At 34.7% G+C, this 67,853-nt stretch overlaps 11 protein-coding genes and 1 pseudogene across 15 annotated transcripts in view; 8 read left to right on the top strand and 4 right to left on the bottom strand.

The window, feature by feature from the left end:
* Positions 1 to 2,470, top strand: part of LOC106434959 (digalactosyldiacylglycerol synthase 2, chloroplastic) — a 2,968-nt gene extending 498 nt beyond the window's left edge. The window contains exons 2-5 of the mRNA XM_048769494.1: positions 95 to 466; positions 889 to 1,155; positions 1,319 to 1,668; positions 1,800 to 2,470. Of these exons, the coding sequence (XP_048625451.1) occupies positions 164 to 466; positions 889 to 1,155; positions 1,319 to 1,668; positions 1,800 to 2,316 (1,437 nt within the window). The 5' untranslated portion in view covers positions 95 to 163 and the 3' untranslated portion in view covers positions 2,317 to 2,470. The remainder of the gene's footprint in view (positions 1 to 94; positions 467 to 888; positions 1,156 to 1,318; positions 1,669 to 1,799) is intronic.
* Positions 2,471 to 6,218: 3,748 nt separating this feature from the next.
* On the top strand, positions 6,219 to 8,356 carry LOC125592980 (annotated as a pseudogene).
* A 4,966-nt stretch (positions 8,357 to 13,322) lies between these two features.
* Positions 13,323 to 14,046, top strand: LOC106362483 (BON1-associated protein 2-like). Its single transcript, XM_048769861.1, has 2 exons — positions 13,323 to 13,831; positions 13,962 to 14,046. Exons 1-2 carry the CDS (start codon positions 13,323 to 13,325, stop codon positions 14,044 to 14,046), a joined length of 594 nt encoding a protein of 197 aa, XP_048625818.1.
* Positions 14,047 to 14,228: 182 nt separating this feature from the next.
* LOC125593355 lies at positions 14,229 to 14,941 on the bottom strand. Its single transcript, XM_048769860.1, has 2 exons — positions 14,714 to 14,941; positions 14,229 to 14,408 (listed from the first exon to the last, which is right to left on the bottom strand). The coding sequence occupies exons 1-2, from the start codon at positions 14,939 to 14,941 to the stop codon at positions 14,229 to 14,231; spliced, it is 408 nt and encodes a 135-aa protein (XP_048625817.1).
* A 129-nt stretch (positions 14,942 to 15,070) lies between these two features.
* LOC106434958 (beta-amylase 2, chloroplastic-like) lies at positions 15,071 to 17,571 on the bottom strand. Its single transcript, XM_013875816.3, has 8 exons — positions 17,211 to 17,571; positions 17,061 to 17,141; positions 16,772 to 16,975; positions 16,501 to 16,695; positions 16,264 to 16,428; positions 15,925 to 16,185; positions 15,415 to 15,853; positions 15,071 to 15,337 (listed from the first exon to the last, which is right to left on the bottom strand). The coding sequence occupies exons 1-8, from the start codon at positions 17,424 to 17,426 to the stop codon at positions 15,276 to 15,278; spliced, it is 1,623 nt and encodes a 540-aa protein (XP_013731270.2). The 5' UTR covers positions 17,427 to 17,571; the 3' UTR covers positions 15,071 to 15,275.
* Positions 17,572 to 20,579: 3,008 nt separating this feature from the next.
* Positions 20,580 to 26,236, top strand: LOC125593194 (transcription factor MYC1-like). Its single transcript, XM_048769459.1, has 12 exons — positions 20,580 to 20,855; positions 21,037 to 21,339; positions 21,994 to 22,090; positions 22,221 to 22,235; positions 22,376 to 22,432; positions 22,548 to 23,090; positions 23,170 to 23,571; positions 23,668 to 23,728; positions 24,498 to 24,563; positions 24,646 to 24,784; positions 24,876 to 25,011; positions 25,091 to 26,236. Exons 1-12 carry the CDS (start codon positions 20,587 to 20,589, stop codon positions 25,250 to 25,252), a joined length of 2,250 nt encoding a protein of 749 aa, XP_048625416.1. The 5' UTR covers positions 20,580 to 20,586; the 3' UTR covers positions 25,253 to 26,236.
* Positions 26,237 to 28,240: 2,004 nt separating this feature from the next.
* On the top strand, positions 28,241 to 31,243 carry LOC125575178 (rop guanine nucleotide exchange factor 3-like). Of its 2 annotated transcripts, XM_048767123.1 has the most exons (7): positions 28,253 to 29,169; positions 29,252 to 29,368; positions 29,462 to 29,616; positions 29,681 to 29,755; positions 29,852 to 30,151; positions 30,242 to 30,586; positions 30,685 to 31,243. In XM_048767123.1, the coding sequence occupies exons 1-7, from the start codon at positions 28,854 to 28,856 to the stop codon at positions 30,802 to 30,804; spliced, it is 1,428 nt and encodes a 475-aa protein (XP_048623080.1). In that variant the 5' UTR covers positions 28,253 to 28,853; the 3' UTR covers positions 30,805 to 31,243. The 2 variants fall into 2 exon arrangements, with proteins under 2 accessions (XP_048623079.1, XP_048623080.1); XM_048767122.1 differs by having other exon boundaries at positions 28,241 to 29,169; positions 29,681 to 30,151.
* On the bottom strand, positions 31,025 to 40,316 carry LOC125592312 (mediator of RNA polymerase II transcription subunit 12-like). 2 transcript variants are annotated; one of them, XM_048767121.1, is made up of 13 exons: positions 40,003 to 40,316; positions 39,376 to 39,632; positions 39,238 to 39,297; positions 38,952 to 39,057; positions 38,676 to 38,744; positions 38,524 to 38,577; positions 38,309 to 38,413; positions 37,923 to 38,069; positions 37,495 to 37,839; positions 35,117 to 37,410; positions 32,424 to 35,012; positions 31,978 to 32,281; positions 31,025 to 31,899 (listed from the first exon to the last, which is right to left on the bottom strand). In XM_048767121.1, the coding sequence occupies exons 2-13, from the start codon at positions 39,489 to 39,491 to the stop codon at positions 31,453 to 31,455; spliced, it is 6,636 nt and encodes a 2,211-aa protein (XP_048623078.1). In that variant the 5' UTR covers positions 39,492 to 39,632; positions 40,003 to 40,316; the 3' UTR covers positions 31,025 to 31,452. The 2 variants fall into 2 exon arrangements, with proteins under 2 accessions (XP_048623078.1, XP_048623077.1); XM_048767120.1 differs by having other exon boundaries at positions 39,974 to 40,302.
* A 1,929-nt stretch (positions 40,317 to 42,245) lies between these two features.
* On the bottom strand, positions 42,246 to 46,703 carry LOC125592900. 3 transcript variants are annotated; one of them, XM_048768536.1, is made up of 6 exons: positions 46,005 to 46,703; positions 45,457 to 45,644; positions 43,915 to 45,384; positions 43,741 to 43,859; positions 43,462 to 43,639; positions 42,246 to 43,358 (listed from the first exon to the last, which is right to left on the bottom strand). In XM_048768536.1, the coding sequence occupies exons 2-6, from the start codon at positions 45,581 to 45,583 to the stop codon at positions 42,730 to 42,732; spliced, it is 2,523 nt and encodes an 840-aa protein (XP_048624493.1). In that variant the 5' UTR covers positions 45,584 to 45,644; positions 46,005 to 46,703; the 3' UTR covers positions 42,246 to 42,729. The 3 variants fall into 3 exon arrangements, with proteins under 3 accessions (XP_048624493.1, XP_048624495.1, XP_048624494.1); XM_048768538.1 differs by having other exon boundaries at positions 43,741 to 43,847; XM_048768537.1 differs by having other exon boundaries at positions 45,457 to 45,631; positions 46,005 to 46,627.
* A 3,725-nt stretch (positions 46,704 to 50,428) lies between these two features.
* On the top strand, positions 50,429 to 51,813 carry LOC125593198 (BTB/POZ domain-containing protein At1g01640-like). Its single transcript, XM_048769463.1, has 2 exons — positions 50,429 to 51,044; positions 51,129 to 51,813. Exons 1-2 carry the CDS (start codon positions 50,901 to 50,903, stop codon positions 51,591 to 51,593), a joined length of 609 nt encoding a protein of 202 aa, XP_048625420.1. The 5' UTR covers positions 50,429 to 50,900; the 3' UTR covers positions 51,594 to 51,813.
* A 1,279-nt stretch (positions 51,814 to 53,092) lies between these two features.
* LOC125593197 (probable aquaporin PIP1-4) lies at positions 53,093 to 54,708 on the top strand. The gene is made up of 4 exons (XM_048769462.1): positions 53,093 to 53,642; positions 53,810 to 54,105; positions 54,229 to 54,369; positions 54,469 to 54,708. The coding sequence occupies exons 1-4, from the start codon at positions 53,315 to 53,317 to the stop codon at positions 54,562 to 54,564; spliced, it is 861 nt and encodes a 286-aa protein (XP_048625419.1). The 5' UTR covers positions 53,093 to 53,314; the 3' UTR covers positions 54,565 to 54,708.
* Positions 54,709 to 58,226: 3,518 nt separating this feature from the next.
* On the top strand, positions 58,227 to 61,065 carry LOC106434955 (probable glycerol-3-phosphate acyltransferase 8). The gene is made up of 4 exons (XM_013875813.3): positions 58,227 to 58,792; positions 58,867 to 59,179; positions 59,802 to 60,276; positions 60,497 to 61,065. The coding sequence occupies exons 1-4, from the start codon at positions 58,476 to 58,478 to the stop codon at positions 60,892 to 60,894; spliced, it is 1,503 nt and encodes a 500-aa protein (XP_013731267.2). The 5' UTR covers positions 58,227 to 58,475; the 3' UTR covers positions 60,895 to 61,065.
* The last annotated feature ends 6,788 nt before the right edge of the window (positions 61,066 to 67,853 follow it).

Genomic DNA, 67,853 nt, shown 5'->3' with positions numbered 1-67,853 from the left:
ATCACACATGTAGTTCGTAGCTCTGTGTATCTTGTTTGATTTTGAGAATTAGGATATATCTTAAGTAATAGTTTATGTTAATTTCCGGTTACAGGAGGACATTGGTAGAGAGGGTTTAGTTGAGGATATATATATATATATATATATATATATATATATATATATGATGATGAAACAGCAACAGCAGCAGCAGAAACAGCACATTGCAATCTTTACGACAGCTAGTCTTCCGTGGCTTACGGGAACTGCTGTTAATCCTCTCTTCCGTGCTGCCTACCTTGCTAAAGACGGTCAAAGACGTGTCACTTTGGTCATTCCTTGGCTTACTCTCAACCACCAGCTGCTTGTCTATCCAAATAACATCACTTTTGCTTCCCCTTCCCACCAAGAAGCTTATGTCCGTCGCTGGCTTGAAGACAGAGTCTCGTTTCCTTTAGGTTTTGAGTTACGTTTCTATCCAGGAAAGGTATTATTCACTTTTGCCCTTCCGTCCTCAACTAGAATTAATCTCTCTAGTTCCTTCCTTTCAAATACTTTTATTATCTAAAAGTTTACTTCTTTCCAGTTTTATTTAGCCATCATATATACGTGTTAGCCATTTTTTTTTTGGCTATGAGGCTAGGACCTTTCATGGAGATTAGATAGTTTCTTCCACCCTCTGTGCTTTCTAGAGTTGTCATGTCTTTCCATCATTTACATGAACCTGCATATACTTTTACTTGCATCTTGAGGCACGTTGTTAATCATAACGACAAAGTCTCTCTTTTTGCTAGCATGTTGTGAATGTAAATCTCTATGTTGTTCTTACATATTCTGACGTGAATTTGAATTTTGTGTACTGCTCTTAACTGTACCTTCCTTAACAGTTCAAATGGTGTCTTATTGCAGTTTGCTACAGACAAAAGAAGTATTCTTCCTGTTGGGGACATATCAGATGCCATTCCTGACGAAGAGGCAGACATTGCTGTCCTTGAGGAGCCTGAGCATCTAACATGGTTTCATCATGGCAAAAAATGGAAAACCAAATTCAACTACGTCATAGGGATAGTGCACACAAACTACTTGGAATACGTTAAGAGAGAGAAACAAGGCCGCCTCAAAGCATTTCTCCTCAAGTACTTAAACAGCTGGGTTGTTGGCATTTACTGCCACAAGGTAAACTTTCTTTACAGCTACCAATAGAAATGATGGAGTGGTTGCTCTATATGTTGGTATCTATCTGTGTATCATTATTCAATAGTTTGCTGGCCTTATGTTAACAGACCATTTTGATGATGCGAATCAGGACTTGTGCTAATTATGTTTACTACTCCTACAGGTGATTAGATTATCGGATGCGACTCAAGAATACCCTAAATCTATTGTCTGCAACGTTCACGGTGTCAACCCCAAATTTCTAGAGATTGGTTTGAAAAAACTAGAACAGCAGAAGCTCCAGGAGCAGCCCTTCACAAAAGGGGCATACTACATTGGCAAGATGGTCTGGAGCAAAGGGTACAAGGAGCTTCTTAAACTACTTAAGAAACACCAAAAGGAACTTGCTGGTTTAGAGGTTGATTTATACGGCAGTGGAGAGGACTCTGAAGAGATCAAAGAAGCTGCCCGAAAACTCGACTTGACGGTTAATGTTTACCCAGGACGCGATCACGCCGACCCTTTATTTCACAAGTACGTCTCTAGTTTAATAACCTCGGCTATGCATCATACTTGTAACATAGATTCTTATCTTTATCTAAGCATTATTTTCCTTGCAGTCTATTGGGTTCTGTTTATAGTTATTATTATGTCTTCTGTTTCAGCTATAAAGTATTTCTCAACCCCAGCACAACAGACGTGGTCTGCACAACAACTGCAGAAGCCTTGGCGATGGGGAAAATAGTAGTATGCGCAGATCACACATCAAACGAGTTCTTCAAACAGTTTCCCAACTGCAGAGTCTACGACGATGGGAAGGGTTTTGTTAGAGCCACACTCAAGGCACTTGGGGAACAACCATCACAACTAACAGAGCAGCAGAGGCATGAACTATCATGGGAAGCTGCTACACAACGGTTTATAAGTGCCTCGGATCTTAACAGGTTAGCAAGAGCTGATTCGAACTTGTCAAAGAGAAGTCTGTTTGCTTCATCTTCTATAAGTGTGGGGAAAAACTTGGAGGACATGTCTGCGTATATTCATTTCTTGGCCTCTGGGTTTGAAACTTCAAGAACAGCGTTTGGTGCAATCCCTGGAAGCTTGCAGCCAGATGAAGAGTTGTGCAAAGATCTTGGCTTGACTCTCAAGACTCCTTCCCGGAATAGTCTCAAGGAAGATTGACCCTTGTTATATAAAAAATGTGTTGTATTTTGCTAGAAAATTCCTATGTGATTTTTTATATACTCAACGAATCATTCTATAGCTTGGTGGAATGTTTTGATGGTTTATAGTAACAAGACAATTAGGTTAAACATATCATATTGGTTTGCTCTGACTTTGTTTTTTTTTGTTTTTTAATCAAGGTTTATGCATAACTGGTGTGTGATTTTGTATTGGTAAATAATTTTGTTATATCAATTAATAAATATAGGTAAATAATTCAATATAAATTTCATTTTACAAATTATCCAATTAATTAATACTGGCATATAAATAAATTTTTGTTCTCTAATATCATTTATTTCATTTCTTGAATAGTAAAAATTTCATTAAGATCTAAGAAATCACAAATCTAATATTTCAATTTATTTTATGTAATATTTAAAAGTATCTAAAAATTTTCATCAAAAATTTTAGAAATATTATCATTTTTTTTCTAGATCTTTTACCGGGTCAAACGGTGTCGGGTCACGAGTTAATGACGGTTTTTAGATTTTTGTCGGGTCACGGGTTTACCGATTCAACGGCATGTCTACATCGGGTATAAAATACTAAATAAAACTCAGGCCACAAATATAATTATTATATAACAAAATATGTAGATCAAAATACAAAAAAGATACTTAACAATACAAGTTAATATTTTTTTATCCAAAAATCAAACCCGTGCTTTCAAAACGCGGATCAAAATCTAGTATACCTATTAAAATCAATGATTTAGTACCAAATACCCAAAAATATATGTATTACCAAAACTGAAATACCTGAAAATATTCGAAACGAATAATTTTTTTTCGTAGTTCCCAAGTCTTCCTTTAACTACCCAAACTAGAACTGAACTCAAATAGGTCCGTTACTATATGGTTCTTAAATTTCTATATTCGAACTATCTGATATCTAAAATACATGAACCGACCTGAATATCCAAACGCATTATAAACATTAAGAAAATTCTGTTTTTATGTGTTTAGAATAGACAGGGGCATCCAGATTCTCGGGTTTGGTTTGGTTGGATCCTTTCAATTTCAAGTCCTAAACATTTGGACCCAATTGGATATTTAGAAAAATTCGGGTTTTCAGGTCCGGGTCGATTCTGGTAGACAATTTCCATACATGAAAAAGAACTGCAATATTTGGATACAAGCGGTTTTGGTTTGTGGGCCTTATGAGTAATTTCAGGTTTTTATATGTTTTTAGATTGATTTCTTTGTAATTTTTGGATCACTTGAATATTTTAGGTGTTTTTTATATTTTGAGGTCGGTTTCTTTGAAATTTTTAGGTCTTTTTTATGTTTTTGGCTTGGTTAATTTGAAAATTTTGGATATAATTCGTCGGATCTATTTTATCATATATCAGAAATTTTGCCCGAAATTTATCATATACCTGACTTTTACTCATCAGGCCTAGGGTTTGATTTGTGTCATGTCCATAATAAAATTTTAGTGGAGTGAAATTAGATTCTGACCCACCTTTTAGAAATTTAAAGGGTGGATATATTTTTCATTTTACATTTTTTTTAGAAATTTAATTTCATATTTGTAGTTATATTTGTGTTTTTCTTTGTAATCATATTTGTGTAAATTTTATTTTTAAATTATTAGTAAGAGTTTTTGATAATTGTATTGAATTTGTGATATTGCATAACTATACACTTGTGCCGTATTATTAGGTAACAAATAAGAGTAACAAAATAAATACAAAAATATATTTGAATTCCAGATTTGTTGTCATATATGTATCCTTTAAAATAGAGATAATTGCTCATGTGAATTGATCTGCACAGGAAGAAAGATAACTGAGTATATTATTAGAATATATTTGGTTATTTACTTATTTTTTAAGTAGGTCACATGGAGAAAAAAATGTTCAACTAATCATTTATCAATTGGTCATCATCCTGATTTAATAGAATAGATCCGTTAATTAGATAAAACCAGAGAAAAAATCTTAAAAACTCGCTACCAACCCGCGATCCGATACCGGTTGATCTGACAAAACTCTGAAAATCTATATTAAATTAATAGTAAATAACAGTATTTATTTATTTTGTTATTAATAGTCTATTATAAATTATATTTTTATTTATTTTAGTTTTAAAATTTAATTTTATAATAATATTTTAAATGTTTTTGAACACTCAAAATCTTTATACATTTACGTTGAACCGGTAAACTCTTATATATTGATAAAAATAATGAACTGATTAGTTTTTCTGAACCATGAACTTATTTGTTTTTACACCAAGGAGCCGAAAAATATTCACAAATTTATTGAAAATTCTAATGGACCGATTTCTATTTTTCTGGTTTAGTATATTGAAACTGTTATCCTTTAAAACCCAGCGTGTGAATTGGATTTAAATATTTTTTCGCTTAGTATATATATAAAGAATATGAATAAGAGTGTATCAATCATTAATATGAATGAAACTGGCATATTATCGCATCAAACATTAAGAATATGATTAATTAGCGTTTGTTATGTAAATAATAGTTGACCATATAGTAGTATTTTATTATCACATTCACATGCTCAAATGTATTATGTAATCGCCGAGTATTATTATATGTATTCGATAGAAGTGGCATTTGGAACTAAAGAGAAGGGATGTAACAAAATTCAATATTATTAATTGTTAGTTATAAAAATGGTAGTTTGTGTAATAAGTGATTTCTTAAATAAATAGAATAAATAGTTGGACATAACATTTATCAATAGGTTATGATTCTGTTTTAATTGAATAGATGACAACATGAATTTTGAGTCGGTTGGATTGGATAAAACATTGAGACCTATCTATCTACTTAAAAAGGTGAACCTGAACTTAATTGTTTTTGAAACGAAAATATTAATTGTTTGGCCCATTTACCAATTAGCATAAGAATATTAATTGTTTTTGAAACGAAAATGAAAAAGAAGAAAAAGTTGAGCTTCTTTTAGATATTTTTGGTGTCTTCATTTATATAGAGAAACCGCAGAAGACGGAGGAGGGAGATTTCAAACCCTAATCTGCAATAATACCGCCGATTCTTAGGGTGATTGGGCAGGTAAAATCGAAGTTTGCTTTCCTTATTTTCCGTCTGTGGGTTGGTTTCCATCTCTGATTCGAAGTTTTCTTTTCTACAGCGATTGATTGGCGGCAGATTTTTTCCATCAACGAATGGGCGAATGATTGGCGGCAGATTCTTTCCATCAACGAATGGTGATGGTAAGTTGTTTCTGATAGAAGGATATGCTAAACCACATCTCCTCCTATATTTCTTGGTTGGATATGTACCTAGTAGCTAGATTAGAGGAACTAAGAATCGAAAATGTTGTTGTATTTAAAGAAGATGATTACGGGTTTGGGTGATTTTGCTCTATATTCATAAGAGACAAAAGAATTAAGAATATAGCCATGCTACAGTTAAAAGCATCGGATTGGACAATTTGTGCACAAACGTGACCAAACTCTCCTTTAAGGCGCGTGCGCGTGATATTGACACTCCAAAACCAAAGATGCATACTATACTACATACAGTATAGTATAGTCATACAAAAGATTAATTTAGTTACGAGGTTGAGTTTCATCCATTACATGACTATATATACATGATTATGATATAGTACGGAATATTTGACACAAACACATAAACTTTTCATTTCTGTGTAAGCCCATAATGCCTATCTATTGAATATATATTAATAAACAATACATTTACACCAATAGTTGAGGAAGGAGAATAAGAAAAAGAGAAAGAGAAGAGAGATAAAAAAAAAAAGATGAAGAGAAGAAAAGAGATGAAAACAAAGAGAGAGAAAGTTATAGTTATATATATATATATATATGGAAGTTTGCGAGCATTTTTCTTAAACTCAAAAAAGAGAGATCATAAAACAACAGTTCAATGAAAAAAATAGAATAAACCACAAAGTACTAAATTTAAATGTGAAAAGTGAATGTTAAGAATCATGAAGCTTATGAAAAATACAATTTGCAAAAAAATTAAGGAGTGTCGCCATGATTGATGGAGGAGAAGAACCATCACGAAAATTGGAAGAGAAGAAGAGGGTATGGTGGGAAGAGGTGAGGAGACAACGGATGGCGATCTGTTACTTGTTTACTTTTTTAGATTGTGTTTCATTCTCTCGATGATTCATTGATTGATTGATTGCTTTTCTTCAGGGGCGGCTAAAAATGGTTCAGGGTTTAGGTTTCTGTGGAAGAAGTACTTGACTGATACTGGCCAGAAGTTACATAGCTCGTTTAGTACGGCCACTTCTGGTGTCATAACTCTCTCGGTTGGGTCGTTGTTCTCTTGGGGCCTATACAAGTTAAACAACAAGGTCTATGACGTGACCAGCATCTTCAAGAAAAACGAGTTTTGGAATGACAAACTTGCCATCCTATCCAAGTTGCCAACAACCCTATCGGAGCTTCAGTCTGATGTTTTATCCCTCAAAAGAGATGTCCTTCTTCTCCAAGCGCTGGCTGGACTTCAGTCCTCCAAGCAAGTGAAATCTCATTCTGATGTCGAAAGCTGCAAAAGGAGCCTTCGTGCTCTTATAGCGGAGAGACAGTGCGCTCCCATCGTCCTCCTTCTCGCGTAAGTTCCTTTACTTTATCTTTTCTTATTACTGTTTGTGAGCTGCTAGAAATGATATATATATATATATTTTTTTATTTTTTTTTGGCAGATGGCACTCAGCTGGAATGTTTGATGTTGATGTGAAGAAGACGGACAGCCTTGATAACGCTTCTTGAGCCCGTCAAAGAGCGTTTTCCCAGTATGTCTTATGCTGATATATATCAGGTTTGTAGTTGTTTGGTAGAAACTTTACCTTGTGTGTATTTCAAGGGATTGACTCATATGTGTGATTCTTTGGTTAATGTAGCTTGCAGGAGTTGTTGCTGTTGAGATCACCGGAGGACCTGAGATTTCCTTCCATCCTGGTAGAAAGGTTAGTTAGTATTCGTCTTCTCATTAGTTTAAGCTACCAATCAAATTATTTGGTTCATCCTTTTCCACTTCCAGGTCAAGGACAAGCCACCACCACCCAAAGTTTGTTTGCCTCAGGCGAGCCAAGGTAAAGCAATGACTGATAGTCTAAATCATGTCATCGGATACATTATTGATCATCTGTAAATTTCAGGTGTGACTCATCTTAGAGATGTGTTTGGTCGGCTGGGATTTAGTGACAAGGATATCGTTGCATTGTCTGGTGCCCACAACTTGGTATGGTCTTCTTCATTTGAAAATCAAATACTTGTATCATTTGGTGGTGGTTGGTCACTTATTAATATTGTAATTTCAGGTTTCGATGACTCAAAACTCTCTACTCTTTGACAATTCTTATTTCAAGTAAGTTACTGCACTTTCTAATCTTTTGTCCTAGGTTTCGGTTTCTCTATAAGTTGTGGCTGAATCACAAATTTGATGTTTACTGAAACAGGGAGTTACTAAGCAAAAAGACAAAAGCACCGACGGATAAGGCACTTCTAGAAGATCCTCAGTTTCGCCTTTTCATTGAGAAATATGCTGGAGTAAGCTATACAAAATACATACATATATTTGAAGAGCTTCAGTATTGATTCTATCTTTATCTCAGGATAACGACCTCTTCCTTCAAGACTATGCTGAAGCTCACCTGAAGTTGTCTGAACTCGGGTAAGTAACACATAACCATCTCTCTTTTTCTTCTTAATGTGTGAACATATTTTGATCTTTGGTTATTTTGCTCTAATTGTCAGGTTTGCCAAGGAGTGAACCTGAAAGCTATAGCTTTGGTTTATTATTTGACTTGGTGGTTAGTTTGATGTACTTGAGCTGAAGAGGTTTACTATTTTGACTTGGTTAGTTCGATGTGTTTAAGCTGAAGAGGTTTACTATTTTGACTTGGTTAGTTCGATGTATTGAAGCTGAAGAGGTTTACTATTTTGACTTGGTTAGTTCGATGTATTTACTTTTAATGAATCAAAAGTAGGCTGATGTTTATTATTATTATAACTTAATTGCAAAATTCCATACTTTAAGCATCACCAGTTCACTTATTAAACTAATTTATTCCACAATTGAACTGAAAACTAGGGGTGGGCAAAAAACCCAAACCGAACCGATCCAAACCAAACCAACCGAAGTTAAATCGATCCAAACCTGCTTTTTATATAACCCAATTGGTTCATGTTTTACTCAACCCGAATGGTTTGATTTGGTTTGGGGTTCAAACCGAACCAAACAAGCCAAACCAAACCAAACCAAATCAATAATCCAATATATATATTGTAAATTTTAGTTAAAGTTTCGTTTTCCACTTTTTCTTAACTTCCATATATTTTTTAAAAAATCCAAATATGATTCAAATAATCCTAATACCTAAATATTGTATTGAAAACAAAACCTAAAAACTATAAGCACCTAAATCGTAGTCATTTCGCTTCGTTCATCTTCTCCAATTTTCATTCTTTAAATTATGTAACAAAGTTATTATAGGATCAATAAAAACAAACAGGTAGATGCAAATAGTCTTTTAGTTAATAGGTTTTGGAATGCTTACAAGTCTTTGTTACGCTAATTAGATTACAAATAGTCTGCTCTTTGCTTATTATGTATTTCTTCCTTTGGGTTAAGAGTTTTGTCATCGAGTTTTAAATTGTTTTTTGTTTCATAGATTTTTAAAGAACCAAACTAAATCTAAACTAAACCCAAACCAAAGCTAATTTGGTTTTAATTGGGTTGAGTTTTATAAAACCCAAATTAACCAAACCAAACCGAATCCAAACCGAACCCGAAACTAAACCGATATGCCTACCCCTACTGAAAACTCATAAGAGGTGGCTTACAAGTCGGCCTGACTTTCATTTACCAAACCGGTTAACAGTTGTACACATTTCATCACAAAATGAACCGGTTAACAGTTGTACACAATTATAATTTCATCACAAAATGGAGAGGCAAGAAGCTCTACATTTTTTTTCTCCAACGATCCTTTTTCTTGCAAATTTCCATAAAATACATTACGAACCCGATATGAGTAAAACCGAATGAAAAAAGACTAATATTATATAAGCTTGATTTGAGAAGGTGAAGTCTGTGGAGTTAGCAATCTCATCAAATTGTGCACCCAGCACAAATGGACTTAGAGATGATTCCAAGAGTAAGGAAATTTGAAGAACCAAATAGTGACCATGAAGAAGGTTCAAAACCATCATTGTCACATGTAGTACATGCGTTGTCTCTGTGAAGTGCTTATTATGCTCAAGGAACAAGTCCCTGCAATTGTTGAGCGGCCATCACCATTTGGATGATTTGTTTTGGGTGGATTATATACACTCTGCTTTTAACAGTGATGCTCCTCGGTATAATGTTCATCATCAGCAGAAAGATACGGTATGGTGCACAACTAGAAACTGCAGTTTTTTTCAGATGGAACATGATGGTTCAGTTTCAACGTTGTAGTTGATGCACCCATTCCGACTTTGTCTCTGTGATCTCAGATTCCAATAGTATGAAGTATATATCTTCAGCAGCTTGGTGGTGATGGGAATGGAGATCTAAGCTCATCCAATCTTTTTGTTTGGACAAGACACAAATGGAGATTTAAGCTCAAAATAAACTTTTGTTGACATTTTGTTTCATCTAAAGGAAGGAGTGCAACAGATTCATGGATTCAAGACTATTATTTTTATTGATGCTGTTACAAGACAGTGTTACTTTAGACTCGGAAGGAGGTCATATTCTTAAGGCCTGGACGATCAGCTATCTTCTTCACCTGGTTCGAGAAATGTGTACAGTTCATTTGGCAGTGGGTGTGTTTCAGGTGGTGAGTCGTCTTGTTACGGCAAGTAGAGTGACAAACAAGATTAGCTAAGCTAGCTCTAACGATTTCTCCTCGAACATTAACTTTAATTCACTTCCATAGTAAGATTAAGCAAACCGAGCCACAACTTAAATTCAAGAGATACAAACTAACTAGTGGGACTTAGGGCATCATCATTGGTGTCTCCTAGGTTGAGACCCTTAAGCGTAGGGTTCCTTAACTTTTAACTAAAAATGCTAAGGGACTTCTCTCAAATCCCTTATTTAAGGACCGTTCTTTAGTTTTTTTTAGTTAAAAGCTAAGAGACCCTACGATTAAGGACCCAGTTTAAGGGACACCAATAATGATGCCCTAATATGGAGATAAAAGTTAAGGCAATAATTTACAATAATAGCAGTCAGTATTTATTACGGCCATACTTGAAATGAGACCTCAAAATTTCCACATCTCCTGCCTCTGATCGACGATTTTCGAAGAGTCCCCATGAACATCCCTCAGAAACTGAAAAACCAACGAGATGAAATTGATAAGCAAATGATGCGGAAAAAAAAAAAAAAAAAAAGTGATTCAATTTTGGTTGGACACCTTTTGACGATGCTCCTCAAGTTCTGCTACCTTATCTCCAAGTACAAAAATACCTGATACCAAAAAAAATATAAAAAAATAAATGACAAAGCCGAGCCGAGGAGAAACTTGAAATTTGTGTGTTCTCCATCATACCTAAGCCATAACCCACACCGAATGCTATAAGTCGACGTATGGTCCACGCATTCCATCCTGCTCCATTCGAGCCTAAAATCACAGACAAATAAAATCGACAAGATTTTTAAAGATTAAACAATCAGAGAAAGTACATACCAGCAGCACTATTACTTGATGAAGAGAATCTGCGGTTAGAGCCCATCATCCCTCCACGATACTGTGAAAGAAAATTTCACAATCAAAGATCAAAGAGAAAGGAAAACCAAAAGAGGGAAAGATTCAGAATCGGATCATGGATTAGAGAGATTTACATGAAATTATTATTCTTAGTTTTTGGTGTTGGAAGACCAAGCAGCCATGACTTCCTCGGCCATAGTTCTCCACAGCGTGCGGCAATATTCTTTCAGGCCTAATACTCAACCATCATAATGTGAATATATAACTGAAACGCAGCTTTTGCGGTTAACTTAGGGTGTGACTGGTTTTTCCGCTACCACCCGCAAACGGAGCTTTTACGGTTGATAGTGGTTGTTGACGTTTTGCAACAATCACTCAAACCGTTTTAAACCGCTTCAAACCGCTCTAAACCTCGTAAATTCAAAAGCTGGTTCCAACTAGCGTTTGCAGTTGCGGGCGGTTGCGGGAGGATAAAATTTTTTCCTTTTTTTTAAAACAATATAAATAAAAAAATAAAAATATTCAATCAAAATTTTAAATTAGAATTATAAAAATACTAAAATATATCTATTATATTTTAATTAATATTATAAAATAAAAATCAAAAATATATTCTATAATTTTAAAACTATACTTTCTAAATATAGTTTTTTATAGTTATTATAATATTATGATTTTTGATATTTTTATAATTATATAAAATGTAAATATTGTTAATTTATTATTTAACTGATGCTGCATTTGGTAGTTAACTAGTCGTAAATATTCCGCAAACGCAAAAAATTCTAACTACAGAACCAGTCATACAAATCTCTTAAAACCGCTAGAAACTGCAACTACTCGCATCCGCAACCGCAACCGCAATCGCTGCGTTTGAACCAGTCGTGCCGTTAGTGTATGGTTTGCAATTGATTACGCTGGTTTGGAAAAAAACTGTAGTAATGTACTCTTACGACCAAAGAAAGAGCTGTTTAGTTACCTTTGTATACTTTGACATAGGTCTTAATTAATCACCTCACCTGAGACTTATTATCCGAGATCCGGATTCGATCCGAGATCAGCTCCGAAAATAGGATATTCGGAGTGTCCGGATCCGAATCCGGATAGTAAAATCTTGGATCCGTGTTATCTTAATTTTTAGATCCGGATATCCGGATACATATTTTTAAAATACATTAAATTTCATTAATATTAGTATTTGATATATTAATAGGACAAATCTCCAAAATAGCACATTCCTAAGTTTATATCACAAAAATAGCACTCAAAAACTAAAATGACCAAAATAGCACATTTCTAAGTTTATCCTTTGAAAATTTTAATTTTTTTTATTTTTTAAAATTTGAAATCTTATCCCCAAAACCTCATTTCTCAATTCTAAACCCTAAACCCTAAACTCTAAACTCTAAACCCTAAACTCTAAACCCTAAACCCTAAACCCTAAACCCTAAACTCTAAACCCTAAACCCTAAACTCTAAACCCTAAACCCTAAAATCTAAACCCTAAACCCTAAAATCTAAACCCTAAACCCTAAACCCTAAATCCTAAACCCCACCCTTTAACTCTAAACCCTAAGTTTGTGACTTTTGATAAAACATTAAGTGCTATTTTTGTGACTTTTGACCTTGAGTGCTAGTTTGGAAACATAAACTTGATTTAGTGCTATTTTTGTCTTTTTCTCATATTAATATTTATACATGAATTAATCTTATAATATTATATTTTAGTTTTTACAATATTATAGACATAAATAAATATATTTATAAATATTTAATTTATGTATTATATCAAAAAAAATTAGTATTTTTTTTAAAAAAAAGTTAGTTTTGATTATTTTTACGAATCCGGATCCGGATACCCGCAGGTAATAGAATATCGAAACGGATATCCGAAATCCGAATATCAAAAAATCATGGATCCGAATATCCTAAATTTCCCGGATATCCGGATCCGTAATACTCAACCTATCATAATGTGAATATATAACTCAAACCCGAGAGTCAGGGTAAAAGAGTCACCAAACAATGTAGATAGGAAAACCCATAAGTATCATTATGATAACTTTGACCAAAAAAATATATCCGATAATAATAGCGTAAAAATTAGGAGGAAGGGTCGAAGCAACTAGGTACGTAATTTCTCAACAGTTTCCTAATTTCCTAATCCTGGCTAACTTACATAGTTAAAAAAGTAAAAAAACTTTTTCTCTATATTGTAAATATATACACACACACTACATACTCCTTCCTTGTTATTTTTTTAAATTTGTGCACCAAAAAATTAACAAATATGTCTCGTGAAAGCCTTCTCTCTTCCGCTGCTGAGAAACCAAAGCCTTGCCTAGTCTCAAAGGGAATGCCGACTCGTAAACTCGAAATCACGGCCATATCGGCGGAGGGTCTACTCGACGGTAGAAAACCGGTGAAGAAGAACGCCTTCGTAGCCTTCGACATCGCCGGGAACCACTGCAGCGGGGCGATAAGAACGAGGGTCGGCGGGGATTATCCGGCGTGGGAAGATAAGCTAGAGACGGAGTTTTCGTTACCATCATCGGAGAAGAAGGATAAAGAGAGTTTCATGTACGTTGGTGTTTATTGCCAGGTCTCAGGGAAGGATAAGCACGTGGGAACGGCACGTGTGCCGATAAAGGATTTTACGGGAGGATATGCGCCGGAGGGTTTCTTGCATTGTTTGAGTTACAGATTGTGGGACGAGTACGGGAAAAGGAACGGTATTGTCAATTTCTCGGCGAGGATCTTGCCTGATAATAAGGCCGGTTTGAGTTCGTTTTGGTTAAGGTAGTTAATTTTTTAAGGGTTTAGGATAATCAATCTACTATTGGTTTGTTTTTGGTTCCATCTGGTTTGTAATGTTCGATCGGTCTTACTGAAACAAATTTGATTGAGACTATTTGGAATTGGTTTGCAGTCCTTATAACCAACCAAACGTTCTTGAACAACATCTGTGTCTTCTCTCAGCTACTAATGATACTTACCTAATTGTTGTTGTGTAATTGCGAATCAAAAAAAAAAAAAAAACGAGGAAGATGATTAACATACCAAAATTTTCATGTTTAGAGGAAAAAAGCTGAAGTAATATGCACTCTTGCGATCAAAGAAAGAGGTGTTTAGTTACCTTTGTATACTTTGACGTAGGTCTCTTAAATCACCATACTACTCAAGAGATGGCAGTTAGTTAGGGAGTGATTCTGGGCTTTCTGAAAGCAGGGTGAATGGTTCTTCTTGTGTTGAGAGAATCGAGTTTGTGAATCCCCTCTGCACACTCTCCCACTCTCTTTACAAGTAGAGGTATATTACCAGCGTTGTTCCTCGACACTGTTTCCTTGAGCTGAATCAGTCTCTGCCCACAGTCTTGCTCTTCAGTTCCCAACAACACAAGAAAAGGAAACAGAAAAGGAAAGCAGTGGGATCAGTGCATGCTCTTGTGTTAAAGAGTGTTTCTCAGAACACTTATCATGAACTACAAAAAAAAGGGGCAGATGTTTCAATCATCCAAACAAAGTTGTTCTTGTGAGTAAATTGATGGCTTAATGGTCAAATTTTTTTTATAAAAACAAACAATCACACTCTCACTCATACAAGCCTCTGCCAAAAGGACTTAAATCAAATTATCTTGTGCACAAAAAAAGAGAGAGAGAGAGAGAGAGAGAGAGACGGAACCTGCTGAGATAGTGAGGCGTTTTGAAGATCCGACCTGGAGTCGATGTTGGGTGTATGAGAGGAGGAGGAAAGGGCGGTGTTCCTGAGATGATGATCCGGTAGCGTTGTTTGCCTGTACTCTGTTATCTTCTTGCACATCTCCCTCACATCTGATTCCAACTTCTCCGCTTCTCCCCCGTTGAGATTTGTCTTGTCTTTTCTTTTCAAAATGAGGAGGAGCGTTAGCATAAACCTTCCACTGTGATGAGTGGTTAATGGTATAACGGTAGAGAATAATAATAGTATTTTTCACCATAATACGGCACCGTTTTCAGTGTTTTTGCTTTTGTTTTTTTTTGTTAATGTTTTGCAAGCAAATGACAAGAAACTGGATATCATCAATTCAATAATTCATACATAATTAGCCTCTTCTTTTGCTTTCTAGTCATTGTCTTAATCGACATAACATTTATATTGTTGTCTACACTATTCATCATTTTACAACAAGCTCCCTTATTTTTGGATACAAGTACAAACTTGATTTTTGACTCCATCCAACTCCTCCACTCTCTCTCTCAATAATTCACTCGAGTTTGTTCTCTTGGGTGGTCCTTGGAAGCAAACCAAGATCCGAAACAGCTTCCCCTGCAAAGTCACATTAACCCAACGTTAAAAAGCAACCTTGAGGACGTGAGAATATAATAAAGCCAAAGCAGCTATACCATGCATTCGTTTGACGAATCTCTCGAACTCTACAAAGTTTTGAGACTCCAGCAGAGTTGTGTTTAGCCTTAGGTAAGTGAAACACGATAGGTGGCGACCGTCAGGGTCGTTGAGTGGCTTCGCGTTCTCAAGAATCTTGTTGTAGCCTTCTCTGTCGTAACAAGGAAGAGCATTCTCACTAGCTACAGGTATATTCGCATCCCAAGCTGCATTCAGCACCTGCCAAACTAGACCTTCTGGGTCAGCCAGCGCCTCTGGAAAATCCTCGTGTTGGTCAAGTGTTCGTAACTCCACGCATGTGAAGTTGAGAGCAGCGTCATGTTTCTTCAGCATCGCTGCTATTGGACCGTACCCATCACGGTTTGATGGGTTGTAGAAGCCAGCAGTGAGCTCAGCAGCGTGACTAGCTGTCTTATACCACCAGTGTATACCTGAGAGCTAAATGCAAAAAAAGACGATTTTATTCAGACAAGCCGGAGGAAACATATGGTGACATGTTTTTGTTTCACCTTAGCAGCGATGGAGTTTCCTTCGAAGGCCAAGTTAGCCATAGAAAGAACACGATCACCATGGTCAATGAGAACTCTGGAGTACCAATTAAGAAAGAATCTGCCGTAGTAGCTGTCATAGTCACCTCCATCGCGGAAGAAACCAGTCCCGTGTGGGGTTGAGTTATAAGACTCGGTGTTGTCAGGTCCTCTGCCCCAAAAGCTGTGCCCTCTTACCTCTGCTGCCTCCTTTAAGCTCTTCATCAAATACTTATCATAACACTGCTCACACCAGTAGAGAAGATATAAGTGATCTGACAGGATGTAGATTTTTTGAATTAAAAAAAAAAGAGAGAGTACCTGGAATTCACCAATACCAGGATACTTCCAGCCATGTTGAGCAGGGTAAGAAGGATACCTGAGCTCCCCACATGGACCTAGTCCTACTTCAATCTCAGTTATGATTTTATCCTCAAAGAACTCATCAAACTCCACACGGAAGCTTCTCATGTAATCAAAGTAAACCTACACAATATTAACAATGAATCATGACATAGTGGTGCTTGCATGTTAGGCGATAGAGTAGAAACCCCGTACCTCGAGAGCAGTTCTTCCTCTTAAAACACGTTGCTTGTCAATCCCCCAAGTGAGACACTCAGAGTTACGCAAGCCTGTCCTGTCAGTGAAGTAAATGTCAGGATTGGTTTGACCAATCTCTCTTACCCATTCGGGGAGTTGTATATGCACATCATCTCCAACATTGCCTCCACATTCGTGGAACGACAAAACAACCTGAACAAGTCAAGAAGAACATATGGAATCTACTTTATCATCTCACTAAAATACTTATATGAGAAGATGAGATCACCTGAAGCTTAAGTCCAAGGTGGCGTATCATGTCAAAGAGTTTCTTGTAGCCGCTCCAGTTATAGACCTGAGGGGTATGAGACTCGACAATGCCCCACCAGCAGTCAACCATAACACCATCAACGTTAACGGACTTGAGGGTTCTTAACTGGTCCAAAAGCACTTCCGGTTCAACCACTTCCGAGTTCATATCAATCACTCCCAACTACATCATATCATTCACTCAACACTTGACTCAACCAAACCATCTCTAGAAAGCAAAAATTAAAAAAAAAAAAAAAAAAACTTACTGGGAGCATAACATAGACGGGAACAGACGCTGTGCCGGCAAAATCACGCTCGTCAAAATGCACAAATGGTTCATCATCAGCCTAGCAATTGAAAATGTAAAGTCAAGCTACGAGCACAAAAACGAGTGAACTCTATAATGAGACACTTACGAGCTGATCTTCGATAGGAGAAGCTCGATCCTCAACACTCTCTCCTTTCTGCTTCGCCTTGGCGAAAGCGAAAACCAAAGGCCTAGCACCAGAAAGTGTAGAGGCGCCACGCCATTCTCCAACGCGCGATCTCCGAGCAGATAGTCTCGCCGGAGCTCCGAGCTTCTTCACGCTCACTGGACGACATACAACAGTATGAATCGAACTAATCGACATAGCTACAAAATCTCCTCACTTCACTTGTTGTGTATCCTAAATTGAGATTTTATGGGAAGACATAGGGACAATCAAAACCCACGTGAAAGTGTCAATTTTTTGAAAATGAAAAAACGAAACAAAAGAGTTGTAGTCCGGATTCACTCAGACCCGTCCGTTTGAGAGAGTTTTTGTCTTTAATCACAGACACACGTGGCGCTATGTCGGTCAAATTTCCTACGTCGGACAACTCGCGCGGGTCAAGTTTATCAATGGGCTTTTAAGAATGAAACTTCTATTGAGCCCATTTATCTATTGGGCCTATTAAGTCAATCTCTCCTCTCAGAAAAAGGCCCTAATAATCTCTTTTGTTTTTTTGAGTTTTTATTTTACTCCATGTAATATCATGGACAAATGTGTACTGTTTTTAAAATTGTTCGACTGTACTTGCACGAGTGTATATGAATTTTCAAACTTATTTTTCGAAGAAGAAGAATACGGTTTATTTATACAAAGGATGTCAAAAAAAAAATTATCTTATCTCTGAACTCTGAAGGATAGTAGTGCATTGTCGTGGAAAAAAATAGTGCAAAAACAAATACTGTGTGTCAGCTGTGTCGCCCGTCATCAATGCTCCCTATGTCGCTTGCATTTTAACTAATCAGTGACCCTTTTAAACTTTTGAATTTCACTGTTTTCACCGCGGCAGCAGCACTCCTTCCTATGCTTTCGTTTATTACTTTATTTTACCTTTCTCCTTTTTGTCGCTTTCGTTGATTACATTTTCAGAGTATGATTTTTATCAGTCAAATAAAACAATATACACACTCTCAGACCATGTTCTTTTAAAATCTATAAGCACATATTCAAATATTTCACACACAAGAATATATGTGGTTGTGTTATGTTGGAAAGAGATAATTTAATAGAATTAAACACAAAGTTCTGTCGTTACGTAAATAAATATGCATGCAACCACAAAGTGGTGCGTTACTGCTGATTAATGTGGGATTCGTGGACGGAGATGGCTCAATAGTACTACTATTATTTTCACGAGTTTCTTGCCTTCATTTCAGCTTTCTCTTTCATTGCCTTTATTTTTCTATTGCTACTTTTACTTTCTTCCAAAATAGTACCTTGAAGGTATAAATAAATAACACTAGATGTATAAATAAAGGATTATTATTTGAGGTTTCATAAACTTGTATAGTTCTGTGTATTCGTTTCTCTCTTTTTTTTTAATTCGACGTCTTAGTACCTAGGAGTATCTAACTATGGAATTATTCGGATAAAATGCGCATTTATATTTATCATAGAAATTGGAATCTTAATTATCCAAATAGTATATTCCGTGTTTCTTGCAACTACGTGTAAGCACATTCTGTTTGTCATATAGTAGTACTTCAGAACGAGTAATTAAAAAAAAAGATGATTTACATTGATGAGAAACAAACAAAGAGGTTAATTAACGTATGTTCCATTTCCACATAACAAGATTATAAAACCCTTTAGTTCTCAAAAAGAAAAAGATTATAAAATTCTTTGTAGTATTAATTTAACACAGTACACAAAAACCCCGAGATTGCATGCGTATTAGCTAGAGTTACCTTATACATTTAATAGTTTTAGGCGAAAATCCATACATTCCCGTCCCTGGACTAAAAATGAAATGATGAACAATAGCATAATACAACGTAAAGCATCATTTCAAACAAAAATAAAAAAATAAATCTAGAAAATATATTACGCTATTATGTTGGTAGTGATTGAATGTTTATACGAAAATACCTCTGTAGAATGTTTATTTTGGTCACTGAATATTCTAAATATGCAAATTCCTCTACATGTTTAAAAGACTTATGAAGATCAGTCTCCTGGCTATCGATCTGCATGAAACTACTAAGAGGTGACGAGATTTATTCTGGTGGGATCTTTTGCTCCAGTGATTTATTTTCAAGGACCATCTGGTCCTGTTGACTTGGTACTGTCATTTATAAATGAGTGTTTCTCGTTTAATTTGGATTGGTGCTTGCATTAACTCCAGCTTCTTATCCTCATTTCATCAATCCAGCTAGCTGATGGAAACGACACTCTCATCTGGTCAATTGGTGAAGGTATACCCCCCGGTTTAGTCCAAGAGCAACCTGGTATTTTACACGTGTGTTAAAACCTCTAAGCCTCTTGGCATTGTTTTGGTGTGGAACCAATGGCGGACCCATGATCTAATTTTATCTGGGTCAAACTTATTATTCAAAAGGAAAAAATGAATAAAAAGTGTCATAGGTAGGATTCAAACCGCGAGTTAGGGGTGTCAGAACAAAGACTTTACCTCTAGAACTACTGATTCTTCTTTGTTTTATGGAACAAATTAAATTTTATTGAAATTTAAGGGGTGTCAGGTGCAACTCCATCTTCCTCTGTAGTTCCGCCACTGTGTGGAACAGCTATCTCGGCTCCTACATGGCTGTTCATACTGAATCACAAAACAATTGCTACCATAATGGTCTCTCTTATTCTCACTTCATTGCCTTTCAAATTGTTTTGAGTGGTGCAAAATAAATCTAACGTCCTTAAGAATAGTGGACCCAAATTTGGTGAAGATGTGGTAAGTTTTACCCAAAATTTAATATATTTACACCGATCTGATTCAAAACTGACAAATCATTATTTTATAACATTTATTATTATTTAACTGAATTTTTTTATATATGTTTTATTGTATTCATAATATTCGTAATAAGAAAAGTACATCATAGTAGTAATAACCAAGTTTTTTTTTTGAGAAAGAATAACAAAGTTTCTTAACGAATAACTAGCACTGATAAAGATGAAGAAAAATCATTATATATTTACTGAATATTTTATTTTGCATTTTCTCAGCATCACTTTATTTAGAGAATATTACCTTGGTTTCACCAAATAGAATCTACAACACGATTACCATATGTATTGTATAAAGATGAGTCGCTCCAAAAACCAAGATCATGACCTAAGTCAACCTTTCTCGCTCTCTATTCAGATTTCAGACACATTACTCAACTTTAAAGACAGTACTCTCTTGAGTCTCTTTCCTTCACGACCAAGCTGTTAAAGAGAAAGCAATAAAGAAGAAAGAAGAAAGAAGAAAGAAGAAAGAAGAAAGCTTCAGTACCTAACCTTTCTTTGTGGGTAAAATGTTAAAATGTTAATTTCTTCAATATTAAACTTCTTCAATAACTTTGGCCTTTTGGTTGTCTCCTTTTATTTACCTATATTCTTAGGTTCTGGAGTTTTAAACTCAGTTCTCATAGACATTTACAATACGTCTTTGACAATGGCTGGTGGTGTGGAAGCAGCAAGTGGAAGAAATAAAAGAAAAAATAACTTACTAAGAAAGCAACTTGCTGTAGCTCTAAGAAGTGTTCAATGGAGCTACGCAATCTTCTGGTCCTCTTCACTTACTCAACCTGGGTAAGTATAATCTAATAAAATAAAATCTGTTGGTCTTGATATTTTCACTATAACATATACGGAAAAATAGATATTGATCTCATCTTTGCATAGGCCTTTTCTTGTTATAGATAATGTGTTAAAAGGTGTGTATATATATATATATATATATTTATATTTGAGTACTATATTATATATTTAGGGTTTTGGAGTGGGAAGAAGGGTGTTACAACGGGGATATAAAGAAGAGGAAGAAGAGTTACGAAGCTGCCCATTATAAATATGCGTTGCAGAGAAGCAACCAACTTAGGAAACTTTATCTGTGTATGCTGGAAGGGGATAGTAATACTACTATTAGTACTACTCATGATGTTGATGATTATGGTGATGATGAGGAACATAATTGTAACAGTGCAACAAGTATGATGTTGTCACCAGATGATCTCTCGGATGAAGAGTGGTACTATATAGTCTCCATGTCCTATGTCTTCTCTCCTTCTCAATGGTTTGTTCTCTCTCTCATCTACTACTCCCTCCGTTTCGAATTAGATGTTGTTTTAAAATAAAATTTTCGTTTCAAAATTAGTGTGGTTTTATGATTTCAATGCAAAATTTATTGACTTTTTATTCTAATCTACTTTTCTATTGGTTGAAATCTGGTTAGATGTATTGGTAATGATGTTTTTATCTAGTAAATAGATAAACTTAAATTTTTTATTAATCTGTGTGTTGAAGTATAGAACTACAAGTAAAATGAAACGGAGGGAATATTAAATATTAAATTAATATATAAAAATATCTCTTTTTCGAACTATTCCTATAGGAAAAGTACTGATTTGGGAATGAAAGTGAATTGAACTAGGTCCCTTCATTGTCGCCTTAAGACCATGGATCTCAAAAGATTCCACGCTTATGGTCAAATCTCACCTATAGATTTCATGTACTTGTTTGGTCAAGGGGGTTGATTAATTACCTGACGGTTCACGGATTTCCATGTTCATTACAAGAGTGACTCTTACGTACTGTTTATGTACTTGGGATTCCTTTTGTTACTATTTCAATTTATTTGCATTTGAAGTAATATACTCAATTAGTACGTTTAATTTTTTTTCTTTCTTTAGGATCCAAAACTAAAATGATTTTATTTTTGGTTGTTTAGTTTGCCAGGAAGAGCTTTGGTGACGGGTGAGACCATATGGCTTTGCAACGCTCAGTACGCAGATAACAAACTCTTCTCTCGCTCTTTGTTAGCAAGAGTAAGTCTTCTTCTACAACCTTTTCATGAATATATATTGAATTGATCTCTTAAAGAATAGATATCTGACTATAGTTCTCTTTCCACCTGCTTTGCTCTTCATGACTGTTCATATGGCTTCTTTTCTTTAGAGCGCATCAATTCAGGTATGTTCTCTTTAGTGAGTCTTTAATGGGTGTTAATTGTCAGCAAATAAAATTTAGTGCTTAATTGTTAAATTAAGATTTGTACTTCAGTTAGAACTAATGTAGAATGTATGTCTTATGTCTTTATGGGACTTCTCCAGACTGTTGTGTGTTTCCCTTACTTGGGCGGTGTGATTGAGCTGGGCGTCACAGAACTGGTAACTCTCTCTCTCTCTCTCTCTATCTTAATATCAAAGGATTTAACTTTAGTTTCTTGCTTCACAAGGAAGTCATACTTAAACTCGTTTTACTTTCCTTCATGAAAAATAAAAGATTTCAGAAGATCATAGCCTGCTTCAACACATCAAGTCTTGCTTGTTGGAGACTTCAAAACCCGATTGCGCTTCATACAACTTCTCTGCTCGCCAAGCCAGCGATGATGAGAAGAATCAAACTAAAATCAAGACCAGTGATGGAAACTCAAACTCAGTGCTCCAAGAGAACCATCAGATTCAGTCTGATGAAGACGTGCATTACAAAAGAACTGTCTCAACACTAGTCAAATACTCTGCTGATAAGGATATTCATCATCTCCAACCGGATCTTGTTTCTTCTAACGTTGGGTCAAGTTTCTTGCGTTGGAAGCAACGTGAGCAGCCAAACTCAATTCTGTTTCAGGAACATAGCAATTTGCAGACCTTGTCACAGAACGTGCTGAGGAAGATATTGCAAGAGGTACCTTTGATGCACTCTTTAGACACAAAGAGAACGCTCCCAAGTAAGACGCTTGGTCTGAATCAAGATGATCCTTGGGATACAAGAAAAGAGAATGAAAAGTTCAGTGTCCTTAAAGCTATGGTTCCCACTGTCAACCAGGTAATAATAATAAACCTATACTATGTTATATTTTGCTCTGTATTAGAAAACCAAGACTCTGTTTGGAATATCTCTGCAGGTTGATAAAGAAGAGATACTGAACAACACAATCAAGTACTTGCAAGAACTAGAGGAAAGAGTTGAAGAGCTAGAATCTTGTATGGGGTCAGTTAACTTCGTAGAGAGACAAAGAAAGAGCGTTAACGACTCTGTGTTAATCGAGGAGACATCAGGGAACTATGATGACAGCACGAAGATCGATGGAAACTCAGGAGAAACCGAACAAGTCACTATAGCGAGAGATGAGACACATTTGAGAGTTAAACTGAAAGAAACAGAAGTTGTGATGGAAGTAAGATGTTCTTACAGAGACTACATAGTTGCAGACATCATGGAAGCTCTGAGCAAACTTCACATGGATGCTTTCTCTGTTAGATCTTACACACTTAATGGGTTCCTCACACTTAATCTCAAGGCAAAGGTAAGTTCTAGAAAAAAACAATCTTCTCCATGTTTGGAAGAGATACATTTCTGTTATCTTGACCTATATATACGTAATATTTTTGATGTTATGCAGTTTCGTGGGGCTGCAGTTGCTTCGGTAGGGATGATTAAGAGAGAGCTGAGGAGAGCCATTGGTGAGATCATATGAAAATTCACTTGAGGGATCTTTTAATGATCTTGGTAAAAGTAGTATTGTATTTCCTAAACTTTTGAATAAATGTTATATTGTTTTTTTTTTTTTGGACTTTGGTGAATTAGTTACATCGAGTTTTGCGAGTTTGTATTTATGTAATCTTTGCCAAGACTGGTTGCATGGAATTTTAGACATTGTCATCTTCTCTCCTATATATTGTTCTTGATTGGTTATATTTGTCGGACTAATCATCTTTCATATCAATGATTTGGATTCACCTTTACTCTAAAGATTCTCAGATTATTTGGGTGTTCTTTTTAATTATGTAACGCTTCAGTTTCTTGCTGAGAGTCCTAAATAAACGGATTGAAATGTTACTAGCTGAAGAATGTAACTTAAAATGTTAATTTATTCAGAACTGTTTATTATTTAATTTCTTAACTAAATGCATTATTTGTGGTGCTCATATAGAGCCTGTAAAGAAGAAGTAAATGTTATGGAGCAATATAAAAGTCACTGTTTTCACTTGCATTCTCCCCAGTTCCTTAATTTAAGCCTTTAGAATTTTTTTAGTTTCTTGGTTAAATTTGAAACTTAATTAATGGCACCTAAGAAGAGAGGAAAACTGGAAGTACTTCTCGTTGATGCTCATGGAATCACACACACAAATTTTATTGGTGACTAAAAAAGATAAAAACGTTTTTCATATGTTTGTATATCTAATCAGTTATCAAACTTAAGTAGCTCTCATTTCGAGTATTTGGTTGCAGGAAGTCCTGTGTATTATGTGTTGTTACAATGTGGGACAAAGGAATACCGAAGCAAAATGTCAAAAGGTTTTATGTTTTGTTAGTGAAATTTTTTTGTTTCTCTTTTGAACCAAGCTTATTACAAGAGATATGTGTGTTGTGAAAGCAGGTGATAATGACAACGCATTGTGGAACCAAAAGTTTGTGTTCGATTTCCCAATGTATCAATGGAAGAAGCTGACCCACATCAAGGTTAGAATCATGGACAAAGAGCTCTTCAAAGATGGTGGATTTGTCGGTGAAACCATGTAAGTTTTTGTTTTAGAAATGAGTGTAGTTAATTAGCATAGCAATATTAAGACATAATAATACCATCCATATGTGACTGATTTGGTACAGAATTCATCTTGGAGGGATAATAACCGAAGGACGTGACAGAGGATACATAGAAGTCAAACCAGCTCCATACAATGTTGTTCTTGACGATGACACATTTAAAGGCGAACTAAAACTTGGCTTCAGATTTACTGCAGCGGTAACTCAGTAATTACTCTAGACAATTGGAGTTCTTTTGAACATAAATAACATAGATCTTTTGTATTTTATTTTTGTAGGATAAATTGCATATCAACAAGGCATGGGAAGTGAAGATAGAGGGTAAAAACCGTGAAGAGCCAATGATTTCTCCAGTTCTGAATCTGATGAAGCTCCCTTTGTTAAGGTTTCTCATCTATTGTTTCCGGAAAACAACCAAATATCAACTAAAAGATAACTAAAATGATCAAAGGTTTAGCCTCAAAACTATTTACTTCAGCTGTCTTTTTTTCATTATTTTGATGGCTCACATAACGTTTAATTAGTAGTATTACATAACCCTATTCGGATTAGTTGTCAGTTACTAGGATGAGAAATTTGTTTGATTTCTGAGTTTGTGCAAACATTATAGGTTCACAGCTGCATGGACAAGAATGCAAGGTCTCATCGTTGCAGAATTTCTTTATTGTTTGGTCGTCTACAAAATATTTCCTATTAATAAAATACTAGATTCTGGCCCGCCCTCGGGTATATTTTTGTTTTATTTTATTTTTAATTTTAATTTTATGTTTGTGTTGTTTTAATCATATTTGTGTTAAATGTTACTTTAATATAATTTTTGATAACTATATTACTTATGTCAAATTGCATAACTGTGCATTTGTGAGATATATACATCAGATGTTTTACACATGTATATATAATATAATTAATAAATTTAATAATTAAAAGATATACACATTATAAAATAGTTTTGAATCTATCAATACGTAAGGAAAAACAACTTTTTTTGTTATTTCTGCTTATTTGGTAGTAGAAAATCGTGGAAATATAGTGGGTAAGAAACCAACCACGTTCTTTTTATAAAAATGAAAAAGGCAATTAGAAAAAAAAAACTGTTTTTTAAACGGACATCACGTAACTGTGTGATATATTTGAATTGTATAATACGATACAATTATGTAAAAGTTGGTTTTTTAAAAAAGGAAGGTCCAGTGGCAAAAAAAGTAATATTCCAGGTATGGGTAGGGGTAAAAGATATGAATGATCCTGAATTAATAATATTGATATTAAATTTTGATTATAAATGCATTATTTTTTGTGTTTAACTACTTTTCATATCTTTTAACCAATCAATATTCAATAAACATATTTTTTTTAAAAAAGTTTACAATTCATCATTATTATCTGATAAAAATGCATTGAAAATGTAAAAGTTATTTTTTATTGAAACAATTGTTTTCTAAAATACATTTTTATGAAACGGAGTATTCCCTATGTTTAAAAATGATCCATTTTAGAAGAAAAAAAATTTCAAGAAAAATTATATTTTACATTGTCAATGCACTTTTATGAGGTAATAATGATGAATTGTAAACTTCGAAAAAATTAACTATGTTTATTGAATTTTGATTGGTTAAAAGTTATGAAAAATAGTTAAACACAAAAATAATGCATTTATAATCAAAATTTAAGATGATTTTTAATATTTGTGAAAATTCTCCAAAACATATATTTTTGAAACGGATGGGTATTTTTTAAAGAATTTAAAATTTATTTCAGACTGAAAACATTTTTTTTTTTTAAAAAGGGCATCAGACAGAAAACATTGTTACAATAAATGTGACATTGTTGTCAATAGCTAGTAGAAAAAAGCAGAGTTACTGTCCTAGATCTCTTGCTGCAAACCAGGTCGTCATTAGCCCTTGATACTTGCCACGCAAAAAAAAAATATTTGGATTAGTTGTCAGTTACTAGCGATGACACGTTTGTTTGATTTCTAAGTTTGTACAAACATTATAGGTTCACAGCTGCATGGGCAAGAACGCAAGGTCTCATCAATGCAGAACTTCTTTATTGTTCGGTCGTCTATAAAAGCAATTTTCTATTCGTAGCTAGGGATTTCAGTTTTTTAATCAACCATTTCACGGTATCGTGATGGGCAAGAATAAGAAACTATTGATGACTTTTATTTTTTCACCTTCAATCTCTAATATAATAAATGGCATGCATTTATATCTTTTTGTAACTTCATGCATTTATATCTTTCAATGAAACATTTTTCTTAGTTTCAATTAATTTCTCAACCATAGCTAACAACCTAGCTTACACATATTTTGGGGATTAATTAAATTATAAGATATTTTTATTTGCTATTTCTTTTCTACATATTTTTGTTTTTAGATACGTTGTTTGATGTTACAAAAAAAAGTTACGTTGTTTGATAAATAATTTTGTTACTGAATATCCTTAATTTTATATAACAAAACAGAGATTTCTATTAATAATCTAAAGTTTTGTGTTACTTATATTATATGTTAGCATTCACGTCATTAGGTTTAGCCTTTAGTGTATAAACTGATTTTTCCTGAATATATTAGATATGTTAAATAAATGACAACAAATAAACTATAGCAGGTAGATATTGGAAGTAGTTAATATAATAAAATGCCCATTAGTATATTAAAATAGTAACCCAGGAATAAAATATATGCATAAGATAGGTGGACTCTGTTACAACGAGAAAATGGTACGCACGTCTCTGTCTTACGCACGAACCATGCAATATATATTGTCTCCTCCATTACATTAGGTTATCATGTGCTAATCTTAACATTCGTACCAAAAAAGGTTATCATGTGCTAAATTATAAGAACATAATTCAAATTGATAAAACTAGTCACCTATTATGAGTTGCAGACTTGCAGTTGCTCGTGTGGCCTACATGCAAAGTCCAGCCATGTGGATAGTTGATCTAATTTTAATAAACGATAGACACATAAAGATAAAATGAAAATTCCAGTAGAGGCGTTGCAAGACCGACCAGAGATTAGTTCTTAATTAAAGAATGGTTATAATGGTCAAGAGGTGATATATATCATATACGTTGAACCTTCAGAAAAACATGAAGATCTTTTAACAAAATTAAATTTCAACAAATTCATCATGATCGAATTTTGATTCTTAAATAACCACGGGATTTTTAGTTGTACGTAACCCAAAAAAAGACAACGCTAAATTTACATTGGAGATCTCTAAATTCGTAAAACGAGAAAATCATTTGATATGTATAGTTTAATTTGACAATAAAATTTAAATAAAAGAAAGCATAGGTAAATGTGCAATCATTAGTCAAAGGATCCAGTAATCAAAGATTTGCTTACTGTATGAAGATAAATAAGTCCATATTTGAGAGCCAACAAGAAAGCCAAAGAGTATTATAGAAGCACATAGACCAATAGTTTAAGACACCTCCATAAGGCCATAATAGGGTATTTCTCATAAGAACCACAACACTTGTTGAAGCCACCAACTTCAACATTATCTGGACCGTTAAATCAATCATTCTTTTCATCGGATTTTCCATACTACTCTCTTTTCCGGTCACCGGCTTCTTCACCTGAAAACTTCCACAAGAGATAGAGGGTTTCTGATTCAACGTACGTTTAAATTTTGCCTTAGACGGTTCAAAACTTCAAATTGTAGCAGAAGCTTTTAAAGGTAAATCAATATAAAGACCGTTGCTTTCATTTTACTTTAAACGTTCTTTTATTTGAATTATTTACATATTCAGCAAAAACTCAAAGATAAAATTTGCATGCGTTCTTCTTTTATATCTGCTTTTTGCTTCTTTTCTTAAAATATATTCTGACTTTATAGTTCTTTGGTCCTAGAAATTTCGCTATCCATAAACAAATTCCTGGTTTCAAATTTCATATTCTAAATTCTCTTGATAAACGCATCAAAGCTTAATATAATTACATTTGTTTTTGTGTTACTTCTTCACAAGAAACAGATCAAGAACAGAAAGAGAGAGAGTTTTCTTTTTAGCTAGAAAAGAAGATGGAGAATGTATTGAATCCAGATGAAAACGGAGATAGAGTTTATCATCAATCATCCATTGACCCAAATGATAATTCAACATCAGAAACTCCGGTTTCATTGACGATGAGCATGGATTCTTTTGTTTACCCTCGAACTTGTTCAGAGAGCACTTCAGGCTTCTCAGACCAAATAGATGAAACCAGCAGCTCCTGTAGTGAACCTTCTCCTTCTGATTGGCCTGTCCTCACTGAATCTAAGAGCTCTAAATGTCTCACTACTGGTTTAGAACTTCAAACAAATGAAATTCGTGAAGCTCAAGAAATCTCAGAACCAGGTGCTGTGTTCCTTCTCTCATTCTACTTTTCCCTATAAAATACTCTGAAACTAATGAAATATGTTCTAGGATTTTTATACAGAACTTGAGACAATGAAGGAAAGATTCGCAAAGCTTCTACTTGGAGAAGATATGTCAGGAAGTGGTAAAGGAGTTTGTACTGCTGTGACCATCTCAAATGCTATTACCAATCTTTATGGTAATTTAAGACTCAGTCAGTCACACAGCCTATATATGTTCTTCTCTCAGAAAAATCTAAACTCTTCATTTTTTTAAAAATGTTTGCTTGCAGCTACAGTGTTTGGTCAGAATCTGAGATTAGAGCCGTTAGAAACAGAGAAGAGAGCGTTGTGGAAGAGAGAAATGAATTGTCTTTTATCGGTGTGCGATTACATAGTTGAGTTCATTCCTAGATGTCAGAGTCTAAGCAATGGAACTACTGTTGAGGTAACATAACTTATATTATTAATTTGTCTAAAAATTTGGAAAAGATGATGGAGTGTTTTATCAGGTGATGGAGAGTAGACCAAGAGCAGATATCTATATCAACTTACCTGCATTGAGAAAACTAGATTCCATGCTTATGGTACATCATCTAATTATCCAAAGATTAATTCATAAAAATTATGAATCAAAAGATCTTCTTCTTCTGATGATCTTTGTGTTTTTATTTTTGAAACAGGAAGTGTTGGATGGTTTTCAGGACACAGAGTTTTGGTATGCAGAAGAAGGAAGTCTGTCAATGAAGTCTGCACGTTCTGCCACTGGATCCTTCAGGAAAGTTATAGTACAGAGGAAAGAAGAGAAGTGGTGGTTACCAGTTCCTCTTGTTCCTCCAGAAGGTTTGTCAGACAAAGCAAGAAAACAACTCAAGAACAAGAGGGAGAGTACTAATCAGATACACAAAGCTGCAATGGCTATCAACAGTAGCATCCTCAGTGAAATGGAGATTCCAGAGTCTTATATGGCTACTCTTCCAAAGGTTTTTTTATTTGTTTCACTCTTGTTACTTGTTTGTTAAAAAGATTCTTATTCGGAGCCCTTTGTTTATTAAACCATTTGGATGTTTCAGTGTGGTAAAAGCAGTGTTGGTGATTCAATCTACCGCTACATGAGTGGTTCTGGTCGGTTTTTCCCAGAGAAACTCTTAGATTGTCTGAACATAGCATCTGAGCACGAAGCTGTGCAGTTAGCAGATAGAGTAGAAGCTTCAATGTACACATGGAGACGCAAAGCTTGTCTAAGTAACTCTAAGAACTCATGGAACATGGTGAAAGATCTTATGTCAACTACCGAGAGAACAGACAAGAACTATGTAATGGCAGAGAGAGCAGAAACTCTTCTCTTCTGTTTGAAACAGCGTTACCCAGAGTTGTCTCAGACATCATTAGATATATGCAAGATCCAGTACAATAAGGTAAAACAAACTGAAGTCACTGAATTTGATTGTAATAAATACAAGAGTTATTTGATAGAGACTAAATGTTGTCTTTTCGCTTCTTTTTGGTTTGTCAGGATGTTGGGAAAGCAGTGTTGGAGAGCTATTCAAGAGTACTTGAAGGTTTAGCTTTTAACATAGTTGCTTGGATTGATGATGTTCTTTATGTAGACAAAACCATGAGCGGTAGTGAATAAGTTGTTTAACTTTTGACTTGAGTTTTTTTCTGTTTCTTCTTGTCCTTCTATTCTCATCTTCTGTAGATCAGATAGATCAATGTAAAATCTATTTTATAAAAGTTTCCCCACAAAAAAATAACATATATATATATATATACATATTAGATACCACAGGGAGTGAGAAAGAATAATTAGCCAAGTTTCCCACCATCAAACTCATGTAAGAAGAGAGAAAAAGTGATTCAAGAAGGAAGCTGCTACATATAAAAAGTTCTAAGGGTAATATTATTTAGAAGATAGACAATGATAATAATTGAGACAACTAATTATCGAATGATGAATCCCTATTTATATACAACAGGGTTCCGAACCAACATTGGGTCCGGGTGGTGTAAGCAAAAAAAGGGTTAGTTAGTAGTAGTTAAAATACAAAAGAACTGAAGAAGAAGAAGCCACACAGACACACAAGACTCTCGTAGAGATCTCTCAATAAATGGACTTTGCCTGCTTCAGTCTTCTTATGATGAGCCAGCCCCTCAATAAATGAGATACAGTCTTTCTAAGGCACCGAAGATCCAAAGAGCTTCTTTGCTTGTCACTTTCCAGAGCTCTCTCCCTCTCTCTCTCTCTCTCTCATGATCATCAAAAGAAACTATATACTCATTCTCAGCTGTCTTCATCCACTGAACCAATGTATGTGAGATCAGTACGTCTTACCCTCACTGCACCTTTTAGCCAACATGTGGCTCGAACATTGCCCATGTCACTGTTGTTTAAAGGATTGCTGCTTGATGGACCTGAGCTCGTCCCGTCTTCCAAAAGCGTCCATGGGTCAACAACCACATCCGTGTTTTCTGCTTCTTGCTGCTGCTGAGACTGTGACAACATCGTCTGCTTCAACTTCCCTTGCCCTGCTGCTGTTACGGTTTTTGGTATGGCAGGGGAGTTTCTTTGATTGAGACCAGCAGATGGTTGAACAAGTGTGAGTGCCGTTGCCGGAACAGAATGTGGCTGACACGAGAGAGAGCACCGCAGAGAAGGAAGAAGGGTTGGCATCGCTGCTTGGATCCGCCATCTAATGGTGTCTGGTAACTGCATCCGCGCAAGCTCATTCTGCAAAAAAACAAAATCATTATTTTCAGTCAAGTAAACACAGACCGTGGAGGGTTTTATAAATTTTGTTTGACAAACCTGTAAGCTCTCCGCTGCATCACGATCAAACAAGGTAAAGTCTTTGGATGATTCATTAGAGGAAGACCTTGGCTTCAGCCAATTTGGCTGGTGATTGCTTAACAGCCCATGGAGTACAAACAGTAAACGGTCAAATAAGACTTCATTAGAAAGATCTGCCATGGAAGATGGATCTGTTGTTGATTCTGTCTCCAACTTTGATAAGTCATTACGCGGAGAAGAATCTTCATAAACTACCCTACTTCCAAGCAGACGAACTATAGTAGACGCAAGTGTGTGTCTCGTGTTCCTAAACGACGGTTCCCTGCAAAAAAACGATTGCCACACACAAAAAAAAATTATAAATATAACTCGGCCTTTGATTAGGTAACATATGACTTTTCCAACAAAAAAATTCGGTTAAACTGAATGAGAAAACAAAATTATTGTAGAGACTTAAAGAGTACCTGCAGATGACAGGCAGTAATCTTAGCAGAAAATGCAACCGCAAAGACATAGAAGATCTCAAACCAGCAGGGGAAGGTGGTGGCACGGTGTCAGTAGTATTTGTTGTTGCGGATCTTCTTGCTAAACTAGGGCTACCACCACGAAGGCCCTTCCGAGTACTTCCTTTACTTGATGAAACCTCAGTAGACCCAGATGAAGCAGTTCCCATGTGTTTAGTGATCCGGTTGGTAACAGAACTTACCTGCTGCTCAATACTGCTAAACTGCTTTACCAACTCATTCACAAAGGTACTTCTAGATTCATCAGAGCTTTGATCTATGCATGGAAGCACTAGCTTAACAAAAGCCCTCTCAGTTGTAACCCCAAAGCAGAGACGATTCTTCTCATCTAATAATAACTTTTTTGAACCCAACCCTTGTTCGATCACTTCTCCTTCTTCCATAGAAGTTACAGTTTCCAACTTCCTTTTCTTCCCTGCTGCTGCCTTGTTTCCCGTGATAGGATCAGAACTGGAGTTATTGCACCAACCCCAAGGTTTCCAAAACTGAGGTTTCGTGGGAAGTCCTTTGCTTTCACCTACTATAATCAGCTTTTGCCTGATTGTTTTTCGTCCAAAAAGAACATCTTGACCTGCTAGAAACCATTCAGCTTGCTTCAGCATTGAATCCTCAACCGATCTACCGAAGAGATGAACCACTTCCGTGAAAAGTGGAACCGCATCAGATCTCACTAACAACCTTGTGAGGAGGATTTGAATGAAATTTTTCTCATTCTCAGAGGCTTCAGACTTCTCATTAGAGGTAGGACAGGAAGATCGTATTGCATCTGTCAAAGGCATGTCGTGATTTTCAAGTTTCTCAGTTAGTGCTTGTTCGTTTAGAAGCAGCCTGAGTTCAACCCACTGCCAGTGAAACTTTGCAGGTTGCAGGCAATCTAATACAGATACGAGCTTGTCCACAAGACTGGTTCCATTTCCCTGGTGTCGGTTTTTTGCTGCTTCACTAACTCCTCCTCCTTCGTGGGAGTAACCACAGGATGGCACCTTACAATCAATTAATGAATTTAGGAAAAGACGTGCACGAAGAGGAGCAAAGGCCACGGCTTTCAGGTGCATATCCAAACCATTCAACTCAAGTACAGATGCAAACTCAGCGTCTGTGGAATCAGCAACTATCAGTTCATAAAGTCCCTGGGTGTCTCTCAAACACACATCTCGGAAAGGAAGGTGTTTAATCACATCGTGGAAGGCCATTGTTAAAGACTGATAAAGGCGGTGAGAGTCATCATGGACGCCGGAGTTAGAGTTACCATTCGAAACAAAAGGCCTCCACAGAACAAAAGCAAGAATAGAATACGCTGGTGGGAAGACCAATTTCAGCGGAAGCATGCGCTGCATACGCGATACAGCCACCACGGAAGATTCTCCCACAAGCTCCAAAACAAGCCCTTCCGAAACAGTTTTGCAATTACCAACAAGAAGTCTGAACCAATGTACATAAACTTCAACAGGGTTTTCCATTTTAGAGGCTCCCACAGACCTAGCACTGCCATTAGAACTCGATTTTGTACGCCTTACAAACTGAACAAAATCTAAGTACTCCCTTAGTCTCAGCAAACCAACGATCCTCTCAAGAGTTATAACGCCATGTGTGATAGCACCTATAACAAGTGCAGATACAGCTGCAGTAACTTTTGTTGCTCTGCTCAGCGGTATTTTTCCACTACCATTAGGCATATCATTTGTGGTGATGTTCGCATTTGAATCAAAGGATTCAGGAGAGAGCTGATGCTGACTACTTCGGGATCCCTTCCCAGGGGCGAAGGCTCCAGAAAGAGCAGTGGAACTTTCTGTTGCAAGCGCTATTTCAAAGACTCGGCTTTGTCGCTCTCCAAGTGCTTCCTTAAGAAGGCACAGACAGGTTATATGGATTTGCAAAACATATCGTGCGATATTAGATGAACCTACGCCAGATGGATGAACAGAGAGATCTGAATTCTTTGCCATGGAAATCCCTATACTGTTTATTATTGCAGAAACCGCAGAAGAAACCAAAGAGGGATCACCCTCTTGAGCTGCACCGCCAGTCTGTCTAATGCAGTCCATTAGCCCAACTACAATTTGTTGGGCCACCTGATACCCGTAATCATTCTTCTCAGCAGGTGAGGAGGCTTTCATGGTACCAGTACCCATGAGTTTTCTGAGATACTGAGTTGCCTCTTCAACTTTTCGTTGCACACCTTCTCTCATAGTCAACCCCACTCTTGAAGGACGAGTGATTTTTTTACGTAAATACTCATCTGGATTATCTATTCCTGCTGGAACCCCAAGGGGGATTCCATACTCACCGTTTCCTGGTCGCGTATGATCAAGTTCAGAAAGAAGCCTCTTTTCACATGTTGCTTTGAAATTGCTATGCCATTCCACCACACTGGGAACGCTTCCATATCTTTTCAATATATAGCGAGCATAAACTAAGGCTGCTGATCCAGAAATCTTTCCATTACTGGACATAAGTGATGCAGCACGTGCCATCAAAGCTGTCATGGTCTCAGGAACAAGATCTGCTGAAAGTAGAATATTTTCATACCTGCAAAAAATTGATCGCACACATGCACCAATAAAGTATTTAGAAATATATCGTCAAAATGAAGATGATTAGTGTCATTTTATAGAACGGCAAGTAAAACACACCTCCTAAGTGATGATACTAGAATAGCTTCCCCTACTTCACACGTGTTGTTTTCAACATCCCTTGGCATAATTACAAGGTTTCTCCCACCTTGAATGGCAAAATTTGGGCTACTGTTGCCCTTTGGCAATAACCAAAGAAGAAATTTAACCACTAAAACCAAATCCAGAGAGAGATCCATGAGAAATAATATGGCAGATAGCTCGTCTGCCCCAAGCTTCCACCTAGTTGTCCTACTCTCTTCAACTGGAGCAGCTTTGTTGAACTGCCCAACTTTCACACTGCTCTTTTCGGACTCTTCAACAAGTTGCCGAACCACAGTTGTAAGCCAAACCGCAATAGACCGCTTATCAACAAACTGTAGCTGCTTCAAAGAGTTTCCAACAGATACAATATCCACAGGGGTGGAAGTTCTAAACACATCAACCACCCAATGGTTTTCTCCTTCCACTCCATGGCCATGATGAGGACAGCTTACTTTACTATCACAAACATGACTAGTTGAAGTGCCCTGGCTACCTTCAATCCTAGTAGCTTGTAGTTGAGCCAGAGATTGTGTTTTGCGCGCCATCTTCTGCCTACCCCTCGGTACTTGTTTAGTCAACTCTATCGGAGGATCAACCTTCAGAGAAGGCTCCACTGTTTTCAATCCCTTCTTGATCCACCAGTTATCTTCTTCATTTGATATAATTGGTGAACTCCAAGAGCTCTTTTCATCATCCATTTTCGGTCTTTTTGCCTTTCTACAGTCTTCACACCCTGGTGTAGCTTCTAGTTGATCCACCTTGCTATACACAGATCCAGTTGATCCCTTAACACTACTTTGAAATTCATCTGGTACAGGGTTTTTCACACCGCAAGACATACGGGGAAACTGCAGCAGGGCTGCTATGCGCTCCTTCAGTTCTCTAATATCTACACTGCTCTTGGTATGTTTTCGAAGTCCCTCACTATCGCCCATGGCATCAAACGTCCTTGGCAAATCAACCAGCGGAAATGAAGTGGATTTTTTCTTTGACTTCTGATCTGACAGAGCTAAAGTATTGAAATGTTTACCTTTACCAACAAGCAACTCTCGCAGAAGAAGGCGCCGTTCATTTGAATATATTCTCACAGCCTCCGAAAGCTTATATCCTCCTAAAAATTGTGCTTCCTCTAAGGTGTCATGTACAAAACAACCAGGTAGCTGTTTCAGTATGCGATGATGCCTCATTCTCCTTTCAAGATCAACAGCAGGTTGAATCACATCAATCATGCCACTAAGTATGAGTTGTCTCACATATGCTACGGGATTGAAGATTCCAGAACGTATAAGTTCAAAAACGAGTAACTGCAAGCGCTTTGCTCCACCCCTGTGTACCTCGTGCTGATCAATCCAACAGACTATGATATCATGTAATGGGCCCGGACTTTCAAATGCATCCATCGACCCACCAAGAAAATTGCTGCGATGGTTCTTTCCTCTGCGAGCTGCAAATTCCCCACCCAGACTTTTTTGCTTCAGAAGCTGAATAACTAAATGCACCGGAGAACAATCTTTTCTGCCAGAGAACTTGATATCTTTAGGCTCACCATCCCGGAAATCTCTAAAATCACATGTCGCCCATTCAATAAGGAAAAAAACGGAGCAAACAAAGGATGCGCTAATATCCCCTATCCATCTAAGAGATGTTCTTAAGCATGGACTGACTTCAGCAATCCAGGTCTCCTCGACGGCTCCGTTGCAGAGGTCTTTAAAGAGATAACCGTAAGCAGCTCTGATATCTCCGTCCGATAAAGCTTTATCCAATGCCTGAACAGCTTTAGCCCCGTTATGTTGAGGATAGCCAGCGCTAGCTATCTTTGCCAAATCATCTGCACTTCTCTGAACCGTTGAAATGGTATAATCAAAAGAAAGAAACTCAAAACGAGAATCAACTCCTCTCCCTTGAAACTGGGTAGAAATCTCTGCAGAATTACTTCTCAGCTTTTCCAGATTCTCATATGCTTTTGATGCATAGCTCACGTCATTGGGTCCACATGCTGCTATGGAAGGAGGTAGTGGGAAGCAATCTGAAGCAACAAATGTGTCGGGTGCAGCCAGTACCAAGTAGCGAATCATTTCAGTTAAAGCAGAGAGAGTATAGGCTCGTCGGGAGTTATCAACAAGATCGGATCCACCAGGAGCAGGTTCTTGGATGAAACGGACAGCAATAGCCACAAGATTCTGCACATATGTCTGAGAGAGAACAATGCTCTCTAAAACACCGTATACAATGGGGAGTAGCAACTGCAAAGTCTCAAAGACCTCCTTTTCCTGCAATAAAACAGAAAGGGAAATCAAAAAGATGAAGACAAGAATATCATCATCTTGGATCAATAAATTAATCTAGAAGCATACCTGTAAGAGTCTGAGAACCCAGTCAACAATGAGATTAGGAAGAAGAAGCCCCTCCGCAAGGTGCCACTGTAGAAGACGCACCATATACCACCACTTAAAATGCAGAGATGTTTCCTCACCGTAAAGACTTGCTGATGCTGGACTTATCTTTTGAATTGATCCTGTGTACAGCATCTGTGGCGACCTATCTCTAGTTTGCTGAGAAGGATATGAATTATTCCGTGACAGAAGTTCATCCAAGAGGTATTGCAGGTAGTCAACAACATCTTTTGTCCATTGCTCACACCGAGTAATTTGTGTTTTGTCAGGTGTCCCTGAAAGAATAGACCCGGAACTAGGTCGAACCTGAAGTTGAAAACAAAAATTGATATCCTCCAACGCCGAAGAGATTATAGTTCTAGACAATCGAATTGTTCCCAACAACGTACCTGGTTAAGATAAGTCACTTTTATAAACCATGTAGCTCTCGGTAACGGAACATTGTTCCTTATGAGGACTTCAAATAAGGTTTTTCTCTTATATCCAGGAATGTTATCAGCCAAAGAGCGCAATCGCTTGTGCTGTTGTGATAAACTCTGAGAAAAAAAAAATGAGAGCATGAATGAGTTTATACTTCAGCAAGATTAAAAAACATGTGCTTTCAATTTATCAGAATTCCATAACAACCATATTTAGTAATTTTTTCACAGAGCCATTAAAATTAGGTAAATAGGTGGCCATGTCTATCTACTGGAAGCTATACCAGATGAACAGCAACAAACATGGACCAAAAGAGTATTGTTAAAAAGTTTAGATAAGCATAGCGATATGTCACCTCAATCCATTTTTTCTTCGTCTCCTCCCCACAGGATCTTAGTTCTGGAAATCCAGGCTTACATAGAAGCGAACCAGAGAGAGGCACCCCATAAACCTGACCAGCCTGCCATATAAATCGGGAGATTAATAAGTATAGGCAATGTGATTGGGTCTGCAACCCTAATATTCTGCACGCTTAATTGAAAAGGAAAGGAGTCAGAATCTGTAGCTTACCTTGCGCTTCAGTGCACGAGAGTCATTGATAGCTCTAAAACACTTTCTGACAGCCTGCGGGATAGGATTGAATATAGTTTCACAAGAACAAACAAATGAACTCCAATAGAGATTAAGGGAGAAAACACTGTCTATACTCTCTAATACCGTACCTCTTTGCACTTTATGACAACAGGCTTGGAAAAAGTATGGAAATGAGTCAATATAATCTCATCGGCTTCCTATCAGGACCAAAAGGAACAGAACCTCAGTTAGAAATCATCACTCCAAAGCACATTCTGCCTCAGTAAAGACATTATTCCTACTTTAAATTTCGAGCATCAACTGGAAATAGCGTAGACATGGGTCGAAGGTATATTGCAAACATGTCAATAATAATTAATCATGATTTTTCTACGTTTTTAAATAGCAAGAACAGTGGATCGCACCTTAAGTCCATCAACAGTTTCCTTGTATCCAGACTGAGCATACTCTTTGGTTAGGTTCTCTTCGGGAGAAGTTGATGTTGGAGGATGAAAATCAGGCGGTCCAAGTCTGCAGTTTTTTTTTTTTGAAGAAATAAAAATCATCTAAGAAAAAGTAAATGAAAGATGGAAAAGAGTCGCCAAGGGTTAAAAGGACTTAAGCCTAGTGGAGATAAAATAGTGAAATCACAAGAACTCAAACAGGGGATCAAGTATAATGGGCAAATCGAGAAGGTGAAAGAGAAAGTACCGGGAGTTGAGACCGTCCTTTTCACACTTCAACTTGTAGGGTGTCAACGGTGGTGGCCTCCTGCAGTAAAACAAAAAAAAAGTTGTTCAAAGTGTATCAACATAATAAAGGGAGGGTTATGAAAAGACTTGGACATGCCTGGAGTTTAAGGAGTAGTTTCCAATGGAAGAGGAATCAGATCGTCCTGATGAACCACCACCTGTAGCGCTATTGTTGACTGCACTAGTGCAGTTTGCAGGATGATACCTTTGCATATCTCCAAACTATAGCCGGCCTATAAACTCAAAGAAAAATCTGCACTCTAGCACTACCATTACATGGACATGCACTTCTTCTTCTTCTTTTTGGGCAATATCTCGTAACAGCATAAACTTAGCACTGGCGTCAGTGCAACCCTGAAAGATAAAAGTAAAGCCTAAATCAACATATATTCAATGAAACGGCGTCAAAACTCTAACTAGATATAGGTTAATTCACTTAATAGGTAGCGCATTCACTTCAAAGTTGTAAGCTTTCGTAATAACATAGCAAGTGAGAGTTTAAAGATAGATTCATTCAAAGGAACAAAAGGTGAACTCGAGCCCAGATGAAGCAACCAAACTAGACCACCAAGCAAAAAGAGAAATAAGCAGACATCCTTGGCAATAATATGAGCTCGAAAACAAAATATACCCCCCTAATCAAATCCAACTCCTAATCTGGACGACAAACTTAGGGTTTCAAATCGAGAACTAACCGAGTTAGGGTTTTGAGAGCGAATTGGACCTTGATTGAGAGAAAACTCGAAGAATCAAATGAGAGACTGTAGACGACGAATTTTCTCCAGCTTGCTTCTGGGTTACAAAGTTTGACTCTTTTCAATTTGACGACGAATTTGCTTCTGGTGTTTGCAGCTTTTTGATTCCGTCAATTGGGATTCGAAATTGTGCTCGACGAATCGAATAAACAAAACTCTTGGATGGATTGAATCCGATCTAACACGAACACACACTCTTCTCTTGTCTTGTCTTGTCTTGTCTTCTGGTAAGGACGAACACAACACCTTTTCTCCTGCCCTCAAAGCTTCTTCCTTTCTTTATGCTCTAAGGGCTTTTTTGTAAATTAGTTTTTATTTATGAGACTGGTTTCACACCCATGAATGATAGTGGATGGATGTAAAACTATTAATGCAACTTTTAATCTTTTCAACTTTTAATCTTCCTACGGCTTATTTGATTTTTTAAGAAAAAATATCTTATATTAAATTTTAGTTTTGTGATTTTATTAATCAAACTGTTTTCAAATTTTCAACACCCATTTTGATTGGATTTATTCTTGGGTTCACCAGCTAATAGAAAATCGTTATTTTATATTCGGTATATCTAAAAAAAAGAAACAAAAATTATCAATTTATATCATGATTTTAAAATAATCAAAAATATATAAATAAATAGAAAATAGTACTAGATGCAAAAAATATATATATATATTTTTAACGATGTCAGCAAGACACTAAATCTTAAACTCTTAGGTAAACCATAAATCATTGTATAAATTTTAAACCCTAAATCAAAAACACTAAACCCAAGAGTTTAAAGGTTAGGATTAAAATTTTAGTGTTTTTAAGATTTATGGTTTAGGATTTATCTAGGGTTTATGGTTTACCCAATGGTTTAGGGTTTAGTGTTTTGCTGACGGCATTAAAAATATTTTTTTTTGCATCTAATACTATTATTTGTTTATTTTTACTTTTTTATTTTAAAATCATGATATAAATTGAAAATATTATGTAATCTTTTTAAAAATATACTGAATATAAAATAACAATTTTTTATTGGTCGGTGAATAACATGAAAGTTAGTTTTAGACTTTTAGTTAGTCCATTAACCTATATGAAGAAACAGATAGTTAGTCCATTAACATAAAATTAGTCCACTAAACTTTATTTCATATCTTTGTGTTCAAAAAACTTCCTTTATTCAAAAAAAAAAGTTAGTCCATTAACATATATTGTACATTTAATTATTTTCTTGTTGATATTAATAATATTAGATGAAAAAACAAATGTTTTTATTACTTAACAATATCATTTTGAATTTAAAACTATCATCCCATCAAACTTTGCTTTTTTAACATAGGTCAAAAGGTTTAATTAGAAATCCTTTATTCAGCTAGTCTTTTGTTTTTGTGATTTCTATTCAGCTTTTTGTATCATCTAAAATTCAATATAATTAGTGGTTTTCAAGTTTTTAAGACTTTTTACACAAATTATTTTATCTTTGTCTTTGTGTTTATTCTAATTTTTTGGTCCGTTAATTCTTGTGATATTTCAGTTAATCCGTTAGTATATATATTTATTTGAAGAACTTCTTTTTGATAATTTAAATCTAAAACTTCCTTTTGAATTAAAAAAAAAATTATGAAGAAATAAAGTTTCATGAGTTACTAATTAGTTTGCATATGAAATCATATATTTTATCAGGTGTACTATGATATTATCTAATATAGCATCAACAAAAAAAAATGCTAGTACTATTCACTAAGGTAGGGCATAAAGTGCAACAACTCCAAACATTATCCAAAAGCTTTACTTAATGTATCACGATGATCCATAAAATTTCATTTTCTCCATTGCATAAAATTCTCTACAAATTTTGCGTGAGTTACTAATTAGTTTGTATATGAAATCATATCTTTTATCAGGTGTACTATGATATTATCTAATATCCACAACCATATCCCATCAACCAAAAATGCTAGTACTAGTCACAAAGGTAGGGCATAAAGTGCAACAACTCCAAACATTATCCAAAGGTTTACTTAACATATATCATGAGGATCCATTAAATTCCATTTCTCCATTGCATAAATTCTCTGCAAATTTTGCGTTATGCCTGTTTCTTTCCCCTTTACTAAAAAAATTTTGCATAAGAAAATCTCCACGCTATCGTCTTGTTGTCAACCCACCAATCTTAGACTACAATCTATAACAACACATTATCAGCTTGTAATTTACCCTTCTTGCCAACTACACTAATCTTGTATATCTTATAATTTTCATTAACAAATAAAGTACTCTTTTAAGATTGTCACATCCCAAATCATACACCTATAAAGACACTGTTATATGTCAAACTTCTGAAAATATTACACACAAATAAATCAATGAAACCAAAAACACTCTAAATCACATCTCTCTCCATCTCAACACACAAACACACTCAATACTAAAATAAATCATATCCTATAAATATGCTAAAAGAAGAGACCCGTGGTCCTGTCTTTGAAAGTGTTCTGTAATGACCCCACCGCAAACTGTTTCTCATCTGGTCTTGAAAGGATCTTATCTCTTCTCTGTCTCTCTCTCAGCAGTCTGAAAGTTATTCTTTGAGTAATACACACTATCTACATGGTTCTGCGCTAATGGAAGTTAGCAATTGTGATAATGAGGCTATGCTCTGTCACAACAATGGCTTTGTCTTTAAGAAGAGAGCTTTCACTTTTCATGACCTTTTATAAAACAAGGATGCTCTCATCGATCTTCAACTCAGCTGGAACCAGAGAGTGCTCAGTGTTGTTGAGGCAGTTAAGAGCGACCTCTTCAAGTAATTCCTCTAGAATCAATTCACTAGTTTCAAAGCCAAAGCAGTCAATCTCACATCTGATGTCTAACCAGTTTCCAGCTTTAGCCATATCTTTCCTAACTATTTGATCCAACGCGCGAGGGAGTGGCAACGGCAAGAGATGCCAGTAGACCGCTTCTTGAACCTCGTGAACGATGCTTTTGACGGTAGAGAAGACTCTGGTTCTTGGTGTAACAAAGGAAGCCCATGGAGGGCAACAGCAGAGCTCCATGATAACTTCATTGATGCAGTCAAAGAGCAGCTCATGGTCATGGCAAAGCTGGTTTGGACAGAAGGGTATGTTGCTGATAAGTGCCGGTTCAAGAAGCTGGTCAGAGAACTGCGCCTTCAGATAGAGCTCTTCAAATTCTGACTCTACTGCGTCCACCACAGCTTTTACATACTTAAACACCAATTCCTTGTCACTTGTGATGGATTTGACAGCATCCTCTCGGCTTTTAGCTGCAGAATCTTCTTTATCATCGAAGTGGATACACCAAGGTTGCACCTGTGGCTCATCTGAGTTGTAAAGCTGAGTCAATGTTTGCTCATAATGAAGAACTAATTAACTACTAGAAACCCAAAGTTTAGTAGTAGATGCTGGGATCTTTTTTTCACTTACCAGACTGAGATCTCATTTTTGATGGGCTTACATCATCTTCAATGAAGAGTGGCTCAAGAACTGATATTGGGCTTGACCATTCCAGAATATCAGTAATAGCTACTTCACTTTTAGCTAAGCAGTGGGATGGTGAGGCCACAGAGGAAGCCAGTGGTGGTTGGTTCTCTTCATGAGAGGTCTGTAGAAGAAAACAAAACAGATTTAAGTCTTCCACTATTTCTTCATTTCAGATTACATACAAAATGATAGATATTATAGTGTTGAAGCAAAATGACTTGCCTGTTCATCCTGAGCTTCAGCTTTGGATAAGTCACTAACCAAAGTAGAGCTTGCTTCCTCTGTAACTATACCTATCTCATTGGTAATCATTATATCATCTGCAGAACCTGCAAGTTTGGCTGTTTATTAGATTAATCACCGTCTTCTAGTTAAAGAGTGAAGAAATATTCTTACCTGCAGCAGAAATTTTATATTCGTCAGATGTTCCATCCTCAATGTCCACACTTTTTTCAGAAGGTTCACATGCGGTTGGTTGGTGAGACTCGACAGCATTGTCAGGTTCTTTGTTTAGATTGCAGGCCTGAGTATCAGCACTTGTTATTATTGCATCCTCTGGTTGGCTCACAGGAGTTTCTTTCTTGATGTTCACAGCATTTATGTAATCCGCTGAAGCAGACTTCCTGTGTGCAGTTGAGCTCTTTTCCCATCTTCTTCCTGGGCTGCTTATAGGAGATAAGTACTCAGGAAGAGAGAGTATTCGTCCTAAGGTTCTTTGAACCTGTCTGCTTGTTATGTTCGAATCAAGATCTCCATTGTTTAACATCTCGGACAGATGTTTCTTGGCCTCTGTGTAAATGTTAGACACCCTTTGATTTCTATCTTCTTCATTGTTCTTCTGAGGTGATGAGGGCTTTGCCATCCGCTCGAGAAAGAAATGATCTTTGGTTGGCACATTTTTAGGAAACCCTCTCTCACGCTGGAGTCCAGGCTGCTCCTTTCTAATTGCTTGTTTCAGCTTCCTCTTGATCTCAGAAAGGAAGAAATGCGAACTGTTTCTCTCGTTCTGCAGTTTGTTTCTCATCAAATGAGAATCAGCAGCTTTGTCTGGACTTGAAAAGCCTGGCTTCAGAATGTAAATCCTGTCTGAAGAAGCTTCGCATGCTTTGTCATCAGTACCTTCTTGTGGTGTATCTTTCCTCCTGAAAAAGCTGCTAGACCGTCTCTTATGATCAGAAGATTGTTCTGATGATGCCCCTGACAAGCTCAAGCTTTCTTCTCCTTTCTGCCTTGGCACAAGTAGCTCTGGATCTTGCAGAAGTTTGAGAAACAACTCCTCATCTGATCCCAGAATCTGAAACACTTCCATCAAGTCCTTAGATGTAAGGATTTCGCTGTTTTCCTTGGGACGGTTCCCATGTAGAAGCTTCTGGCTGATTAAAAACTTGACCAGCTCCCTCAGTTTTTCTTTATAATCATCCTGTTTGTGGTTCTTACCAAGGCTTGTACTTCTGCGATGAATCTCTGAATAGAACTCTTCAATCATGTTATCAATGTCAAGACTCCTTTCAGAAGCATGATGGCTCTTCTTAGTTCTGCGGTGAACTTGAGGCTCTTCGAGGTTAGTTGTGTTTATATGGCTAAAGTTATCGCAGCTGTTCTTGCGGGTCTTGTTTTTTCTCCTCTGGCTTTTCCTTCTTCTTCCTTCGAGCTCAGAGTCTGACAACTGTCCTGCTTCCGCATTCTCCCTCTGCTTCTTGAGTTCCTTGTCATTGAACAACTCTTCAGCTATGAGTTTCTTCACACTTGGCTTTATAATCGTAATCTTCACATTGCGTTCTTCACCAACATTGCTTACAAGGGTGTCTTGAGCAGCCTTGTCTTGGCATTTGTTGGGCTTCTCAAGCTCATTATGATTTCCAGCAGCTGAAACAATTAACATAACGGTTATAACCAAAACAAACTCATTCTGCAGGTACAGAGAGACAGGTGAAGTACCATGGTTTTGGTCAACAAGGAGCTTGGGAGAGAGTGGTCCATGGCGGAAAGTAAACATATTCATAAAACCCCACATGCAGCCTAACTGATCCCGAGAAGCTGGACGCCGTTGATTTTTCTTGGCCATGGCTAGTCTTATTCAGTTTCTTAATGCTCCTTCTCTAAAAGCTATTCTCTATAAGATGTGGCTTAAGATAAGCAGAAGAAGAAGAAAACTATTAAATTAAGCAGCAACAAAATAAGACAGAGGAAACACCACACAAAAAGGATAACAAATTAAGTTCAAAACCAGAAGCAAGAAGTCTTTGTAACTAAATTGTACTTAAAGTAATACTTGTAACAAGCTCAGATCCTTGAGAAACAAACCAACAACAATAACTTAAGAAGTAAAGGATCCTCTACCAGTTCCCCCCAAATCTTCTTTTACAATCTAATTAAATGGTGTGAGGAATCATTGTAATCAAAGGCAAGTTACAGAAACTAGTGCCATGACTTATGGAGCAAAATCAGAGATACCTTTCCCTTTCAAAAGAGAGAGAGAGAAGTACCTTAGATTCTTCTGAATTTGCTTTGATTCCAAACTCCCCTGAAGGGCAACCATTAAAGAGTGGCAAGTTGAAGCAGGAAGGAAGTAATCCTCTCCAAAAACTTTCTTTGGATGCCAAGTTTCAGTCAGGCCTTCTCTTTGATCGCCGGACAAAACGGTACCAAAATAAAAAATAAAAAAAGGGGATATCTTTCAAGCCAAGGCTAGAGAGAGAGAGAAGATGTCGTCAAGTCATGTCAACTTAGCAAAATGATCTCAAGCTTGAGGCTTTATCAAACTCCAGGCAGGCAGCCACATTGTTTGATCTGACATCTTTTTTTCCAGGTTCTGTCGAGAAACCAAGCTTCCGTAAATCTCATAAAAGATCAACTAAAAAAGAGAAAAGCTTTTTGATCATAAGCTTCAATTTCCACAGTTGATCAACAAAGAGCTTCTACAACTAACATTCAAATAAAGAGTAAAGAAGAGATGTTTTTCTTTCTCTCTTGGGTGGGCATCTTTTGACTAACAATAGAGAGAAAGAGAGAGAGATAATAAATTAAGGAGTTTCTTTACCGACAAAACCCATTAGTTTTCATGGATTGGGCAAACGCAAAGAAAAAGTGTAAGAGAGAGAGAGAGAGAGAGAGAGAACAATTAAGTAAAAGGTGGAACCTTTATGCGATTTTTACAACGCAACAAACGTCGTGCCATTAATCTAGCTCCACAGGATACTAGATTAAAAATAAAATCTCATAATGGCAGCTTTCGATAGAAGAAAAGTATTTTCCAGATTTTTTCAACAGCCTTCAGCATTAATTACCCTGCCCAGTACATAATTGATCTCTCCTCTTTGGGGCAATGCAGATTGGGGCAGTGAAGAAAGAATATTACTGTCTGCAGAGATGATGATGTACTCTTCAGAGAAGAGAATAAGGGGTTCAGTAGATTAATGTAAGAAAATTTAAGGGTCATATTGTAACAAATAGATAATTAAAGTTTTGGAGAAAGAAATGCCATAGAGGCTCGGATGCTTATGGAAATGGAGAACACGTATGTGTTTGGGAGATGATTAACCCCATATTGAAATCTATCATATAATTAGTCTCCTAATTTCATTTCATTGACCAACTCTTTTTATTCTGACGACGTTCACATTCTATGTCTTTCCGCTCTCCTTAAGAGTTCTTACATTTGTCAGAATCAGATCGGATCAGATCAAGCACTTGTAAGTTGTAATAATAATTTTTTTTAAAAACTAAGCAAAAGTTTTGATATGTGGGGTTTGCTGATAAAGCCGAGCACTCTAAAAGAGCAAATGGTCCAACAGAAATAATTACCTCGCGTTGTCTTGGTTCATCGGTGGCCTTAGCATAATCCGAGACCATATATATGTTTTTTTACCATGATCAGTAAGTTACATTGAGTTCCTTTGAAGCAACTCAGGCTGTCGGGGACGGGGACCATACTGTTATATGTGCTGCAGTACATGTGTGTGTTCATACCCATAAACACTCGCATTTACCAATCAATAGACCCCGCTGACGATAATGTGCATGCGCACAAACGTGAGTACATAAAATATATAATCAGAAAATTGCTACAAACGTGGCTTTTTTTTTTAGGTGGGAACTTATCGACCGACAATATAAGATATGGACGCAAACTTGCTCCCATTAAGGAAGTTAGTGACCTGACAACGGCTAGGTTTTCATAATGCATCATACATGTACTTTATGAACATCTTAGCAGTATTAATACCACAACCACCCACGAACTAGAAGTAAGTTTCATCATACTCCAGACCCAATCTTAGAATTCGACCCAATAATCCAAAAGCCTGATAAGAGGACGATAGCAAAAAAAAAATTAAGACCCATTTTTAGCTCGAATAAAGTCAATGCCGAGCTAACTTGGTAATGCAAAATATAAAGAAAATCAGATCATTAAAGAAAATTTTGAATGCGTTAAAGACTCGCCGGAGATTATATCGCCGTTATGACCTTTTTCAAACAGCTATAAAAGAACGTCAAAGAAGGAGGACAGGGAGATCCCAAGTCCCGTACATCTAAGTTATATTTGAGTTAACCTCTTGTTCACGTATATTTTGAAACCATTTATTCTTAACATTTGTATAAATTAAAAGATCAATAATATTTGAGTTACCCTCTTGTTCACGTATATTTTGAAACCATTTATTCTTCACATTTGTATAAATTAAAAGATCAATAATATAAACTGTAAATGCCTTCACAACTTGATTTAACATTTATACAATCTGAAAAAAAAATATTTTAAACAGTTTATACTATTTGTTCATATATATCTAGTTACCAGTAATTTTTGGATTATTGGTAAATAAATAATTGTGATTTGTTTTATATATCAAATATGTTTTTTAGTTTTTTTATGCAGAATTAAGTATATGTGAGTTTAAGGTTATTTTCAACTCAACGCTTAAACATCATTTTAGTGTAATTTGCACATTAAAACGTTGCTAGCCCAACTTTAAAAATCAGATATATTAGTGTAATGGTCTGAAAGCAGAAAGAGGAAGACCTTGATCGGGGAAAGCCCTTGCTATACTCCCACTTCGATGGGTAGGGTTTTCTCATCTCGATTTCTTAACAGAAGAATGGCCATACAAAGAGGATTGGTACTATAGTATCGACCAAACTTGGTGAGATAGTATTCACCACGCGAAACATTGTTCATTAAATTTTATTAATAAAATATTATAAAATAAAGACATATAAAATGGTAAGACAAATATATAAAATTGATACTTACATATATTAAAATATATGATTTTAATTTATTATTTAAAATTATCATATGTTAAAATAGTAAATAATTATTAAAATGTTTTAGTGTAATTTTTTATGTAATATAACACATAGTAAATTTATTTATCATATATATTAAATAATAACAAAATTGTAAATTAATAATATAAAAACGAAAATATAGTTTTGGTATAAAATTTGGTGTTTTGATCGAAGAAGGAAAAATAATTTAATACATAAAATACATTAAAATATTGTGATTTTACACCAGTGATTTGTCTAAACCTCTTTGAATTTAACTTTTGGATGAAATCTAATAAAGTTAGGAATAGGTAATAGGATAAAAGTAGTTGTTCAGAATCATGACAGCCATAACTAGTAGGGTCAATGGACTTTATCTAGATGTCAAAACCAACTATATTAGTAAATGTAAGTTAAGGGTAAGAAGAAAAATTAAAGTTAGGCCAAAAGCAGACCTAACCATTGTTAAATTTTGTTTAACTACCGAAAGAGGAAACACATGTGTTTTAGCAGATGGATAAGCAACATTCTTGTAGCTTTTATCTTAATGTTTTGCGCAATTTCTATAATTTTATAAATGGTTTCAAATTTTTATGTTCTGTGCTAGGTTTTACAAAGACGAATTATATAAATACATTTAATAACTTAAATTTATTATAATTTATTGTTATATTTTTAATTTTTACTTAGTAATATTTATTATAAGTTACTTTTGGAACTAACAAAAATATGAAAATTATTGTAATGTTAATTAATAAATTTTAGTTGTTATGTGTAATCTTGCTATGCATGGTTTTGGTGAAATAAATCATAAATATTTTAATAAAATTAAAAATAATATAATAACTATTTTGTTTTTAGTATGGTGATTGTAAAGAATACTTTGTAAATATTTATATTTTGAACATTGATGAACAACCTAGTTAAAAAGGTATGTGCAATGAAGTAACTTGACCTTTACAAAGATCTTTCAATGGATTTTCCAATTTTAGTTAAGACATATGCTTCACATAAAGAAATTAGATATGTGATTGTGACCAAATTTTCAGGTCTTAACAAATTTATAATTTATATAATGTTATAACCTTTATAATTTATATAATGTTATAACCTTTATTTGGGATGTTGGTGACCGAATTTAATTTGGTTAATAGAGAGGGGTGGGGTTCCTTAATTTTATTATAAATAATTTTTTATTGAAATTTTTATTTATTTACTTTTGTAAAAAGAGAGAGTATGTCATGTGACCACTAAAAAAAGTGAAGACCACCAACAAACAAGAAGGATAGAGCCTATCCGGGCCTTAAGTAAATAAAAGGCCGTAATCTCATGCCATATTTTGTTGACCCATTGGAGTCCTAACTTTTCTCTCCAGAAATGGGCTGAAAAGACTGTATCCGTCCGTATGATTTGTTTAAAACTTGTTAATTACATGCGTAACTGAACTTCCTATAAATGCAAACCAACAAGCGAAAGCGCGCAATCCAGAGAAGGGAAGACTTAACTTTGCGGAGCATATGTTCTTGCTATGATTTTATAAAATTGCAGCAGCATAAGATTCTAAAAGTATATGCGAATTGAACACCATGGGCATCGAACTTACCTACTCTCAAGGGTGCTGAGTATGTGACGGGCCGATGTTAGCAAACAAACAATTAAGTGATCAAGATCTCTTGTCTTGTTTCCCAAGTTCTCCACATGTGGCAAACTAAATTTTGCTCAATTTGATTTTCCGACTGTGAATTCAGTACTTAGAGGATGTATTCTTCCTAACACGAAGGTGTATCTCCTCTCTTCTTACATTAATCAGAATTTAGAATCATTGTAAGTTTGTAACAAGGAATGATGATAAATTAATGCAAATCCAAAAAACAAAAGGAGGTTCTGAAATTACGATACCTATAAGGATTAGGAAAGGGTTTGTCGACTTGAGCTCTATTTATATATATTTACTTGCATGCTCTTGAGATCAACACAACAACAACGAAGTAAACTATCTATATATATATATCTTCTGATTATCGAATACTTGCTTGAGTATTGATAATAGGCTAGCTGATCAAATATTTTATTTATTCATATTTTGATAGGATACATATATAGAAGGAAGCATGGCAGAAAGCACAAAAAGGAAATTTGAGAGAGTAGATTTTCTCAGTGATCATGTTATGGCATTGAAAGAAGCGATACACGCTGACTTCATCCTCAAACCTGGTGATAATGGACCAGGCATCCCCACCCATAAAGCTGTTCTGGTACACATACTATATATAGATTTTAATTAATTCTGATATATATTAATTGTTGCCTAATAATTTATCATAATTCATGCTTTACAGGCAGTGAAATCAAAAGTGTTTAGAAGCATGTTGGAAACTGATGAATGCAAAGTTTCACCTGAGAAATCAATCACTATCCATGACCTAAGCTACGGAGAACTCGAGTCTCTCCTTGAATTCTTCTACAGTGGTACGTTGAGTCGTGACAACAAACATGTTCGAGCCCTCTATCTCGCTGCGGACAAGTACGACATTCAATACCTCCAAGATATTTGCAGAGAAATATTAATCTCGTCTCTAAGCTCTGAAAACGTTCTTGACATCATCCAACTTTCAAATATCCCTTCGGATGCAATCCTCAAGGCAGCTGCGATAGTTTTCCTTCTCAGAAGAAACATAGGCATGATTTTTCAAAAGAGTTTTGAAACATTTGCACTTAAGGACCCTAGTACGACCTTGGAGATCTTTCAAGCCTGTATAAGAATCCTGCGTGCACTCAGCCGAAAACCAACACAGCCAAATTAAATGCCAATTCTAGACTCTGCCTCTCGTTTGATTCACACAAGAAAACTAAATACATGATTAATACTATTTGTGATTTTTGCTAATGTTATAGAGAAATTATACTCTATATACAAGATTTTTACTTATATAGCCAAGTAAACTGCCAAATACTATTATTAAATTATAAAAATATGAATATATATTCATAATTCTAAAATAACAAGTCAAGCAAAATACAATCAACAAAATTGCTTTAAATTAAACATATTTACAGTTAAAATAATTTTGATTTGATTAATAAGAATAAATGTGATCTAAAATATTTAAAATAGATAATCAAGCCATTCTAAATTCTCTTATAAAAACTAAATATTTAACTGGATATCAACATAGTGTTAATTTAAAATCTTTGTTTGTTATTTATTCTCTATACATATAAAATTACATACTTTAAAAAAATACAACTTAAAACATAGTTTATTAAGCAAACATTACTTGTTTGTGTCATCTGTTATGAATACTATCATCACGGTTTCATGAGGGAGGGTGGCTAGTCGTGTCTTGTCATATGGACACAGTCCCACAGGTATATACGGCTTTGGTCGGGACCGTCCCAATAAATCAAAACACATGTTCAATGGGCTTAATTAGTCTCTCTTCTGCAACGTGCCGAAAACATATTGGCTGGACGGTATGTGAACTACTGTTCATTGTGGTTGCGTCTCCAAAATGATATACCTACCACATTAAAAACTTTCACAATGGTGTCGTTTTCACAATACTGTGTATGGTAAATTTTAATTATCTAAAACTCAAACTGGAAAATTGTGAGGACGAAATGTATTGTCGTTTGGCAACGAAGCATGTGATCCCAGGGAGGTAACACTCACCTCTGAGCTGTCCAAGACTTCACATGTCAGCACCAAAATTGGAAACTTAATTTAATATTTTAATATTTTAATATAACTACTTGCATGCAATGCACGCCAATTTTTCACATTGTAGACCACAAGTAGTGACTTTTGATAAAGCTGTCAGTTTTGTTCTCCAACGGTCCAATAAGTAATTTCGCTAGAGAGTCAAAAAATATTTCTTTTGCCATCTTAACACTATTGGGCTTCAGTGGTCTCGCCCATATTTTATTGATTTTATATTACCGTCCAAAAAGGTGGACCCACTATCTTTTTCTGAAAAGAAAAAGACAGGTCAGACTTTTGTCCTTTTACGAGAGCACCTCGGTACGTTCCAGAACCCTCTCCGGTCTCCTCCTCCATCATCTAGCTTTATTTACTACACAAATTACCAAACTATTCAAATTAACCCAAATTATTGTTCAATATTCAACTAAACACCATCAAAAAATAACATATAGAATGGCACTAGAGACTAGATGACAAGAAAACAAAAATAAGAAGAGATAAATTATTACACTGAGTTTGCTAACACAGGCTAAACTATGATTTCCTAACTACGATCACCAATAATTAGGACTGGTATCAACTATTCGGTACTACTATTAACTACTATGGAGTTTGTTTTCTGTCTTGTCATAAAAATAAAGAATATTGAAAATAGATGTTTGTAGACGGTTAGGTCATTTTAATATTATTTCCTCTATAAATTCACGATCTATATATCCACAACATTCTCTCCTCCACACAAAAGAAGAAAGAAGTAAAGAAGCTCACAACTTTATTTAACCTTTCTAGTGAGAAAAAAGAGAGACTGAGAGAGAGAGAAAGATGGAAGGCAAAGAGGAAGACGTGAGAGTTGGAGCTAACAAGTTCCCTGAGAGGCAACCCATCGGAACATCAGCTCAGTCCGACAAGGACTACAAAGAGCCACCTCCTGCGCCTCTGTTCGAGCCCGGAGAGCTAAGCTCGTGGTCGTTCTGGAGAGCAGGAATCGCCGAGTTCATAGCCACTTTCCTCTTCCTTTACATAACAGTGCTGACAGTGATGGGAGTGAAGAGAGCACCAAACATGTGTGCCTCTGTTGGAATCCAAGGCATAGCTTGGGCTTTTGGTGGCATGATCTTCGCTCTCGTCTACTGTACTGCTGGAATTTCAGGTTAATCTTTCCTCCATTTTTCGATTACTTTTGGCTTACGGAAAGTCTCTTGTAGTGGCTTCTCTGTAATTAGGTTTTAGATCTGCGGATTATGTCTTTGCTAGAAAAGGTTGGTTCTTTTGGATGTGTCTTTGAGGAATCTTTGTTTGTGTGTTTTAATGTTTCAGGTGGACACATCAACCCTGCGGTTACGTTCGGTCTGTTCTTGGCTAGGAAGTTGTCTCTGACCAGAGCTGTTTTCTACATGATTATGCAATGTCTCGGTGCTATCTGTGGCGCCGGAGTCGTCAAGGGTTTCCAGCCAACGCCGTATGAAACTCTCGGTGGCGGTGCCAACACCGTCGCTCCCGGCTACTCCAAGGGATCTGGTCTCGGTGCTGAAATTATTGGAACATTTGTTCTCGTCTACACGGTCTTCTCCGCCACCGACGCCAAGAGAAGCGCCCGTGACTCACACGTCCCGGTAAGTACCCTGCTTTTCCGGTTTGCTATTTTACTGGTTTAATTTTTTATTGGTTTAATTTTTTATTGGTTTGTGACATGTAATTTTGTTTAATTAATTTATCATATATGGCAAATATTGTAGATTTTGGCACCACTCCCAATCGGGTTTGCAGTGTTCCTGGTACACTTGGCGACAATTCCGATAACCGGAACCGGAATCAACCCAGCTAGGAGTCTTGGAGCTGCCATTATCTACAACAAGGACCACTCCTGGGACAACCATGTGAGTCTACTACACACACTATAGAAGGACCACGTAAAACATTCATTCTTCATTGTATAATAATAATATGAGATTTTTAAAATTTTATTTGTATTGCAGTGGATTTTCTGGGTGGGACCATTCATTGGAGCAGCTCTAGCAGCACTCTATCACACGATTGTCATCAGAGCCATTCCTTTCAAGAGCAAGAACTGAACCATGATGAACTAGAGAATTATGTTTTTTATTTACTCTTTATGTATCTTTGCTTATCTATCCATCATCTAGCTTTTGTTTTGCAGTGTACTACTTGCTACTCTATATTCAGTCTTTTAAAAATATATTTGTGATTTTTGTGAATTTCTAGTGAGCTTGTTCTGTAAAAGCATCACTGGTTTGCTCTGTGCTGTTTAATTGTTAGTCCTCTCAGCTGATCTTTTTTGCATCTCAAAAATGAATCTTACAATAATACATTAATCACGTCCCAAAGGTTTAGTTTCAGTAAAAATACATAGTTTCCGATCTTGCATTTGGATCCACAAAACATAAAACAAAGCCATTTCAGATAACTTCTTGCTCTATGTTATATCTGCTAATATATAAGTATTAGACCAGGTACTGATCCTTGATCAGAGGTATCAGAGATCCCTGAGCACCATCAATGGGAGTGCTTAAGGAGTTGCTTAGGGGTGAGCCTCACCATAAAAGAGGAAGAAGCGTTGCCAAAAACGCCAAATTAAGCACCGAGGCTTGCACTGTTTCGCGGGTTCTACTGACACGTGACGGTCCGTGATTGGTTCGTTTTTTTTTTTTTTTTCTTTAATCGAAAAAAAAGCACTCCAAATGGGTTTACTAGTTAAAGATACTCTTAGGTGTCTAAGATATTATTCCACGTGAACCGTGGATGTAGCTGGAACCACGAGTCATTTTAGAAAATTGTCTAGCTTGCATTTGGATCCACAAACTATCCAAAATAGGTATAATATAACCATAGAGCAGCTGCTGATAACCGCTAGAATCTTACACGAAATGCCACTATCCGAAACTTACCAAAGTGATTACCACCGAATTACTCCAGCCCCTGGGCCGTTTGAGTTAAGGTATATGATATGAATCTCTCTTTCTTATTTTCTTTGTTTTTAAAACTCATTAAAAATTTACATTTAAACAAAAAGTAATTCAATTTTATAATTAAATACTTATATTCTAAATAGTTATCATCAAATACATCAAACAACAAGATTAATGAATCTCTCACCAATATAAATAGATAGAAAAAGTGTGATTTATTAAAATCTACTAGATTTTGATCCGCACGGGCGCGCGAGTGTTTTTTTAACTTTTATATTGTTTTAATTTTAATTTATTTTATGTATATTTACACCTTCGCAATATTTAATATATGTTTAATATAATTTTATTGTTTATATGCATTAATTTTATTATTTGTTTTAAATTATCATTTGTTTGAGCTATTTATATGTATACAATGGTTTCGAAATGAAATAAGATATCTAATCTATTAATTGTTGAATTCTTATTTATTTGTTTTGTTTATATATTATTTCTTTATTATAATGACTCATTATTTATGTCGAATATACCTTTTCATGGTACCATTATTCATCTTTACCACTACTAAATGGACATTTTCAAAAATACATTTTTCATTAAGTGACAGAAGACTCTTATATCCTTGTTATCTCTCTCTATATATATAATAAATAATTATTTAAATAAATAATAATAATAATTTTTTATGTTTCCGAATTATACTTTTTCAAATTTGAACTTTTTTATAAATTTTTTTGATATTTTTTAAAAAAAATCTTTTTGAAAATCAAAAATTATGTTTGAAACTATTTTTTAATTTTTTTTTTATATTTTTATATTTTATTTATATATTTATTCGAATCTTAAATTTCACATTTCAAAAACTCCACCCCTCAATTCTAAACCTTAAGTCTAGATTAGTTAACCCTAGGGGTATAAATATTTTTTACTCTTCATTAAAAGTGAGGATAAAAATGGTTAGTGTAAACATAAAAAATGATACTATAAATGTGGTATTTATTGCAATTTCCCATAATAAATAGATAGATATTTGATGAAATGTTATATTTTAAACTATATTCAGTTGTGATTTGAATGCATATAAAACATAATATACGTTTAGTGATTATTTTATATACATTATATTATTGCTAAAATAATAAAAAAGAGTATATTCGTTATTTAGGTATGTCAAACGGGATTTTAAAGGAATGTGTGTCAATTAATTGGAATTGAATCTTGAGGTAACATTACATTCGCTTTTGGGGCAAAGAACAAACGTGATTTGCAAGGTTTGATAACATAATATGAAGCTATCCTTTTAGTTACGACGATTGCTTTAAAATAGGAAAGGTTTTTTAAATGATATATGTAATTTAATTGCGGTATGAATTTATTAGTTTAGATTTGGTGGACAGAAAATATTTTTTTATAACCAATTTTAGCATTTTCAATATATTTTGGATATAAAAAATGGGAGTTATTGTCAGAAATGGTTGTAAATACTATGAAGAAAAACCGAGAAACAAACAACTGCAACAAAAATAGAAACCAAAACATGTAATCGGTTAGTTATATCTATTCAAACTAAACTTAGATATTGTATAATTGCCTGCTTGAATAATTATGATATATAATTATATAATGGACGTTTTACTAAGTTGGTAGAAGTAGTCAACTGAATTTTCTAAAGGTTGAATTTGATTATGTTGCATCTAAACAAAACCGAGAAAAAATGGTTTTGAAATATGTAGGTATATAAAAGTATTTAATTGAATTTTGGGTAAGATATGATTTGACTTTTTAGACAATACTAAACCGAGAGATAAATAGTTATGAGTCATCTATATTCGGGTTACACTATTATTTCGGTGGTTAACTAATTTTTTAAAGTGACAGTATTAAAAGGCAATAGCATTGAATCGTTTATTAATGGTAATATATTTCAAACGGCCGTGTTTTATGCAGTGGCATGAGATCGTAATTATTTAGGAAAAATCAGGGTTAAATACTATTTGTAGTTTTGTTTTAATAGATTAGATGACTCTAGAGTTTGTAAGAGAAACTCTAACACATGGCAACATTTTAATGGCTAATAATTCACCCAAAAATTAATATTCAGAAAAAAACCATTGAAGATGAATTTTAAACAAAGTAATCTTTCACCCAAAAGATAATAGAAAAGAATGAAAATGTAGAATAAAACTGATAAGAGAATATCGAATATATGCTAAACTTTGAAAATGTCTGAAAATCTAATTACATAATTGTAATCGTGAAGATTCAACGAAATATTAGATGCATTTTAGTCAACAATACATAAAGAATAAAGTCGTTTTCATATAATAAATTCTGAATGCGGCCCTAAAGGGCATGATTATTGAATTCCTTGCTCTTGGATCCTTAATTCACATATATTTGTATGTATATATATATGCGTATATAATATATACATACAAATATATGTGTATTAGAGCAATTTTATCCGGGGATATTAGAAGGTTTCTTAGTGTGTGGGTCCCGCGTAGGATCCATTTTTTTTTAAAAAACCGGTTACAAAAACTACTAAATAGTAGTCGGTTCTTAAGGGTTTCTTACACTGTTCGCGGGCCCACTAACACGTGCCGGCTCACGATTGGTTCATTTTTTTTTTTTCTAAATTCGAAAAAAAAAAAAAAAAAAATTAAGAAAACCCATTTGGGGTTTCAGGGATAATGATGCTCTTAAGTACCCAAAAACAAGGACCCCCAATAATCATTAGGACAAAAAAAAAAAAAATAGTCCACTGTATTAATATCACGGCATTGTATTTAGGTGAGCTGCTGAGCTACCCTATTATATGTGATCGATCACAATAATACTTGAAAGGGTAAGGAAGAAGAGATTGAGGGTTGTTTTTGTTACAAAAAGCTACTTGATGGATATATTTAGATGAATTCTCATCTCGTAGAGGTGATAAAAAAAGGATAAGACCCTTTTGGTAAACTTGACTGATTACTATTGCATTTAAAACGAAGCGTTCCCTCTCTTTCATTTCTCTCATTAACGAGATAGAGAAACTTGGAGGAGTGAAGATGTCGCAGGAGAAAAAGAGTCATAGCTTTCCTCCGATAACGGAATGTGGAGCAGGAGGAGGAGAGCATGGTTCGATCGCCGCAGATCTTGACGGGACTCTGCTTCTCTCGAGAAGCTCGTTCCCTTACTTCATGCTTGTAGCTGTTGAAGCCGGAAGCCTCTTCCGTGGCTTAATCTTACTTCTATCTTTGCCTATTGTGATTTTTTCCTATTTACTCGTCTCGGAGTCTCTGGGGACACAGATCCTCATCTTCATCTCCTTTGCTGGTCTCAAAGTTCGCGACATAGAACTCGTCTCTCGTGCCGTTCTTCCACGGTAGAGTCTCCATTAATCATATCTCTATGTTTTATAATATATAGTTTTCTTTACTAAATTTGGATATATGTTAGGTTTTATGCGGCGGATGTGAGGAAAGACAGTTTTGAGGTGTTTGATAAGTGTAAGAGGAAAGTGGTGGTGACGGCTAATCCGACAGTGATGGTGGAAGCGTTTGTGAAGGATTATCTTGGAGCTGATAAAGTTCTTGGAACAGAGATTGCGGTGAGTCCTCGAACCAAAAGAGCCACCGGATTTGTGAAGAAGCCTGGTGTTCTTGTTGGTGATCTAAAGAGATTAGCCATTTTGAAAGAGTTTGGCGATGAATCACCAGATCTCGGCCTCGGTGATCGAACTTCTGATCACGACTTCATGTCCATTTGCAAGGTATTTGCTTTGTAACCTTTCAGTTTAGTTTTAAAATACTACTGAATACTGACTAGATTAGTAGTGTAGCACAAGGAACTATGGTAACTTGAGAACTTAACCAAATTTTATTTTATTTTTTTCATTAATTAGGTAAGGTAATCGACCAACTTTAACTTGTCTTGTTGACTCGTTTAGTTATCAAAAAGTTAATGCGTTTATATTGTAACTAAAAATAAATAAATCAAGAAAGGTTCATAAATGTACCCAAGCTATCACTTCATGTTGACCCTCAATTGTTTTCTTCTTTAACTTTCTTCTACACCAACCACCTACTAGTACCACCCACATTTTGGGCTGTCCATTTAATGAACCAATAATTCAAATATTATTAACACTCTTTTTGTAATATACTCCTCTACTAGGTAAATGAGTATATGGTAGAGGAGTATATTACAAAAAGAGTGTTAATAATATTAAAGAACAGTGTTAATAATAATATTTGAAGTACAAAAAAGTTATAAGTCTGAAAATGAATAACATAAATAACGTTTGAATTGTTTTATATAAATACATTTATTTTATTTTTTTGTTTGAAAGATATAAGTACATTTATTCACAATTTTGGTATTGATTATAACAGAAAAGTTACATGGTACATGCGACCAAGTCAGCTACAACAATCCCTAAAGAACGACTAAAAAGCCGCATAATCTTCCACGACGGCCGTTTAGTCCAACGTCCAACGCCGCTAAACGCCATTATCACATACATTTGGCTTCCCTTCGGCTTCATACTCTCAATCATCCGTGTCTACTTCAACCTCCCTCTACCCAGAAACTTTGTCCGATACAGCTACGAGATGCTCGGAATTCACTTAACAATTCGTGGCCACCGTCCACCGCCTCCTTCCCCAGGAACTCCAGGCAACCTATACGTTCTCAACCACCGTACTGCACTTGATCCCATCATCGTGGCAATTGCTCTCCGACGCAAGATCACATGCGTCACTTACAGTGTCTCTCGTCTCTCCTTAATGCTTTCTCCTATTCCTGCTGTCGTACTCACCCGTGACCGTGCAGCTGACGCTGCCCGCATGAGAAAACTCCTCGAGAAAGGTATTGCATGCATGCATGCATGGTCGATCTTAAGATTTTAGAGGCTATAGATCATTTATTTTAAAATTTAATAATATGTTAAAAACAATTTTGAGAACATAACTTTATATAAATAATTTGTTAAAATTTAGAAGCCATAAGCCATAAACAAATATTCAGAGTTTATGTGTCCATACAATTGCTTAAGGACGTTCTTGATATGTTTTGGCGTCTATAACAGGCGACTTGGTGATATGTCCGGAAGGCACGACGTGCAGAGAAGAGTATCTACTGAGATTCAGCGCCCTGTTTGCAGAGCTAAGCGACAGGATCGTACCAGTGGCGATGAACTGTAAACAAGGAATGTTCTACGGGACGACGGTGAGGGGTGTGAAGTTCTGGGACCCTTACTTCTTCTTCATGAACCCAAGACCGAGCTACGAGGTCACTTTCTTGGACCGCTTGCCTGAAGAAATGACAGTGCAAGGCGGTGGGAAGACGTCTTTCGAAGTGGCTAATTACGTGCAGAAAGTGATCGGGCATGTATTGGGATTCGAATGCACGGAACTTACTCGCAAGGATAAGTATCTTTTGCTGGGAGGTAACGACGGCAAGGTGGAGTCTATCAACAAGAAGTGAACCGTATCACTGGAGCCACTAATATAATTCTGGAGGAGAAAGAATATGTGTTTGATTGAACATGTATTGGTATAATTGTACTTGCATGTATATATACCCCCACCAAAACTATATTTTGTATACCAAAGAGTTTTAAGTAGAAAGGTTTATAATATGACAATATTGTTTTAATGCATAGTTAGCCTCATGTACTAGTATATGATGATGGTCAAAGAGGTTTGAAACCTTTTTTGTCTCCATTTCTCTAGAGAATAGCGATTTTATAATGATTAGTCTACTAATTTAGGGAGTACATGAAGTTTTACTAAACTAATTTATAAAAACAATTGAACGATGCTCATTTACCATGAAAGAAAGTTAAGCATATATTAATAAAAATGTAGAATATAGTTAGAAATTTTAAAACTAACACATAGACTTTGAGAAAATTTTAAAAAATACGACAATATTGTTTTAGTGCATAGTTGTATCCTACACTAACATATGATGATGTTCAAAGAGGTTTGGAGCCTTTGTTGTCTCCGTTTTTCAAGAAAATAGTGATTTTATGGTGGTTATTCCATCGATTTAGGAAGTATTATGAAGTTTTAAAAAATTAATTGATAAAAAAATTATAACGATTCCCATATACCATGAAAAATAGCTTAAAATAAATTAATACAAATATAGAATGTGGTTAGAAATTTTAAAACAACACTAAAGATTATAGGCTTCAGTATATAAAACATTTACCAAAAACAATATTTTCGTAGGGGGTAACACATAGATTTTGAGAAAAAATAAAAAAATATAACAATATTGCTTTAAAGCATAGTTGCCTCTTGTACTAATATATGATGATGGTCGAAGAGGTTTGAAACTTTTTTTGTCTCCATTTCTCTAGAGAATAGCGATTTTATAATGGTTAGTCCACTAATTTTGGGAGTATATGAATTTTTACTAAATTAATTTATAAAAACAATTGAACGATGCTCATTTACCATGAAAGAGAGTTTTAGAATACATTAATACAAATGTATAATATGGTTAGAAATTTTAAAACAACACTAAGGATTATAGGCTTCAGTATATAAAGTATTTACCAAAAATTCAATATTTTCGTAGGGGTTAACACATAGACTTTGAGAAAATTTCAAAAAATACGACAATTTTTTTTTTAATGCATAGTTGCATCCTGCACTAACATATGATGATGTTCAAAGAGGTTTGGAGCCTTTGTTGTCTCTGTTTTTCAAGAAAATAGTGATTTTATAGTGGTTATTCTGTCGATTTAGGGAGTATTATGAAGGTTTACTAAATTAATTGATAAAATTATAACGATTCTCATATACCATGAAAAAGAGCTAAAAATACACTAATACAAATGTAGAATGTGGTTAGAAATTTTAAAATAACACTAAAGATTATATGCTTCAACACATAAAATATGTACCAAAAACTCAATATTTTCGTAGGGATTAACACATAGATTTTGAGAAAATTTCAAAAAATATGACAATATTGTTTTAATGCATAGTTGCTTCCTGTACTAATATATGATGATGGTCAAAGAGGTTTGAAACCTTTTTTGTCTGCATTTCTCTAGAGAATAGCGATTTTATAATAGTTAGTCCACTAATTTAGGGAGTATATGAATTTTTACTAAATTAATTTATAAAAACAATTGAACGATGCTCATTTACCATGAAAGAAAATTTAGCATACATTAATACAAATGTAGAATATGGTTAAAAGATTTAAAACAACACTAAAGATAATAAACTTCAATATATAAAATATTTACTAAAAATCAATTTTCTTAGGGGTTGTTAACACATAGATGTTGAGAAAATTTCAAAAAATATGACAATATTGTTTTAATACATAGTTGCATCCTGCACTAACATATGATGATGTTCAAAGAGGTTTGGAGCCTTTGTTGTCTCTATTTTTCAAGAAAATAGTTATTATAGTGGTTATTCCATCGATTTAGGGAGTATTATGAACTTTTACAAGATTAATTGATAAAAACTATAATGATTCACATATACCATGAAAAATAGCTTAAAATACATTAATACAAATGTAAAATGTGGTTAGAAATTTTAAAACAACACTAAATATTATAGATTTCAGTATATAAAACATTTACCAAAAACACAATATTTTCGTAGGGGTTAAACACATAGATTTTGAGAAAATTTCAAAAAATATGAAAATATTGTTTTAATGAATAGTTACCTTCTGTACTAATATATGATGATTGTTAAATAGGTTTGGAACTTTTTTTGTCTTCATTTCTCTAGAGAATAACGATTTTATAATGGTTACTCCACTAATTTAGAGAGTATATGGAGTTTTATTAAACTAATTTATTAAAAAACAATTGAACGATGCTCATTTACCATGAAAGAGAGTTTAGCTTACATTAATACAAATGTAGAATATGGTTAGAAATTTTAAAACAACACTAAAGGTTATGGGCTTCAGTATATAAAGTATTTACCAAGAACTCAATATTTTCGTAGGGACACACAGACTTTGAGAAAATTTAAAAAAATACGAAAATGTTGTTTTAATGCATAGTTGCATCTTGCACTAACATATGATGATGTTCAAAGAGGTTTGGAGTCTTTGTTGTCTCCGTTTTTCAAGAAAATAGTTATTTTATAGTGTTTATTTCATCTATTTAGGGAGTATTATGAAGTTTAACTAAATTAATTGATAAAAAAAATTATAACGATTCCCATATACCATGAAAAAGAGTTTAAAATACATTAATACAAATGAAGAGTTTGGTTATAAATTTTAAAACAACACTAAAGATTAAAATATTTACCAAAAACTCAATATTTTCGTAGCGGTTAACACAAAGATTTTGAGAATTTTTTTAAAAATATGACAATATTGTTTTAATGCATAGTTTCCTCCTGTAATAATATATAATGATAGTCAAAGAGGTTTGGAACCTTTTTTTTCTCCATTTCTCTAGAGAATAACGATTTTATAATGGTTAGTCCACTAATTTAGGGAGTATATGAAGTTTTACTAAATTAATTAATAAACAAAATTGAACGATGCTCATTTACCACAAAAGAAAGTTTAGCATACATTAATACAAATGTAGAATATAGTTAGAAATTTTAAAACAACATTAAAGATTATTGGCTTCAGTATATAAAGTATTTACAAAAAACTCAATATTTTCGTAGGGGGTTAACACATAGATTTTGAGAAAATTTAAAAAAATATGAAAATATTGTTTTAGTGCATAGTTGCATCCTGCACTAACATACGATGATGTTCAAAGAGGTTTGGAGCCTTTGTTGTCTCTGTTTTTCAAGAAAATAGTGATTTTGTAGTGGTTATTCCATCGATTTAGGGAGTATTTTAAAGTTTTACTAAATTAATTGAAAAAAAATTTATAACGATTTCCATATACCCTAAAAAGAGATTAAAATACATTAATACAAATGTAGAAGGTGGTTAAAAATTTTTAAACAACACTAAAGATTATAGGCTTCAGTACATAAACCATTTACCAAAAACTCAATATTTTCGTAGGTGTTAACACATAAATTTTGAGAAAATTTCAAAAATATGAAAATATTGTTTTAATCCATAGTTGCATCATGCACCAACATATGATGATGTTCAAAGAGGTTTGGAGCTTTTGTTGTCTCCGTTTTTCAAGAAAATAGTTATTTTATAGTTGTTATTACATGGATTTAGGGAGTATTATGAAATTTTACTAAATTAATTGATAAATTTTTAACGATTCCCATATACCATGAAAAAGAGCCCAAAATACACTAATACAAATGTAGAATGAGGTTAGAAATTTTAAAACAACACTAAAGATTATATGCTTCAATACGTAAAATATTTACCAAAAACTCAATATTTTCGTAGGAGTTAACACATAGATTTTCAAAAAATTTCAAAAAATATGACAATATTGTTTTAATGCATAGTTGCCTCTTGTACTAATATACGATGATGGTCAGAGAGGTTTGAAACTTTTTTTTGTCTCCATTTCTCTAGAGAATATAGATTTTATAACAGTTAGTCCACTAATTTAGGGAGTATATGAAGTTTTACTAAATTAATTTATAAAAACAATTGAACGATGCTCATTTACCATGAAAGAGAGTTTAGCATACATTAATAGAAATGTAGAATATGGTTAGAAATTTTAAAACAACACTAAAGATTATAGGCTTCAGTATATAAAGTATTTACCAAAAACTCAATATTTTTGTAGGGGTTAACACATAGACTTTGAGAAAATTTCAAAAAATACGAAAATATTGTTTTAATGCCTAGTTGCATACTGCACTAACATATGATGATGTTCAAAGAGGTTTGGAGGCTTTGTTGTCTCTGTTTTTCAAGAAAATAGTGATCTTATAGTGGTTATTCCATCGATTTAGAGAGTATTATGAAGTTTTACAAAATTAGTTGATAAAAAATTATAACAATCCCATATACCATGAAAAAAGTTTAAAATAAATTAATACAAATATAGAATTTGGTTAGAAATTTTAAAACAACACTAAAGATAATAGGTTTCAGTATATAAAGAATTTACAAAAAAACTCAATATTTTCGTAGGGTTAACTAACACATAGACTTTGAGAAAATTTCAAAAAATACGACAATATTATTTTAATGCATAGTTGCATCCTGCACTAACATATGATGATGTTCAATGAGCTTTGGAGTCTTTGTTGTCTTTTTTTTTCCAACAAAATAGTAATTTTATAGTGGTTATTCCATCGATTTAGGAGTATTATGAAGTTTTACTAAATTAATTGATAAAACATTATAACGATTCCCATATACCATGAAAAAGAGTTTAAAATACATTAATACAAATGTAGAATTTGGTTATAAATTTTAAAACAACACTAAAGATTATAGGATTCAGTACATAAAATATTTACCAAAAACTCAATATTTTCATAGCGGTTAACACAAAGATTTTGAGAAAATTTCAAAAAATATGACAATATTGTTTTAATGCATATTTGCCTCCTGTAATAATATATGATGATGGTCAAACAGGTTTGAAACCTTTTTTGTCTCCATTTCTCTAGAGAATAACGATTTTATAATGGTTAGTCCACTAATTTAGGGAGTATATGAAGTTTTACTAAATTTATTTATAAAAAAAATTGCACGATGCTCATTTACCATGAAAAAAAGTTTAGCATACATTAATACAAATGTAGAATATATTTATAAATTTTAAAACTACACTAAAGATTATTGGCTTCAGTATTTACCAAAAACTCAATATTTTCGTAGGGGTGAGTTAACACATAGATTTTAAGAAAATTTCAAAAAATATGACAATATTGTTTTAGTGCATAGTTGCATCATGCACTAACATATGATGATGTTCAAAGAGGTTTGGAGCCTTTGTTGTCTCTGTTTTTCAAGAAAATAGTGATTTTATAGTGGTTATTCCATCGATTTAGGGAGTATTTTGAAATTTTACTAAATTAATTGATAAAAAAATTATAACGATTCCCATATACCCTAAAAAAGATATTAAAATACATTAATACAAATGTAGAAGGTGGTTAAAAAATTTCAAACAACACTAAAGATTATAGGCTTCAGTACATAAAACATTTACCAAAAACTCAATATTTTCGTAGGGGGTTAGGTTAATACATAGATTTTGAGAAAATTTAAAAAAATATGACAATATTATTTTAATGCGTAGTTGCATCATGCACTAACATATGATGATGTTCAAAGAGGTTTGGAGCTTTTGTTGTCTTTGTTTTTCAACAAAATAGTGATTTTGTAGTGGTTATTCCATCGATTTAGGGAGTATTATGAAGTTTTACTAAATTAATTGATAAAAATATTATAACGATTCCCATATACCATGAAAAATAGTTTAAAATAAATTAATAAAAATTTAGAATTTGGTTATAAATTTTAAAACAACACTAAAGATTATAGGCTTCAGTACATAAAATAGTTACTAAAAACTCAATATTTTCGTAGCGGTTAACACGGATTTTGAGAAAATTTCAAAAAATATGAAAATATTGTTTTAATGCATAGTTTCCTCTTGTAATAATATATGATGATGGTCAAACAGGTTTGGAACCATTTTTGTCTTCATTTCTCTAGAGAAAAACGATTTTATAATGGTTAGTCCACTAATTTAGGGAGTATATGAAGTTTTACTAAATTAATTTATAAACAAAATTGAACGATGCTCATTTACCATGAAAGAAAGTTTAGCATACATTAATAGAAATGTAGAATATAGTTAGAAATTTTAAAACAACACTAAAGATTATTGGCTTCAGTATATAAAGTATTTACCAAAAACTCAATATTTTTGTAGGGGTTGACACATAGATTTTGAGAAAATTTCAAAAAATATGACAATATTGTTTTACTGCATAGTTGCATCATGCACTAGCATATGATGATGTTCAAAGAGGTTTGGAGCCTTTGTTGTCTCTGTTTTTCAAGAAAATAGTGATTTTATAGTGGTTATTCCATCGATTTAGGGAGTATTTTCAAGTTTTACTAAATTAATTGATAAAAAAATTATAACGATTCCCATATACCCTAAAAATAGATTAAAATACATTAATACAAATCTAGAAGGTGTTTAAAAAATTTTAAACAACACTAAAGATTATAGGCTTCAGTATATAAAATATTTACCAAAAACTCAATATTTTCGTAGGCGGTTAGGTTAACACATAGATTTTGAGAAAATTTTTAAAAATATGACAATATTGTTTTAATGCATAGTTGCATTATGGACTAACATATGATGATGTTCAAAGAGGTTTGGAGCTTTTGTTGTCTCCGTTTTTCAAGAAAATAGTTATTTTATAGTGGTTATTACATAGATTTAGGGAGTATTATGAAGTTTTACTAAATTAATTGATAAATTTATAACGATTCCCATATACCACGAAAAAGAGCCTAAAATACAC

The sequence above is a fragment of the Brassica napus genome, chromosome C9 (assembly GCF_020379485.1).
Source record: "Brassica napus cultivar Da-Ae chromosome C9, Da-Ae, whole genome shotgun sequence".
Lineage (NCBI taxonomy): Eukaryota > Viridiplantae > Streptophyta > Magnoliopsida > Brassicales > Brassicaceae > Brassica > Brassica napus.
The sequence above is the reverse complement of the archived record's forward strand: the minus strand, read 5'-3'. Positions and strand labels throughout refer to the sequence as shown.

Coding starts and splice junctions, on each gene's coding strand:
- LOC106362483 (XM_048769861.1), top strand. CDS start 13,323: ATGTCTCGTGAAAGCCTTCTCTCTTCCGCTGCTGAGAAACCAAAGCCT. Junction 13,832..13,961: donor TTGAGTTCGTTTTGGTTAAG/GTAGTTAATTTT, acceptor ATTGGTTTGCAG/TCCTTATAACCAACCAAACG.
- LOC125592900 (XM_048768536.1), bottom strand. CDS start 45,583: ATGGCCAAGAAAAATCAACGGCGTCCAGCTTCTCGGGATCAGTTAGGC. Junction 43,860..43,914: donor ATATAAAATTTCTGCTGCAG/GTAAGAATATTT, acceptor TCTAATAAACAG/CCAAACTTGCAGGTTCTGCA. Junction 43,359..43,461: donor AAAAATGAGATCTCAGTCTG/GTAAGTGAAAAA, acceptor TTTACAACTCAG/ATGAGCCACAGGTGCAACCT.
- LOC125575178 (XM_048767122.1), top strand. CDS start 28,854: ATGGAGAATGTATTGAATCCAGATGAAAACGGAGATAGAGTTTATCAT. Junction 29,170..29,251: donor TCAAGAAATCTCAGAACCAG/GTGCTGTGTTCC, acceptor ATTTTTATACAG/AACTTGAGACAATGAAGGAA. Junction 30,587..30,684: donor GCAAGATCCAGTACAATAAG/GTAAAACAAACT, acceptor TTGGTTTGTCAG/GATGTTGGGAAAGCAGTGTT.
- LOC125592312 (XM_048767121.1), bottom strand. CDS start 39,491: ATGCAAAGGTATCATCCTGCAAACTGCACTAGTGCAGTCAACAATAGC. Junction 38,070..38,308: donor CGAAGAAAAAATGGATTGAG/GTGACATATCGC, acceptor TTTTTTTCTCAG/AGTTTATCACAACAGCACAA. Junction 31,900..31,977: donor ATGCAGCGGAGAGCTTACAG/GTTTGTCAAACA, acceptor GTTTTTTTGCAG/AATGAGCTTGCGCGGATGCA.
- LOC106434955 (XM_013875813.3), top strand. CDS start 58,476: ATGTCGCAGGAGAAAAAGAGTCATAGCTTTCCTCCGATAACGGAATGT. Junction 59,180..59,801: donor ACTTCATGTCCATTTGCAAG/GTATTTGCTTTG, acceptor TGATTATAACAG/AAAAGTTACATGGTACATGC. Junction 60,277..60,496: donor GAGAAAACTCCTCGAGAAAG/GTATTGCATGCA, acceptor CGTCTATAACAG/GCGACTTGGTGATATGTCCG.
- LOC106434958 (XM_013875816.3), bottom strand. CDS start 17,426: ATGTCGATTAGTTCGATTCATACTGTTGTATGTCGTCCAGTGAGCGTG. Junction 16,696..16,771: donor ACCTTGGACTTAAGCTTCAG/GTGATCTCATCT, acceptor TGACTTGTTCAG/GTTGTTTTGTCGTTCCACGA. Junction 15,338..15,414: donor ATTCGTCAAACGAATGCATG/GTATAGCTGCTT, acceptor GTGACTTTGCAG/GGGAAGCTGTTTCGGATCTT.
- LOC125593197 (XM_048769462.1), top strand. CDS start 53,315: ATGGAAGGCAAAGAGGAAGACGTGAGAGTTGGAGCTAACAAGTTCCCT. Junction 54,106..54,228: donor CCCGTGACTCACACGTCCCG/GTAAGTACCCTG, acceptor CAAATATTGTAG/ATTTTGGCACCACTCCCAAT. Junction 54,370..54,468: donor ACCACTCCTGGGACAACCAT/GTGAGTCTACTA, acceptor TTTGTATTGCAG/TGGATTTTCTGGGTGGGACC.
- LOC125593194 (XM_048769459.1), top strand. CDS start 20,587: ATGTTAATTTCTTCAATATTAAACTTCTTCAATAACTTTGGCCTTTTG. Junction 20,856..21,036: donor TCTTCACTTACTCAACCTGG/GTAAGTATAATC, acceptor TTATATATTTAG/GGTTTTGGAGTGGGAAGAAG. Junction 24,785..24,875: donor GGATTTGTCGGTGAAACCAT/GTAAGTTTTTGT, acceptor GATTTGGTACAG/AATTCATCTTGGAGGGATAA.
- LOC125593198 (XM_048769463.1), top strand. CDS start 50,901: ATGGCAGAAAGCACAAAAAGGAAATTTGAGAGAGTAGATTTTCTCAGT. Junction 51,045..51,128: donor CCACCCATAAAGCTGTTCTG/GTACACATACTA, acceptor CATGCTTTACAG/GCAGTGAAATCAAAAGTGTT.
- LOC125593355 (XM_048769860.1), bottom strand. CDS start 14,941: ATGCTAACGCTCCTCCTCATTTTGAAAAGAAAAGACAAGACAAATCTC. Junction 14,409..14,713: donor ACGCCTCACTATCTCAGCAG/GTTCCGTCTCTC, acceptor GGAACTGAAGAG/CAAGACTGTGGGCAGAGACT.